The sequence below is a fragment of the Rhodnius prolixus genome, unplaced genomic scaffold (assembly GCF_049639745.1).
Source record: "Rhodnius prolixus isolate KJV_2025 unplaced genomic scaffold, Rpr scaffold_1, whole genome shotgun sequence".
In the NCBI taxonomy this organism is placed as follows: Eukaryota; Metazoa; Arthropoda; class Insecta; order Hemiptera; family Reduviidae; genus Rhodnius; species Rhodnius prolixus.
Genome location: NW_027411581.1, coordinates 29104977 through 29177065, shown reverse-complemented (window position 1 = coordinate 29177065; position 72089 = coordinate 29104977). Strand labels below are relative to the sequence as shown.

At 35.1% G+C, this 72089-nt stretch overlaps 5 protein-coding genes across 5 annotated transcripts; all 5 read left to right on the top strand.

Moving 5' to 3' along the window:
- The first annotated feature begins 2213 nt into the window (after positions 1-2213).
- LOC141451432 (uncharacterized) lies at positions 2214-4066 on the top strand. The gene has a single exon (XM_074122811.1). It carries the CDS (start codon positions 3144-3146, stop codon positions 4035-4037), a length of 894 nt encoding a protein of 297 aa, XP_073978912.1. The 5' UTR covers positions 2214-3143; the 3' UTR covers positions 4038-4066.
- A 12843-nt stretch (positions 4067-16909) lies between these two features.
- LOC141458502 (uncharacterized) lies at positions 16910-17833 on the top strand. Its single transcript, XM_074136580.1, has one exon. The coding sequence runs from the start codon at positions 16931-16933 to the stop codon at positions 17795-17797; it is 867 nt and encodes a 288-aa protein (XP_073992681.1). The 5' UTR covers positions 16910-16930; the 3' UTR covers positions 17798-17833.
- Positions 17834-24473: 6640 nt separating this feature from the next.
- Positions 24474-25559, top strand: LOC141458512 (uncharacterized). The gene has a single exon (XM_074136588.1). The coding sequence runs from the start codon at positions 24482-24484 to the stop codon at positions 25286-25288; it is 807 nt and encodes a 268-aa protein (XP_073992689.1). The 5' UTR covers positions 24474-24481; the 3' UTR covers positions 25289-25559.
- A 27125-nt stretch (positions 25560-52684) lies between these two features.
- Positions 52685-62008, top strand: LOC141460383 (uncharacterized). Its single transcript, XM_074140611.1, has 3 exons — positions 52685-53417; positions 53497-53506; positions 61085-62008. The coding sequence occupies exons 1-3, from the start codon at positions 52685-52687 to the stop codon at positions 61830-61832; spliced, it is 1491 nt and encodes a 496-aa protein (XP_073996712.1). The 3' UTR covers positions 61833-62008.
- A 4371-nt stretch (positions 62009-66379) lies between these two features.
- Positions 66380-67928, top strand: LOC141458523 (uncharacterized). Its single transcript, XM_074136597.1, has one exon. It carries the CDS (start codon positions 66522-66524, stop codon positions 67236-67238), a length of 717 nt encoding a protein of 238 aa, XP_073992698.1. The 5' UTR covers positions 66380-66521; the 3' UTR covers positions 67239-67928.
- Positions 67929-72089: the final 4161 nt, after the last annotated feature.

Genomic DNA, 72089 nt, shown 5'->3' with positions numbered 1-72089 from the left:
GGCACCTTTTACTCTTTTACATTGCAGAATGTTTTACGAGTATGTGTTGTAGTGTAGGTGTCTAATTACAACTCGAAATGCTTTTTCAGTTTTAATTTGATAAGTTTGGAACTCTGCCTTATTGGTTTACAAATAATATGTCATATATACGACATTGATTTTCGACATCAATCAACCAACATGAAATCAATATCAAAGGTAACCGACTTCCCAACAGCGAGAAAAAAAAATCGACTCTAGTTTGCTTCACAAAACGCTGTACAGAGAAGGTCAGTGCTCTCCGGAGCAAAATGTCTTATAGCCGGAATTTTTTAAAGAATTGATAGAACTCTTTATGTAAAGTAATTAGATACTTGAAGAATCGAGAAAGCCGCTGAAATTTCCCAAAAATATCGTCTGGTTTTCGCAGTAAAATTAAAATTTACAAAAAAAATACAGTAAAATTAAAATTTTTGAATTGTTAACTCCACAAAATCGCTGGCAAACTGTCAGGAGTTCTATCGGATTCCGATGGTGCCCCATTTATCTCTTTTATAGAATTCCGTAAAAAAAGAGAATATACGAGTATGTTCATAATTATAAATGGGAACTAGATATGTTCCTGGCGACATGTGACTGTAGTCCCAGGTGATCAATTTGGCTTAGGAGAACTACATACTTACTTCTTGTACAAGCGATACAAATTTTGGAAGAATTTGGAATATTTGACGCCATTATCCGTGTCATAAAACGAATAATTGACATCTTAAAAAACTGTTTCAATAATTGACTGGCTGACAGCTGTATTAGAAACAGTTAGGTTATGTGACTCTTACGTGACCAAGGGGGTAGATAATGAGCTAAACGATAATCTTTTTAGTCACACAACAATGAAGAACTGTTAAACTCAGGTGAATTATTGGACAACGGGGTGTACCTTTCGACCACTTTAGGTGCTGCAAAAAGTCACGACTGTTTCCAAAACTATGGCATCATAGTCATACTATGGATGACTCTAGTATTCTGGCTTTATGGCCTGCAAGATTCAATCCACAATTCCTAATTCAATCCACCTTTTCTACACCGACTTCTTAAAAAGAAAAAGAAAAGGCGAAACTTCTGATTCGTCCTTCGTCTCTTTTAAAAGATTTTAGATAAGTCGTAGGTAGGATGTTTCATTTAATGCCTGAAGCCTTTAGGTATCCATTCGGTTCTGAAGGAGCCAACCCAAGATTGCTAGGTTAGTAAAATGGACTGATCTGTGAAGCGGTCAGAGGACAGCTTCAGTACTTTTGAGGACTATCTTACACCCCTCAGCAGTCGGGCTAATCCAAAGTAAAACTTATTCGCCTGCGTCAAACTCCTATTATTTACCAGGGATGGTTCATTGCTAATCGATAATATTAACCTGTTCAAATTGGTACTCTCCCAGTGGTACTTTATCGTTGAATGCAGCAGCTCCTCATACGCGTAATCTAAATTAATAAATTCTGACATTATCTACTCAAACCTTATTGTGCTTATTATACTTTTATTGCTACTACAATTGCAAAGATAGGATAATCCATTTTGCAATTCAAAAATATACTCATACTGATTCCTTGATACAAACGTGTTCACATTTATTTTAGGACCATGTATTCTTTTTATAAGCTCCATTTTCATTTGTTTGTTGCCTGTAAACAATGATGAACATGGACAAAATTTGTTCCCTTCTTTTAGCCAATCATTAATTTCAACCCGCAATTGAGCCTAAACTTGGCAATGATATTGGTTGTGGTCTATGACAAGAGAATGGCGTTTAAGGTTTATTTTTTTTCGATTAAAGATTTTACTAAGGAATCATCCCTTTCAGCTTTACACTTTTCTTAGATCAGCATTGACCATGCTAGACCAAGAACGTAGTGAGTTGTCAATATTAGGACTGGGCAATTAAGGACAGATATGAAATAGAGAACGCGCCTTTAGACATTTGTTTATATGCTATTTCGATCTCTTATTTACAGAAATCGTTTCATAATCGTGAGTTTGAATATATAACTTATACAATATGTATTATATTGTTATTTTTAATTCCTTCAATGTTTCATTCTCAAACCCCGGTAGAGAAAGCTATTTATGAAGGCGCTTATTGTAAATATAGTATCTAAATACCATCTTAACCCAATTTCTTATAGGAAAGGATTAATTTTAAATTATTAATTAATACGATGGAGAGATTGATTGAGTCAACCAGGAAACAAAACCCAAAAATAATAAAATAAAAAAGAATCAATGTAAAGCCAATTTCTACAGGTGACTTTTCGTACAAGTGATAAAGGTGGATTGCAAACTTCTTTTAATTAAATTAACGCGCAAAAATTTATCAAATAAACCCCAAGGAAGAGATTAGCACAGTGGCTAGCGGACTAGATTTCTTTGTAGAGATCCCGGGTTCGAATCCAGCTACTAGCCCTTAGATTTTCCCTTCCTAGGAAGTTCTGACTACTCACTACCTGGAAATAGACATTGTTGCCTACAATGAGAGAATACTATCCTGTGACCGGGTGTGTCTCTCATGTTGATGATGTTGACGTGACCTAAATTAGGAAAAAAAAAGAAAAAATCTTGAATAGTTGGTTCTAACAATAACTGTGAAAAAAGACCGGTTTAATCAAAAATGTAAAAAAGATTGTAACCTTTTTTTTACTTACAGGAACAATTTAAGTTTTTGCTAGTAAAAAAAGTAAATGAAAATAAAAGATAAACGTCGATCGATGCGACTTAACATCTCACAGCATGTATTGACTTCGATTCTAATTTCAGTTCTATCAGTAAGAAATAAATTAAATATCTATAAAAAAAGAATTGGCTGAATTCTGCAAACGTACGATAAATATATGGTCTAATTAAGATAACATTTGTTCTAAAGTACTTCAAAGAGTGGAATAATTAATTACAAATGTTACACATTATAAGAAAAGGGAAGCGATTGCAATGAGATAGAAGTGCAAATTGCTTAGAGCCCTAGAATGCAAGTCCTGTGAGAATGTGTATGTGTGACGGGCGTGACGGTAACATTATGAGAGATACAGTTGTGCAATCGGTTGGCAGTACTGGTGGATAAATATATATAGTAGAGCACCGTGTGATGGCAGTTGTCAGTACTGGATACAATCTCAAACATGAAGTTAGTTCTCATTAGTACAGTGTTACTTATCGGCTTGACCTTTTGTACAAGCGAAGAAGTCAACAAAGGTGAGAAGAAGCAAGATAAAAGGGGATTAGAAGAATTCGGACATGGTTTCGAGAGTGGCTTTGGAGGGCACAGTTTTGGAGGGCACAGTTTTGGAGAGCACAGTTTTGGAGGAGAATTTGGAGGTTCAAGCGGCTTTGGTGGAGAAGAACATCACGAAGTGAAGACTATTACCTTAACCAAAGAGGTTCCAGTACCATATCCAGTTCATGTTGAGAAGAAAGTGCCTTATCCTGTGCATGTGCCAGTACATAGGCCAGTACCTGTGCACATCCCAAAACCATATCCAGTCACCGTAGAGAAGAAAATACCGTATCCAGTTAAAGTGCCAGTACCACATCCGTATCCCGTTGAAAAGAAAATACCAGTACCGGTTAAAGTACCAGTAGATCATCCGGTTCCAGTGCACATCCCTAAACCAGTACCATACTACGTGGAAAAGAAAGTGCCCTATCCGGTTGTAAAGAATATTCCATACCCTGTGAAAGTACCTTACGATGTACCAAGGCCGTACAAAGTTCCAGTGACAGTTGAAAAGAAAGTTCCTTACTACGTTGAGAAACCAGTACCTTATGAAGTTAAAGTACCTGTAGATAAGCCGTACAAGGTGGAAGTACCAAAACCATACCCAGTCACCGTAGAGAAGCCATATCCAGTGCATATTGAGAAGAAAGTTCCTTATCCAGTTAAAGTACCAGAATACGTTAAAGTTCCTGTACCTGTAGTAGTGCACAAACCCGTTTTTGAGGAACATGGTCTGGAGCACGGAGCTGGAAGTCTAGAGCACCATGGTTTTGAAAGTCTGGGACACCATGAATGGTAGCTGCGTTACTGTGTCATTGCAACTTAAACAAGGTGATTTTGTAATTTTTTTTTAAATAAATTTTTTTAAAATCAATTTTCGTTTTTAATTTTAACCCTATTATAAAATTTCTGTTTTATTATCATTATAATTAAGAGTATTCCGCTAAATGCCATTTAAATATATATTTGTGATTGGGGAAGGTATGAATTTAAAATAAGTTGATTAAAAAAGCAATGTTAGTGATAAATAAAATAGTCTAACATCTGGAAAGACCACACAAAAATCATTAAGAATTCTATTCAGATTTTTAGAGCCATACCTTCCATGATCCAAATTGGTCCAGAGGACTCTGAAGGTCAGCAGAGCACTGGGATCACTCAGGCGCCAATGGTTTTAGTTTTTTAAAAATAAATAATACATTAAAAATGAAGAAAAATGAAGTATGAAGAAAAATAACAGAATAATAATGTCGATAAATGCAACACTTTTAATAACATTTAACGTTTTATTGGAAGCCTGAATTCTTTCAAAACACCACTCTCGATGTTCTTCTATGTATACCACGCCACGGGTACAGAATTTTACCATTTTATGATACCTTAAATGGATAAGGCACTACCTTTACAAGGCAGGATGTGGCTAACCTGCGATGTTATATGGTGTTTTGTGAGTACACTTTTATGCTGTATTTCCGGTTACCTTGACTTCATCGGGTGCACAATTCGTAACCCAGCAAAGAACTTCTTTTTCAGTAGTGATTGGAACTTATAATTACAATTACTTCTCACTTAGGGAAAGGAAACCCTATCGAAAGTCCTTTGGGCAGATGCAGTTACCGCAAAGAACAACACACGACATTGGTATTGCCGAGTTTCTCATGGTATTTATATTTTCGATTAGATAAGAAATATTTATTATATTTAGGGATTACTTATTAAAATTTTAACTATCGTAGCTATTATCTTGTGATTGGCCAACAACAGATTATTTTTTTTTTAGCAGAAAAATTCATTTTTCTGAAAGATTCATTCAATTATAGCCTCAGTTATTCTGTCATTTATTTTAATAGCTAAAAAAAACAAAAATGATGAGACAGGAAGTACTAGACTAGATTTCCTGTTCGGCCGCTAGAAAAGCGACAACGCTCTGGTGACCCGATTAAATAACTAAGTTACGCAGGAAGATATCGCTTAATTGGCTTTTCCATATTAGGCTACATTTTATTTTTCGCCTTAAATATCAAATAATGTTGTTTTACAAAACTAGGACAGTATTTACAAACGTATTGGTCCAACAATCGATACAACTATTATTGATCTAAAGATAGTAATATACTACCAAAGAAATTAAAACCTTCACTTTGATGTTCTGAGAAATTTAGTGAAGAAATATCTATAAAATGTAAAGTAGGATGTTCTTGAATTTTATGGCCCTTAAATGTAAATAAATATAAGTGCCAGCTCGTAAAGCTCTCTGTTATGTTAAATTCAAAGAACTATCCTTTCTTTTTGTTTATGTTACAAATAATGTTTATACGGAACATAACCCACAACTTACCAGTTCAATTTATATTGATTAAGTGATTGAAATGGATTTATTATATTTACATAATTTCTTAACGGTTTATATGCTTTAAAGAATTTCAATATTTAAATATTATCTTTGTTGCAATGTTTACAACATTCTGCGTCTTAGTTAATAAAGCATTACACCTTAGTATTGTCCAACAGACCGGATATAAACGCTGCAAAGTGCTGCTGTATATTTTGTTTATTTTTGGTTCTATAAATAAAGAGTTATTATCTTTTCTTAGTATAATTTAGTTGTTGTTGTTTTGGCACAAATCTTCATTATAATCAACGAATAAGTTGTCAGATTGGTTCTTTTAACTATTGCAATAAAAGTTAATAACTACATTAGGGGACAGAAAACACCCCAACTTTGCAGTGTAAAAATAATTTATTGTTAGCCCTGAAGATGACCTAGTCCTGAGTCGAAAGCTCTGCGAAAATAAACAAATAATGGCTGAACTTGGCATTATTCTTTCTTCCTTCCTGATCGATGAATGAGACACCAAGAGCAATGAACAGTACTGAGCAAATAGGTTACTAATTATTTTAATTTTTTTATTGATTGTTGTTATTCTGCTAGATTGTTTATCTTACCCCATGCAGCTTTTTCTTTAAATATTGTGAGAAAGACAAATAATAAAAAGTCGGGATAACTTACTTCTTTAAGTACCAAAAATTTGTATTTTTGAGAGGAAGTTACCTTCACTGAATGTGTTCAATCGCATTTTTAACCAACCAGTCTTTCAAATGAACGCTTTCCCCAATCATTTATACAGACCACATAAAATTTGTCAAAATTCAGTGGTCTTCAGTAAAGCTCGTTTTCTTCTTTCTACCAGCATCCTGCTCTCCTTGCAAGTGCAATACTCATGGAGCAAAAATCGATTGTAAATTTAAAACTGTGAGTGAAAAATTTTCTGTAGGATTGTGAATAAATTTTGAAGGGGCTACATCATTACCACAGCATCTTTTTTATAATAATAATAATAATAATAAAGGGTCATTCCATGTCAAATCAACACAAAAAAAGACCATTTTTGACCTCACCATCTCGGATTTTCTTGAAATTAGGCACATGTGTACTATTGGTATAGACTTGGAAAAATATGAAATTTTACTGTGATATGTCAACTGGTTTATGAGTTACAGGGCTGTAAAGTTGCCAAAAATGGGCTGAAAAACAGGGAACCCCGTGTTTTTGAACTACTGTAGAAGCTTTCTTAATTGAGCCACAGACTTGGGATTGGTGTCATTTAATAGCATATATAATGCCCTTTCCTGTGATATGCGACACCATATGGGTTAGGATAAATAAAGTTTGTTACATTTAAATTTAAATTTAAAATTTTGAATTTTTTAAAAAGTACATATTTTAAAATTTTAAAATTAATTCCATGAATAGCTAGTAGTGTTATGAATCACTGGGCAAAATATTAATTTGGGACGACAATGGCTTCATTATTAAAAAAATTTAAGACTAAAGCTCCTTTTCATGGAAAATATATTTTAATAAAATTAAAGTAATAAATAAATTGAAAATAGTAATAATGAATCAATGAATCATAATTAATAATTATTAAGATTTAAAATATTAAAATCTTTTTAGAATTAATAATTATGATTACAGTAATTATTCATATTAATTATAATATATTATTTTAATGAAATTATGCAGTTAATCAAATTATACAAAAATAATTCCATTCAATATCTTTGTTCAAGAACAGTCTTCTTTGGCTGAGATAACAGCCTCTTTAAGTTGGTTTAAGTTGGCAAAGGGCCTTGTGATGGCGTAGGGGGTTCGGTAAAGAGACTGGCAGCTCGTACCAGTTTGCAACGACGCTACGGAAATCAAATCCAAACTTCACAACATTTTGAGTGGGCAGTAGAAAACATCACCAACATAGACTTTGCATATTCAACCCAGGAAGACTATGTTGAATCTGAGTGTTTTTTAAAAAATCGGTTTGCTCAAGCATTGGCTATTAAAGGAACACAGCAATACCATGCTTTCATTCCCAGAAGTAAATCCAAAATATTGGTTAAACACTTTTCTATGAACTCAGAAGCTTGCGAAATGGAAGTTTCAAAATTCCCTGATAAACTAAAATTAGCCGACATATCAGGTTATATCAGTGTAGTCTATAAAGAAACTGGTGGCTTGGATATGTTTTAGAGAAAAATGAAGAACTTGATGAAGTAAAAGTAACTTTTCTACATCCAACTGGACCTCTAAATCATCTCGCATCCAAGAAATGCCGATATTCTTTGGGTCTCAGTAGTGGATGTTTTGATAAAAATTGATCCTGCGACTCTGACTGGAAGAACTTACATATGTCCTACTAGAAAGTGATGCATGTCAAACAAATGAAGCCTTTTCAAGCTTAAAATAATAAAGAGCTTCTATTACTTAACAGTATGTTTTACTTTGGACTTATTAGTGGAATTATTATTAGCATTATTGTATTAACATGAATTCAGTGTTGAATTAATCGGATTGGAGCTTTAGTCTTAAATTTTTTTAACAATGAAGCCATTGTCGTCCTAAATTAATATTTTGCCCAGTGATTCATAACACTACTAGCTATTCATAGAATTAATTTTAAAATTTTAAAATATGTACTTTTTAAAAAAATTTAACTTTAAATTTCAAATTTAAATTTAACAAAGTTTATTTATCCTAACCCATATGGTGTCGCATATCACAGGAAAGGGCATCATATATGCTATAAAATGATACCAATCTCAAATCTTTAGCTCAATTAGGAAAGCTTCTACAGTAGTTCAAAAACACGGGGTTCCCTGTTTTTTAGCCCATTTTTGGCAACTTTACAGCCCTGTAACTCATAAACCAGTTGACATATCACAGTAAAATTTCATATTTTTCCAAGTCTATACCAACAGTACATATGTGCCAAATTTCAAGAAAATCTGAGATGGTGAGGTTCAGACCCCGTGTTGATTTGACATGGAATGACCCTAAAGCTTTATTGACACCCTTTACAGAGAAAAAGCCTCTCCATTGGAGGATTTAGAGTTCGATTTGTACAATTCAATTTAACAATTTCCATAGAATGTAACTAAGAAGAAACAGCAAGCAATTAAAATAATTAAATGAACAGTTAAATAGGCACAATTTAGAATGGAATATACTGAAAACAAAATGGGCTACATAATTTACAACAGAAAATAACAACTAAAAATTACTTTCTTCTGCATTAATAAATTTCAACTTCTACATCTCAAAATAATTTTTCATAACTTTTGTCCATACACCTCTATCTCTTGCTGTGGTCCACCACCGGCAGCCCACTCTATCTGCCATCTCATCTCTCCATCTCCACTACTCCTGACGACCTCTTCTTCTCTTCCGATTTCCCACTCAGAACTTCTCTTTGCCCACCTCCATTCGAGCCACATGACCTGCCCATTTCCACTTTAATCGATGGGCCTCCAATTCTAAATCCTGCATTTTCCCAAATTTCCTTGGTACTTCCACAATACTTTTCTTTTCCTGCCTTTTTACTCCTAACATACTCCTCAACAATTTATTTTTGGTTCTTCGGAGCCTATTGGAAAGGTATTTGGGTGGGGGCCCAGGTCTGGCATCCATACAGAATGCAGGGATAAACGCACTAAGTACTTTTCCTTTCAGTTCATTCGAGAAATTTCCTTTAAAAATACTGTTAAGTGCCCAAAATTTCTTCCATCCCCTATTAATCCTTATATACAATTCTTCCTCTCTTCTGCAATTAAAAGAGATCGTATGCCCTAAATAGTTGAAATCTTGTACAAATTCTAGTTCCTCTCCATCGATTTAAAACCTTCCCTTCTCCCATTAGTGAGAATTTTGGTCTTCTTCCAATTCGGCTCTTCAATTCGTGATTATTTACTATGTCAATTTGCCCATATTAAATGAGTTAATACATTAAAGTTTAGCTCCTAGCTAATAGTTTTTATAAATATTTTATGGCCCATAAAAAAGATGCTAAGGTGTAAATCGACCTATTTAAGGGAATCTACTCGAACAATAAGGCCTACATTATGTTGGAGAGGAGAGGAAGAGACTTTAGTTTAGAGAGGGGAGTGAGACAGGGTTGTCCTTTATCTCCTATGCTGTTCAACTGTGTACTGGAAAGTACATAGAGAAGACTAGATTGGGAGAAGAGAGGTATCTGTGTAGATGGTGCGTTCCTCAATCACCTTGCATTCATTTAGCAATTCGTTTAGCATTTCTTCTGCCTGTATCAGATTTGGTGCGAAGATTACAACATCGTCAGCGAAGCGAAGGTGATTGAGGAACGCACCATCTACACAGATACCTCTCTTCTCCCAATCTAGTCTTCTCAGTACACAGTTGAACAGCATAGGAGATAAAGGACAACCCTGTCTCACTCCCCTCTCTAGACTAAAGTCTCTTCCACTCCTCTCCAACATAATGTAGGCCTTATTGTTCGAGTAGATTCCCTTAAATAGGTCGATTTACACCTTAGCATCTTTTTTATGGGCCATAAAATATTTATAAAAACTATTAGCTAGGAGCTAAACTTTAATGTATTAACTCATTTAATATGGGCAGATTGACATAGTAAATAATCACGTGGCACGTGTGTATGTCTAGATTTAGTCTCTGAATGACTTCTCCTCATGTTCAGTTGTCACACTGTCACGAGTATCTGATAGTTTAGTTTGGTAAAACAAGTAACACTTTTAAATTGAGTTACGAAGTTGTTTTGTCACGAGTTAAGTGACAAAGTGCTGTTCACTGCATCAGCACATATATTTTCTTTGTTTTCGCCCCCGCACTACGGTTTCTGCCACTGAAATCTTTCTGATTGCTTTGAATGTTCGGTCCGGGCAGCAGTTGACATGTACAGGGGAATAAGAAGAAACAGAGTTCTTGGGCCTACTTTATTTTTTTTTTATCTACAACTTTTAAATTGCTGGTCTGTCATGCTAAAACTAAAAAGTATTGGTTCAGTGTTAAATTGAAAAAGTTTTTTCTGAACCCTAAAGAAAATAGAGAAATAAGAAGAATTAAAATTAGCAGTAGATATTGTTCATCAATGGTTTTAATAAGAGAATTGGGTAACCTCTTCTGGAGTTGGGACTTGGAATTCCATCGTATATTACATTGGGTATGGTTAAAAAACCGTTTCCTTTCTACCAGCCACAGTCTCTACAGGGGATGGACCCACATAATTGATTGGGTTATCGCTATTCCCTGACCGTAAAAAGCAGAACACCAGTTTAAGCCCAGCATGGTCTTTAAGATTGGGGTGGGATTCGTTACTAGCTGAGACACTAGAAGGAATGACCAGGAGAGGCTAGGCTAGACCAGCAGATGAACTTATATGTCGGCTCCTGTCGCTACTTCATCAGCTTAAAAGTTCTAAGGGCATGCTGTGCGGTTTGCTGCCACAGCCTTGTCTCTCTGCCGTCACTCATTTCTCATTTAAAGAAACTGAACTGAGTATCGCTGAAGATTGATGAAAGATTCTCCACTCTTCAAGATTGTCCAGAAATACTAGGCGAAATTCTTATGCCCACATACTAATCAGGTGTGATAGTAATTGTCTGAACCAGACCATTTGCCCGCCCAATTAATGAGGCTTTTGTTATTCCTTGGCCAATTGGTGCAACTGGGCCCCCATACAGCCCTCTAGGCTTATAATTATATTTTATTAAAACAGATATTTGGTGCAATCTCGGCCGCGGGCTCTGAGATCTTCCGGTAAGAGTAGATGAACTTGAGAGTTCATTTCTTTAAGCAGCCTCTGTATCCACGAATTTTGCCTCCTTAAAAACTTCAGTGTAAATTTCGCATCCGTATGATAAAATCATGAATTTATGATTCATTATTGACAGGTTTAACGTTTAAGGTCCATAATGTCGCTTGAGATAATCACAGTAGGAATGGCCACTATCATAGTTAATAGCAATTTTTTAATAGGAATTTCCTCAAAGCGGATATTTAAGATTATTTGGACCATTATTAAACAATATTTGGTATTTGAGAATGGCAATAGTTGTCATAAGAAATAGCAAACTTAATCAGCTGATTGCATATGAAAATAATAACTAAAAAACATAATTTTCATAAACATAAACATGAAACATGAACTTAAACATGACCGTCAGCACATCAATAGACATTATTTGATGAATGATATAATAAAGAATTATTTTCAAACGTAATGATCTATTTTTTCGTTAGAATTTACGAGGGTCGTTTGAAAAGTCCGTGCAAAGTCAGAGAGATAGCACCACTGGCGCGTATCGAGGTTATGTTTAGTTAGTAGCATCTCTTGGAAGAACACACACCAAGTTTCAGCCAGATCGGTCTATTTCTTTGTGTTTGGCATTCGTTTGAATCGAGGAAGTCGAGTGATTTTCAAAAAATGGACGAAAAAGAATTTCGTGTGTTGATTAAACACTACTTTATGAAAGGCAAAACGCCTCAGGAGACTAAAGAGAAGCTTGATAAACATTATGGTGACTCTGCACCTTCGATTAGAACAGTTTATAAGTGGTTTCAAAATTTTCGGAGTGGCCATCTGGGCACAAGTGACGCTGAACGTTCTGGACGCCCTGTTGAGGTTACTACTCCAGAAATCATTGATAAAATCCATGATATGGTGATGGATGACAGAAGAGTGAAGGTGCGTGAGATTGTTAGTGCTGTGGGCATCTCGAATGAACGGGTACATAATATTTTGCATCAACATTTGGACATGACAAAGCTATCCGCAAGATGAATAAATATCGTGCCGCGATTGCTCACGCTTGACCAAAAACGAAATCGTGTTGCAGCTGTTCCAGAAGAATCCGCAGGACTTTAAGCGTCGTTTCGTCACTGTGGATGAAACATGGATACATCACTACACTCCTGAGACCAAAGAACAATCTAAACAATGGGTTACCAAGGGGGAATCTGCGCCAAAAAAGGCGAAGACCGTTCCTTCGGCCGGAAAGATTATGGCGACTGTCTTTTGGGATTCGCAAGGAATAATCCTCATCGACTATCTGGAAAAGGGTAAAACTATTACAGGTGCATATTATTCATCGTTATTGGACCGTTTGAAAACCGAGCTGCAAGAAAAACGCCCACGATTGGCCCACAAAAAAGTCCTTTTCCATCACGACAACGCATCAGCTCACACCTCAGCAGTTGTGGTCGCAAAATTAATGGAAATAGGGTTCCAACTCGTTTCCCATCCCCCCTATTCTCCAGACTTGGCTCCCTCGGACTACTATTTGTTCCCCAATATGAAGAAATGGCTGGCGGGAAAAAGATTTTATTCAAACGAGGAGGTGATTGCAGAAAGGAATGGCTATTTTTCAGACTTGGACAAATCCTATTATTCGGAAGGGATCAACAAACTAGAGCAGCGTTGGACGAAGTGTATAAGCCTAAAAGGAGACTATGTTGAAAAATAAAAAAGGTTTACCCCTAAAAATTAAGTAGTTTTTATTTTTGCACGGACTTTTCAAACGACCCTCGTATTTAAAAGTAGATCGGCTAATAGCAAAGGCCTTTACAAAATCAAAAATATAAGGTTTATTGGGTGAATGAACGATTCGAATCTAGATCTCTATGCAGATTTTGTAATTTCCTACTAAAATGTAATGAAAGGGTACATTGATGAATTGGGAGAATCGGTCAGACAGTCTCCAAATCATCTAATATCTTGTTTCCATTTATATCAGTGTAATCAGCAAAATTGTACACCATTTAGGCATTCATCTCGTGTCCCATCAGATAATCTCTTTGACCGCTTCTATCGCTGGGAACTTCATAGTTAAAGTAAGATAGCTGACCAGCAGTTTAACCTCAAACTTTTATAACCTTAAAAAGATGGAACACAGATACTAAAATCAATTTCCGCAATAAATGAATTAGTTCTTTCTAATCTAAAGAGGTGTGGAAGGTAAGGAATATTCCCTTTACAAGAAAAAACATGAAATATAATAAATATTTATGTTTATAATTATTTAAATTGTGCTCAGCGTCTATCATCGAATGTAAAACAATCGAGACTGCTAAAAGAGTTAATCTAACAGTAGCCAGCTGGAAGCGAATCTGAGACTTCCCTGAGTGAGCCCAGCGCTCTAACCACCAATCAAATCCCTTGCCAAAATATTTATTATTAACCATACAGTGGCCAGTTCTACACAAAGACAGGTTGAGACATGTTTACTCATGCTTAGGACAGCTGCTAGCAATTATTATCCCTGATTTGGTGAAATAAACCAGACAAGTCTGTAAGCGGGGTTTCCCTTACAATGACGCCCTTCACGTAATATATTATTGTTTTTGGAGGTTTTCATCATAGGAACGCTCTCGCTGTTTTTCGATTTGTTTCTAATGATATCAAGTATAGATTGGTACTCTCAAGAAAAATGAAAAAATATAATAAAAAGTATCAATCATTTTTTTTAATGTCAAATAATGAACAAATAAATGTAAGTTGCTTGTTTGACTTTTCAAAATTATTTCCTCAAATTCAAAAAAAATAAAACCTTGTAACAGTATGAGTAATGTTTAAAATATGCATTTTTGGGAAATATTTTTATGAAAAATAAACTACAAATCAGCTGCCAGGTACTCTGGTTGAGCTTCAAAAGTGCACACCTTTAAATGTACGTAAGTAAAATAATTTGAGCGCTAGTGGGTTAAATTAGAATTCCTCTCACACAAAAAAGCATTAAATGTGCATTTAACCCACAACAATGTTTGAATGAATCACTCCTAAATGCCTTCAATTTTTTTACTTCTTTTTTTTTAGTTATCAATCCATTCTTCTTAAGATTGCATGAATTGAAATTCTTTCTATAGGGAAGATGATATTTCTTAAGTTCTTCAATTTCTGACCATCTCTGGTATCATCCAGGACAACTATAAAAACATTGAATCATCTCAAAAAAAAAAACACCGGTAAATTTTAGTCCTTTATCCAACTGAAATGGTTTCATATTGCACTGGTTGAGCTTGTTCCAATTTTATCCTGATTGTGAGTGACAGGTAGAAAATGGACCGAAGTATGTCATACGATATTCACGATAGAACATGTTTCTTTCGAGCACGGTTTATGGGCTTTTCTAATATTATTAAAATGTGCATCGAACTCAGTACATCATAGCTCTGCGAAAACATTGCGCAGTGGCAATTAATTTTAACCAATGTTCTGAGATGCGATTATTGCTGGTAGAAAACTTTTACAAAACATTTTTACTTCCGTATTTGTACATGACTTTTGATTTATATGTGTTCGTAGCTAAAAGTTTAACAAAACGTATGAAATATTTTAAAAGTAATAATAATTTTAAGGCTAATTGAACATTGTTTTATTCTCTTTCATAATAATTGTGAGTATTTTTGGGTTTTGCAACATGTTGCTTCAGAAATGTAACATTTCTTTGAAACAATTCCGACAAACAATACAGTACACAAATAGCGAACGGTTAACTTTCCTTTTGTGGAATCCTAGAAATTCACCGTAACAATAACGATGTATTTCACATGGTTGTCTTCTTTTTTCCATCATATTTACATGAACACTAAGCTTAAACTCTGTTGGCATGTGAGATAAATATTCCGACTTCCGTTTGTTTGCCTAAAATTTTATTGGTAGGTAAATAATTTTATAATTTGTAAAATCACTTGACGGTGTGAAGGGATGATATCTTTTCTTGCTATGGAGTCGGACTTAACTCAACATTGAATTTTTCTTTGAATTTATATTTCTAAGTCGATATCAGTGGATAACTAAGTATTTCTTCTATTTTTTCCCCTAACTTTATATCATAAACAGAAGTTTTTCTATTTATTGTGAAAGCAGACATTGCTTGAACGAAATAATATAAAAAATGACTTTCTATTTTAATTTGCTTATCAAGATCTTCTTTCTTTTGTGTTGAAAGCACTTTTTTCTTAGTTAAAGCCATTATTTCACAGATTTTGTTTATATTAATAAGTAGCAAAGCGGGTGACATGTTGAATCTTTGCACGTTTCGATTCTTTATCTGTGTAGCCTGCATCAAAGGCTCTTCGTCTGTTTGGTTGCCAGTTATAATATATCTTTTTATTAATATTATTATTATTATTATTGATTTATTTGGACACACTTTTGGAGATAGAGTGGTAAGCAAATGTACATATTTATATTAATTAATAATTAATAAAATTAATAAACTTATAAATGGATTCTATGGCCAAAAAAAGTTTCAAATAAACCGCTAAAACAAATCTTGGAACTTAAATTACTAAGATCATGAAACGCTCTTAACAATAAGAGCCACAGTAACCGAGTGATTGGAAGCCGCGACCCGTAAAGCTATGATGAAGCCACGTCCGGCTTCCAGCGAAGAATATTAATAAATTCGAAAGCTCAATTCTTAAAACAGAGATGATTTGATGAAGCGTAGTTTCTGTATGTGTGTGAATTTTATTTATATTTTGTAATTTATATATTTTTTTTAATTAAGACGCGGCAATTCTGAGTTTTTAGCAATTTTGAACGTTAATTAATTTGTTGAATTTTAAGCTATTTAATGAAACTCTATTTTAAAATAATTAGCAAAGTAATATCGGCAATTCTAAAAAAGTTCTTACAAAATGATTATGTTTGTTCTGGGTCCACCGCAGGATATAGAAGCCATTTGGCGAACTGCTGCCCAGTCAAGATTGATTAGTCTCTGTTCGGCGATGGAAGATACATTTATCATCATTTTGAAGAACTCGGCAATCCTTTAGGCGTGTGGTAATCCATAACTCGCTTTCTCTTTCTCCATTCTACGTGCGTAAAAAAGAAAAAAAAAATATTCTTTTCAATTCTACAAATGCTCCATTCTCAAACGCTGTTTGGTATCAGACCACGGTTTTTAAACTTTTTTTTATATAAATGAAGCTTAGAACCAGCTTTTTAAGTACAGCCAAAGCACCTGGCACCCTCAGTAAATTAGTTTTTGATAAAAGTAAATGTTTTAATCTACCTGGGACGAACTAGTTCATGTGAACAATGTATTTATACATTCTCTATCTCTTGATATTCTTAAGGAATAAACTGGTGCAAGACAATTAAAGCCGTAAAATTACTGTATAATATTTATGTATTTCACGATGATGTTCATTACGGTTGCACTATTGGGATATTGGGAAACGCAGCTATTAGACCAGTAAAGCAGCATTGTCTTACAGGATGTTGTTAGCTATATGATGCAACCAGTTACAGAACAACTGTCAGTTATATAACTGCATCACATCTCTTGCCGTGGCTACTCATATAAAAGCTTTAACGTAGCATTGTGTGAGTACAGTGAATTATAAAGTGTAATAAGATGAAGACAATACTGTTAGTAGTGCTATCCATTGCTTTTGTGCTTTGTGAAGATGAGAAAAAAACTAGTAAGGTATCTGCAAAAGAGGAGATTAACGAGCAAGATAAGAAACAAGATAAAAGGGGATTAGAAGAATTCGGACATGGTTTCGAGAGTGGCTTTGGAGGGCACAGTTTTGGAGAGCACAGTTTTGGAGGAGAATTTGGAGGTTCAGGCGGCTTTGGTGGAGAAGAACATCACGAAGTGAAGACTATTACCTTAACCAAAGAGGTTCCAGTACCATATCCAGTTCATGTTGAGAAGAAAGTGCCTTATCCTGTGCATGTTCCAGTGCATAGGCCAGTACCTGTACACATACCAAAACCATATCCAGTCACCGTAGAGAAGAAGATACCATATCCAGTTAAAGTGCCAGTACCACATCCATATCCCGTTGAAAAGAAAATACCAGTACCGGTTAAAGTACCAGTAGATCATCCTGTTCCAGTGCACATCCCTAAACCAGTACCATACTACGTGATAAAAAAAGTGCCTTATCCGGTCGAAAAGGAAATCCCATACCCTGTGAAAGTACCTTACGATGTACCAAGGCCGTACAAAGTTCCAGTGACAGTTGAAAAGAAAGTTCCTTACTACGTTGAGAAACCAGTACCTTATGAAGTTAAAGTACCTGTAGATAAGCCGTACAAGGTGGAAGTACCAAAACCATACCCAGTCACCGTAGAGAAGCCATATCCAGTGCACATTGAGAAGAAAGTTCCTTATCCAGTTAAAGTACCAGAATACGTCAAAGTTCCTGTACCTGTAGTAGTGCACAAACATGAAGCTGTGGACGAGCATCTAGATCTGGACCATCATCACTTCTAAGTGAACAGTCTTCATGTGACCATGTAATTAATTGTATGTAGAATTTTTTTTTTATTTTTTTAATAAAATAAATTATAAAATTATGCTGTTGGTGAATTTTGAAATTAGTCCTCTAAATACTATTTGGTTGTAAGATAGTGTTAAAAGAGATGATTAAGATACCTGATTTATTATACAGAAATACAGGGCGTCTAATTATCAAATAACTGTTGTCAATTTTATTAAAACACGTCTTATACTGCGACTACTTATTCAGATAGAATCTGCGGTGGTTACAGCTCTACAAAGATGGAGCGCTGAAGATGATATTGTTATTGCAATTAAGAATGTTTGTTATTGGCCGCTAAGGTTAGAAAATGAGATGAATTACAAACTCCACAAAATCTAAGAAGTTAAACTTATGATATTGTTCTTTAAAAAGTTGTACACATTATAATCATCTAACATTTAACAAACATAGTTTTCAGCAAAACACTTCAATAATAATTTCATTCCCCAAAATAATATTAACATATTTTTCAGCTCTTTGATGAAAAACTTACCATTTTAACCAATTTCTGTTGAGTTTTCTATATAACGATCTTTCTGTAAACTATTATTTCTGGCCGAGAAACTTGGTTAAGCGCTTTGGAGCAATCAAAAGAAAAACAATCAGTACCTGAGCTTCTTTGAATTTTCTGGTTAAAGGAAACTCCTCAGATTACGAACTAACAGATGCTATTTGTAATTATAATAACCACGGGATATTTTCAACTTATTTTCGGCTCCAGGAGAACAATTAGCTGTGATCAATCTACGATAATTCCTCTCATTTTATTCGTGTATTCTATATTTTAATATTTTGGCGCAACGATTGCAATATCATTATTGCCCCAATATGTTTAGGCTTTTCATGAAACCTAGAGCATGCCAGTTTCTCCAAAGCACATACTCCTGAGCTAGCTCACGTAATATTCGAACTTATAAAATAATGAAAATAAACAGAAAACAATAAAGTTTTTTCCTGATATAGTTTTGAGTTTCGAACTGCTGAAATACTTTACAAATTTTAGACCTTTTATCATCTGAGATGATGAAGTGGAGTACTAGTTGCTAACGGAGTAAATGTTCCAAGATTGCGGTAAGCCACTTTATTATACACGTTATACAATTGTCCTACCAGGCAGTTTTAATACATATTTTTATAAGTTTTAACAAACTTCAATCCCCACGTTTGTTTTGGTAATAAACTTTAAACAAACAAACTAAAAATGTCTAAGATACGTTGCTTTAAGGGGCGCAGGGGACTGTAATCTGTAATTACCCTGAGTCCTCTTGAGCAATTACTTTGAAGAGCTTGACTTTAATTTAACCGAAGCAAACTTGGATTCTTGTCATCACCATCAATGAGTTCCTGTCTGGAATGTATTTGAAGTAAGAGAAACCATGTGAGAAACATCTTATAGTCAGGATTGTGGTAATCCTCATAGGCTACTCTTTTTGTGACTGAGAGTTGAGCCGTTCACAGATGGTATTGGAAAGATCATCAAACCAAGGATATAGTGAATATCCCAGACTCTCGCTGAGTATTCAAAGAAATGCGGGTCTAAATGAAATATTTAGGGCTTCACGTACTTTAATGAAACAGTCAATGTCTAAATTTGACATAAAACAGTTAAGTAGACTGAAAATGATTCACCTGATCGTATCAATCTCATCCTTTAAAATCGAATTAAATGGTCTAAATTCATTGAGTTCACAAAGCCAGGTAAACCCAAGGGACTCAGAGACTTTAAAGCGGGGGGGTTTTTGCCAGTGAACTGAAATGGGAAAGTTTTTACAATTTTTCTAGTCGACCATTAGTTAGCATTCATTGTGCAAGTACGATATATGTGTTAAGGAAGTATTAGACGAGGATATATATGCACATTATATGCAATAATGTTTCTAGGAAGACAGACAATAATAAGCAACTAGCATTGTTCTCTGTCAACCACCATTAACTATTGTTGTAGTTACTAATGTTGATTGAAGCATGCGCTTGGTTACTTTCTCTTCTGCTACAAGTAAGAGATCGTTCAGCGATGGTGCGTTCTCATTTTGAGTTTCCAAAATACTGACTGCATATAAATGCGTGGGTGTTTGTGTGTAGTATGTGGCCCACATATTTAAAAACAAAAAACAAATCTTACCAAGCAGGTGACTATTAGTGATATTAGACAATATTAGGCAACCGGAAATCAGACACTTTACTGAATGAATTTTCAATTTCTTTGAAATTTTCTCAATAAAACTTATTATTTCCGTTAAACTCTCATACTAATTTCTAATAAGAAGGATTATAACTTTTAATTGCAAACCCAGGCAAATTCACCTAAGGGCACACTGGGAGAAAGATTTAAGGTGCCATTATAGGTTATCAATGAACCATCGATATTAACTCAGTCTGCGATAGATCCTTCGGTCTTATCTGCAGTCTTCCCTTCTGAACAGAAACACACCTTAGTAGTCTCAATAAGAAACTAATATATGCATTTCCTGTAAGGTCCAACACTCAGCGCTACCAACTACCAAAAACTGCATAGGGTACAAAATAAAAAGGCAAATGTTTGCGGTCAGTCAGGCTTTTTTCCATGTGCACGTAGTTCTAGATGTAGCTAGTGTATCTACCGCTGTTTATAACCTAACCGAAAGGTTTATTCATCAGTCATATTGCCAAAATCGTGGACTACCACAAAGACTGAATGTTGTAGCAAAGATATAAACACAAAAGTCTGAAGCACATCTTACTATAAAGTTACTTTCGCGTTAGAGTTTTTTTTTTTTAATTATTTTTTCCCTTAACTTGAAAATATGCTTAATAAGTATTTAACTTCAGACAAATTCTATTCGGTATCTTTTGTTTGGTGTACCTGGGCAGTTGACTTGAAACACTCCTTGATACTGTATTGTAAAGACATTAGTAAATAATGAATTTCAAATTCAACTATCCTTATAATATAAAAATAAATTAATTATGTAAGTAAAAGTCAAATTTAATTAAAAGCTTTCGACCAAAAGCATTATACAATGTCTGAGAAGATTTTATTATGTTTTAGAAGATATTTTTGCAAATTTCGTGTACAATCTTCTGTAAACATGTAATTAAATTCATGCAAAATTGTATTAGAATCATTTTCAAATTGGAATAAAATTTAATTCAGTGGAAATGCCATTTTACTAAATGAATTTGACGGTTAATGGCGATTTCCTCTCCAAAATTCTGTTTTAAGAAAATTTCATGGCGAAAAATTCGTGGGAGTGTTAGCACCAGTTTTCATATTTCATTAAATTAAACTGAAATAAAATTTAACTATTAAAATGTTTAGTAAATTTAATATTAATTTACATAACGAGAATGGCTAGTTATTTATAAAGTAGAGAGAAGATTGCAGTATACAGAAGAGAATTGTGAGGGTCCCATATTTACAGAGAGCGATGTTTGTAGAAGTCTGGGGTTCTTGATTAGCCCCATTGTGCGGTGCAACTGTTTGAAGCACTTGTCCTTTCCGGCCAGCCAGACAAAACGCGCCCAATTATCACACATGACTTTACCTGCTTTGGATCTTCCTTGCACTTTCCAGTACTTAATAAAGCATTAGATCAAAGATCTTATAAAATCGCACCTTTCTTCAGGCAAACTGCAATAAACAATTTGTTGACTACAAAAAGACAATCAATTTGCAGGAACTAGTGTACGTAACTAGTTCAACTTAAATTTATATTACTTTACAAAAAAAAATCTGTTGTGAAGATGATACTCAAATTTTGCAGCACTAATTCTATATTCTTATCAATTACAATTTTCTAAAACTTAATCTCATTGAAAATGTCTTATTTATCATCTTTGTAACCTTCCAACCAATTGCCCAAACCTGGTAGTTACACTATTAAACACTACTGCGCCACCTGTTTAGAAGTAGGTTTTCAAGTTATGGCCTGCATTTATTTATTTTTTATTTTTATTGTTATTATTTTTGAGGCGCTTCAACATCTGAGGTTATTTACGCCCGGAGTTTGTTTCCAGTTCACTGCCGGCCTACATGTAGTATTTCTCTCGTTACAGACAACACTGTCCATCACCGGACAATGAGCTATTGAGCTATAAGAAGCTCCTAAAAAAAAAAAAGAAAATCTAAGGCCAATAGCTGGATTCGAATCCGGGATCTCCGCGTGGGAATCCTCTACCCAAACCATTTAGCTATAGGGGTCGGCAACCCGCGGCTCGCGATCCGCATGCGGCTCTTTCATCCAAATTTTGTAGCTCTTCTGCCTGTCCAAAATAAATTGTATATTTCAATTTTATTGAAACAAATGCAAATTTCATTTATTAAAGTAAAGATATTTTTTCAAAAAGAATTTTAAATGTGATAGGTTTGAAATTGAATAGAATTATATTAAAATACAGTACGTAATACATAGGACTGCCGCCATTTTCATTCAAATACAGGTTTAGTTATTATTTATTTGTTTATTTACTTTGTAATATGTGAAAATAAATACATAAAACATTTAAATGTTATTGAATATCATCAAATAATTGAATATATCAAATTATATTTTTTGAATACAAATGATCTATAGAGTTGTTTACACTATCATCCTTGCGGCTCTTGGTAAGATTTACTAAAATTATTTAAGGAGAAATGGCTCTTTACTTGAAATAGGTTGCCGACCCCTGATGCTATCCCATTCCTATATGATCCCAAAAGTGCACGAAAATAATTAGTTTCATCTATTAATTTAACTAGTTGCACGAATTACATTTTAATTAAACGACATTTTTTTTTTGTGAAATTGTACTATTTACATCCTCCTATTTCTCGTGAGCCGGACGGAATCGTGCAATTTTCGATTTTGAAGATCACGGGAGATCTGTTGTGCATGTACACCTGTGCATTGGTATGTGTAACTGTTGCAACTCAAAAACAAAAAGCAGAAAGATCAATTTTTTTCCCCCACAGTGAGGATTCTCTCGCTCAAACTCATTCATTAGGACATTTAGCATTATAAAGTTTTTTTTTATCGGTCGAGGAGCTGGCCCGACGCTACCCTAGACAAATTGCCTTCACCACCACGGCAGTGAGCATTGTCTGCCCATGCAGGAAGAAAGATGGAAGATAAGGAAAGGGAAAGAGGATAGAGGATAAGGGAGACTCTGAGAACCACGGATAGTGACACCCAGGGCTAATCTTTTAGTCGCCTCTTACGACAAGCAGAGTTTACTGTGGGTGTATTCTCGACCTCCACCCACAGAGGTAAGATCAAATCTAATTCACTTTTTCTTACTAACCTAAGTAACTGGTTATATTTGTTTGGTTCCATTAATTCAATGACTATTTTTGTTAAGATTAGTGCATATGTGTGTGTGTTCAACTCAAAAAAGAACTTCAATATCGACATTTAGTTTGGTTTCCGCTAATGGAGCTGAGGATGCTCTTTTAGACCACCGGAAGTGATTTGTAGTTCTTCAACGTTTGTTTGAACTATAGTCCTAGATAATTCAATTAAGGCTTTTACTAGGAGACAAGGGTGATTGGGATATCCAGCTAATAAATATTTATAAGAATTTATTATATAAATGAAATTTTAAAATTAAAGAATCCTGTCTATTGAAGAGGTCTATAGCTTTTAATGGTTTTAATTGTGTTTAGTCACCGGCAGAAGTGCAAACCATGCATTTCATCTAGTACCTAGTTACTCTAAAACAAGTCTTACCAAGCAGTCTTCTAGACTACTTAAGCAATGTGCTTAACTCTAAAAATGAATCTATTGCAAAAGAGTGCGTTATAAAACGCAGACAGTACATGATTTGTTGAACTATTTAAAATGTTAAAATAAAAATATTTGTGGAGAGATTTCAGGTGTAAAGGCTCTACACTAAAGTGCGATTTCAGTTCATGTACAGTACTATTTACGCCACAATACCTAATATACCGCGTAAGCAGAATATCAACACGATTCATCACGATTCCTTATCAGTTTTTCTTCAATTGTAAGTTTAGGGCAACATATGCAATTTTTAAAAATCTTATACAGGTGTTGGGCGGACACAGTGTATTAAGGTGGCATTGTCATGGGTGCCATGACGTCACTTAATCCCAGAACTATGCCGAATTGAATTTTGCAGAAATAAATCTTGAAGTATTATTGACAGAACTTAATATGTTTAGTGCACAGATTTTGAATTCCTCCGCTAAATTTCACAGATGGGCATCTCCCAATTTCTTCTCATAATCTGTAGTTTATGACCGTGAGGAAAATCCTAATATGTGGTGATAGAGAAGTTACAGGTCTAAAATTAGAAATTCAGTCCGTTAAAATAAACGCTACGCTACTGGGTTGGCAGATTAAAACGCTAAAAAAAAGAAGCGTGAGTAAATTTAACGCATAACTGTTTCCTATGAGCCGTTTCTAATTATGTCACGCAGTCGATGAGCATGTCTTGAAAGAAAAGAAAAGAACAATGAAACGCTTACTTTTATGACGGAAAAATGGAAGATTTTATATTTAATTTAATACTGTTTCGAGAGAGAAGACGAACTGAAGAAGTTCAAAAGGATGAACATCTTATTAATTTGTTACAGAACGGTGAGCCTAACAAGTTAGTCTATATATGCAAGTAGGTGTTCACGGTCTGTAACAGTGTTCAGTTAGACACACAGTATGCAATTTCTTCTTTTCTTATACTTTGTGAGTATGGTGTGCTGTGAGGGTCTCGAATTGGCCGAAATTAAGGCAGCAGAGGATAATGCCGACGCTGTGGTTGAGGAAGGAATACCAGCAGAAAAACCACCAGATTCCTTAGCGGAGAGTTCTCTGCCTGTGCCCGTACTACAAGAGCCCACTATTACACTCACCGAAGAGGTAAAAGTACCCTATCCAGTGACAGTAGAGCAAGAAGTACCAGTTCCGGTAAATGTACCAGTAGAAAGGCCCGTACCTGTACATATAATACGACCATACCCAGTAACCGTCGAGAAGAATGTTCCAGTACCTGTAAAAGTGTTCGTAGCACAACCATATCCAGTCGAAAAACGGATAGAAGTGCCGGTGAAGATTGTAGTGGAACATCCAGTGCCGTACCCAGTGCCACGACCAGTACCATATTATGTGGAGAAAGAGGTACCAGTGCCAGTAGAGAAAAAAATACCAATACCCGTTAGAGTTCCGTACAGTGTACCAAGACCGATAAAAGTGCCCGTATACATTGAGAGGAAAGTACCCTATTATGTGTTCAAACCAACACCATATGAAGTGAAAGTGGACCTCGAGAAACCCTACCCAGTATTAGTGCCAAAGTACTATCCAGTTCAAATAAGTAAACCCTACCCAGTTACTGTGCAGAGAAAGGTACCTTATACAGTGAAAGTGCCAGAATATATACATGTACCAGTCCACCAAGAACAGCAAAACGGTTTGTATGGTCAACATGGACAATTCCATCAATTTCGTAGAAAATCAATACTGTAGCCATGAGTTTAGTAATGTATGGAATAAATTCTCTAATTTATTGTAATCAATATTTATTTTACCGCAAAATTGATCGAACTATTGCCAGAGATTAAATAAGATAATTTCGCAGCACAAAATCAATTTGCGCCATTTCAAATGAGATTTCAACCAATCAGTTGTGTTTTACAGTGATAATATCGCGATTATATCCATCGCCATATTAATTAAACAGCTGATACTAATGTTTGGTAAAACCAGCAGTTATTTACGGATTAATTTACTGAACATTTAATTGTAAATATGTTATTTACTCAATAAATAAATTAAAATGCATTTCTGTTTTGGAAAGTATTGATTGGGTTAATTAATCTTTATTAATTAATTATTATTAGCTATTAAATATTATTAATTTAATAGAGTGAACACCAATCATTTGAGTGTTCGCTTTTAAATATCCAAATAAATACCATTCGGGCAATAAATTTTTAGTAGATTTACTCATGCCTTAATTGATTCTTATAGAATGGTACTCTTGCGATTACTATGGAGTCATTCTGGGTTCAATTTACTCAAATTAACAGAAAAATGTTCAGCACTTGTGGTATTACCGTTGAAAATATCTTAAAAGTAGGTTAGAAATTAAAAGCTGAAGAAAGTAATTTGACTGGAGTTTCAGACTTGCGCACTGTAACAGAACATTCTGTGTTATTTACTGCTCCCTCTTCCTGCAAGTTCCACAGTGGGCTTCCGTCAGGTACAGTTATTAGTTTATCAAGTTCTCTGTAAAATAAAGCTTATCTAGGCGCAAACTGGCAATCGAACACAGAGCTTCACTCGATATTGAAGCGCCGTTCAAATTTCTCTAATCGCTTAGAAACTAAATTTCTCTTGATTAAACTAAAATGTGAATTGCAAATTTCTAATTTATTTTCTTATGAGGTCTTAGAATAATTTTTACCAGCTTGACTGATGAAATGATCTTGAAAGATCGATTTCAAAATAGTAGTTTTTCGCATGGATCTGGGATTTAATTTGATAATCTCCTCTTAAAGAACAAGTCAATTTCAAATATTATTTATTCAGCATATTTCAATACGGTGGAATTTTCGTCCAAGATTTGGACAGATGGAAAAATCTACAATTCTTTTCAATAAATTTTACAAATGCTTAAATTTCGTAAAATCAAAGCCCACCCCGGAATCAAATATAGTACTCGCATTACACCGTTTTTTTGCAGTACAAAACTTGATTATATTGTTTTGGATTACTGAATCTTGAAATCAAATCCCTAATCTGGTGATGTACTAACTTAGAATGTTGTTTTAGCAGATAGATCATTTGCCCATTATTTGGTGACTAGTTAAATTAGGCATTGTAGAATCACTAAAAGTAATACTAAATTGGTTGTTGAAATAGTTTTGTAGAATCAGGAAAGGGTGTTAGGCCAAAATCAGTTCTCCTAAGGACAGAATAAAGTGATTGGTAAGTCGGAGGAAGCCTAAAGTTTGTCTACCACACAAATTTCGAATGTATCATTCTATAAATAGTGCACAAATGTAATTAAAATATTGTGGTAACTTACAAAGCTTTGTTACGTCTTAGTTCGGAGTAAGATTGCCTCGGAATAACTAAAATAAAAGTGATCATACAAAAGTAAAGTTAATAAGTTAAATATGAAATAATAAAATTGAACTCTAACACAACATCCTCCTTGCCTAAGGATGTAATTAATTTCCTGGTTGTTGTTTAAAAGATTGTCTTAAATTTAATTTCCTCTTAGAGGGAAACACTAGACGACTCTCCAGCGATCTTGGGGTTCCTCCAGCGAACATAAACAATAATCAATACTGCTTTCACCATGCAAACAGAACCCATATTGAGTGTAGAGGTAGTTTGTGATTTGTGTATTATTTAAATATGGCAAACAGATATATCAGGCAAACTCTACTTAACATAACATAAACTTATTCATATTTATAAATACTACACTTTTTTGCTGCCCACAAGAAGTGACCAACAAGGTATAAACAGTAGATCGTTTAGGAGGCAATAGATTTTGTATTAATTTGGATTAATCCATTTCCTCTTCAATATTCCATAACAATTTAAGACTAGTTTCCTCAATTATTAGTTTCTTTAAGAGGTAGGTAAAGAGAGTTTTACAAAAGCTGCATGCCCACTTTATTTATCTTTATCAAAGGTACAATATGTCAGAAAACGATAGGTGGTTACACAGCTGCTGTGAAGACTGCAACAGGAGAAACGTCGCTTAAACTCGGTCAGATTTCATTGCTAAGGTGCCTCTGTGATGTGTTTTCCTGCAGAGAACGTAAGCAAATACGACTGCTGGGAAAACTTGGACCGTGCAAAAAAGGCAGATTTTCCTTCTAGGATCATCATAATCAGACTCTTTTATTTTCAGGAAAGGATTGTTGAAACGAGAGTCCATGCAGACTGTATAGTGAAAATTGCCGATCTGATATCAAGATCAGAGGAGAACACGTTGCAAATACTCTTCTGGTGGGTAAAACCCTCTCGTAAAGGGAGGAGGCTTTATTTATCTATTAGGCCATTCACAGGAGAAGCTGTGGTCCAATGAGTTGCATTGTCTTCGAGAACTAGACCTGTCCATGTCCTAATAAATAATAAGTTTTCCTCACAAACGTCACGGATTAGAAAACAAAACGAATCAAGTTAGGCTAGTTTTGATCGGTTTATATTTTTATTTTTTATTTAAATTAGTAATTATTTTTAGATATTTGTATGAATATTTTTACATTTTTATATGAAATAGAAAGTCACAATTTCTCTCTTCACCAAGCAAAAACTGCTAGTGCATTATAAAAATTATGTGCATTTTATTTTTTGTGCTATTTCATTACATTTGTTTTTTCATTTGCAACAGCAACAGGTATGAATGTAGAAAATGTGATAATTTAAAAACTTAATGATCAAAAGTATTTGTTTTATAACTTTTCTTTTAAGATTAATTTGCATACATTACGATGGCGGTACGATCACAGAGGGAACAGTGAAGATGCACCCAATAAAACACAACTTTCTGTCTTGGTTCCATAAACAAAACTGGTCGCCTTGCTGGGTAAATAAATATTTGTGTAAATAGCTTTCAAGTAAATAGTTTCTGTTTGTTTTGGTACATTACCCCCTCCTCAGGGCTACCACTCACCAGTTCTACATCCTCGGCAGTCTAGACCTACTTTCCAGTCTTCCATCCATTACAATAAGTAATTCTTTCATTAAATTATTTTGTTCTACTTAAGCTAGTAAGGGAATAATTTCGCATACCCTGAAAGATTTTCACGATTCTATCACCGTTTGTAATTAGAATTGAATTTCTGCTGAAAGCAGCTATTACAATTATTGCTAATATATTATATTTCAAATTTATTAGGCGCCACGGTAGCCAAGCGGTTAGAGGCAATGACCGCAAAGCTAACATGTACTGTAGTACTAGGTTCGATTCCCCGTTCTAGGCCTTGGATTTTATTTAATGTTTAATATGAATACCTTGTCGTAAAGTACGAGTAAGTTTGGTAACCGCCTTTGTCCGCGACACTTAGTTGCGCCATTATATTAATTTTCCTGATTCCAAATTTATGTCCGTTCTATTTAATAAAGTATTATTGAAATTGAGTCACAATCTACTTTTTTAACAATACAGAGAAGCCATAAGAGATTGCACCACAATCTAGAGGATGCCATCCAAAACTATGGAATTAGCGACGTAGGTTTTCCAAAATGAGGACTCACGTTAAGGTGATAAATTTGTGAATCAGAAATAGGTATTGCCAACAATATAGATGCAGAAAATTCTAAAAAAAAATGTAATAAAATTAAATTAAACTGAACTCTTATAGTTAAAATTACACTTCCATATTGGCCGATTTTCGGTTCATTCTGAACGAGCACTTATGACTTATAACTGTGACATTATACTACTTAAAACACCTCAAAAATCTTCGATTTTCGTGGGAAACCATTTCAAATAAAAGCGATAGACAAAATATTACAGAAAATACAAAGACCCGTTCATGAAAAAGGTTGCAATGGATTCTTTAAACGTTGCAATCACAAGGAAACCTATAACTTGCTCTATGCATGTTCTTTTAAATAAAATAGATTTTCCTAAGATTGAATTGAAGTGTGGTTAGACCCATGGTGTCACATGGGGCGGTGGCGTGGTGGGCGAAAACCTTGCAGGTGGGGGGAATCCGAGCACTCAGTGGTATTCAAAGGCTGGTTTGCCTGAGTGTCACTGGGGCCATGAGGACTTCCCCTACTGCGGCCTTGGAGGTTTTATTAAATTTGCCCCCATTGCACATATATATTCAAGGCGTTGCAAAGGCCGTTGTCATTAGGCTTATGACAGGACAAGCCCCCATTACCGTTAGGCATGGAGGAGCGTATCAAGAGTTATATGAGGAGCTGGAGGCCGACCCAATTTTGGGCCTGCCCTCGGACTATATGATTCCCAAATATAACTTCAACAAGCCTTTCAAAGTCTGTATTGGGGACCGGGAGGCTTGGAAAAGTGGACCACCAGTTGTGGGAGATTCAATGTGGTACACAGATGGCTCCAAGATGGAGGAGGGAGTAGGAGCGGGAGTGTACGGGGCGAAACCGAAATGTAGTTTTTCGGTTAGCCTAGGAAAACTAGCTACAGTTTTTCAGGCTGAGCTAGCTGCAATTAGGTTCTGTGCCACCGAGATTAAAGGGCGAAGAATTATTAACTCTAAGGTCGTAATTTTCTCGGATAGTCAGGCTGCTCTACGGGCAATTAGTTCCTACCAGGTCAATTCAAGGCTGGTTTGGGACTGTCTGGGTGCCCTGAAGGAAATTAGTGACCAGAATATGGTCTTTCTAGTTTGGGTACCTGGTCATTCAGGACACAAGGGGAACGAAGTGGCAGATTTATTGGCCCGGGAAGGCTCTGCGGGACACTTCGTTGGCCCGGAGCCCTGCTTTGGGGTTTCGAAATGTGTTAAGTCTGCGGCCATCAATGTATGGGTGCAGAGTAGGGCTCAGGAGTGGTGGCTTGCCACCACTGGGTTGAGACAGGCGAAGGAGTTCATCAGAGGCTATTCGCCGAGGCTGACCGCAGAATTAATCCGTCAAGGCCGTGGGGCTATAAGGATAATTGTAGGCCTATTAACGGGCCACTGCAGGCTCAGAAAGCACATGCATCGCATGGGCCTGGCAGATGATAGCCTTTGTAGGTTCTGTCAGGAAGAGGAAGAAACGGCACTGCACGTGTTGTGTCAGTGTGAGGGGCTCGTATGGCTAAGGATGTTACTTCTCGGGGAGGAAAAACCAAGGCCTGAGAGCTTTACCCAGGAGCCACTCTCCAGAATTAAGAGTCTGATTAAACGGACGGGTCTGGAGGGTGAGCTCTAAAGCCGGGGAGCCACAATAGATCCATAGGGGTCGCGGTGGCGCAGGCCTTGAGGCCACCCTAACTTAATCTAATCTAATCTAAGATTGAATTACGATTGCAGTTCTTTAGGGCAAGTAATTTTTGAAACAGAAAATTTTTTGTAAAACATTTAATCATTAATACCACGACACCTAATTTGGTAGTTAATCCCCGCCTGAGTAAATTGGCGATTACTTTACTTTTACTAATCATTAATATTTTTACTAAAGTTAATTTTCCCGGAGAAACTATTTCAAAATTCAATTAAAGATCTGCCCATTCGACAAGAGACGTTTAAATAACAATGTAAAAGTTTAACGGGAAATAGTAATTACAGTAATAGTAACTAGAAATAGTTATCTGTGAAACTGGTAGAAAAACATTTCCGCTGAGGATGCACACACGTTTCTTTCCACTGTTAAAAAAAGAAGAAAAAAGCAGTCCCTACGAGACCGGAAATGATTTAGTACTAAATATTAAGAAACCAAATTATTCGACTTGTAAGTATATTATTAGCTTTCACAAATAGTAAATGTTGGATAGGTTAACTTAATTTCTTTAAAATGGAAATTTATAAAATAAAATGTATTTTTGATTGAAATCAAAAAATGAATTGAACTGATCAAATAAATGTGAAATTTAACTTGATAACCTAATTAAATTAGCTCTTTATTAGTTTAGTTCTTTGTTATTATTGTATTAATCATTCTAATATAATTTTTTAAAACTTTTTTCTGACGAATAATACGTATTTTCTCAATATGTCCGTTCCACTTAAAAAATCTACATTGAATCTTTGGACTAATCGCTTTATCGAAGCAAAAAAAAAACTTTTTATCAAAATAAAATATTAATTAATAAATAACTAATTAGTGTTGCAAGATGAAAGAAATAATTTATTATATTTATATGGCATAATAACTTATTGGGCCATGTTAAGTTACCTACCTAGCTGTTTATTCACTTTGAACCAAAGAATTATAAAATAATAATAACAAAATTATAATTATTATTAAAATAGTAAGAGTTGTTGGTTAAGGCATGTAAGTAAGAAAACAAGATATAGAAATGATTAAAGACGCCCTAAATGAGCCACAATAACTAGAGAAGAGGAAACAAAGATTTGTTTAACACGGACTGCTTTACAGCTTCGATTGCTCAAGATGTAAATTTGAACCATCTTTCCATTCAGGGCTCGATCCCATTGAGGGTTCCTTACTTGCTTCTCAAAATGGGGAAAAAGTGGGGTGCTACAGTTTATAGCAGAACGAACGCAAGAAAAACAGCAATTGCAATAATCGTGGATGTTAATTTTTAGTTTTAGTTTTTTAATGCGGTAAAATTTGAGGGTTATTTTCATTTTCATTAATGCACTAACTTACAGAACTCAGTCTACAGAATTAAATTTAAAAGAATTACGTTGGCTGTTTAAGATGAGATGCGAACTGCTCTATTAGAATCGTACCCCTTGGGTTGACAGGGAGGTAGAGTAGTGCTCCGTATGCAATTTAAAGACCAGAGAGGACATTGTTCATTTTTTGGCCATTTGTCCTATCTTGGCAGAATTTAGAGTGCGACACCTTGGTGTTTGTTCTTTAAATTTGCCTAATTTTAGAGAGCTTTTAAACTCTGCTAACTGTCTCAAGCTTATTAATCTTGCTCGCTCTGCCTGGTTGTAATAGATACCAATTAATTCAAGAGTTTAATTATTAGTTTATGAAGATGTTCATGTCCATTAATTTTATTTTTGTTTTAATTTTAATTTTTAATTTTCTCTTTATTTTTTCTATGAATGGTTATTAGTACTCTATGAAGGCAATTTTTCTTTACTGTATTTATAATATTGTAACGAAGTTGACCTGGGCATAGAAGAAAGGCCTAGATTGTTCTAGGGGTTGAGCGATCAAAGTCAGTAACAGGCCGCCACTGCATAAACAAAAGGGCGGTATCTACTTGTGGCAGAGAAGAAAGGCCTAGATTGTTCTAGGGGTTAAGCGACCAAAGTCGGTATCAGGCCACCACTGTGTAGACAAAAGGGCCGGTCTTTACCTGAACTAGAAAGGAAAGGGCTAGATTGTTCAAGGAGTTAGTGACCTGTGTAAAAGCCAGCTAAGAGAAAGGCCTCAGTTGGGGTGGTGGCATATGTGTTTTCCCAGCCAGTGATTGACAGGTAGGAGCGAGACAGAGAGTAGGAGGAGGGCGGCCCCAGCTGAGGTGGTGGCAGCATGTTTTCTCCAGCCAATGAACGTCAGGAGGGCGTGGAAACTTATGCTCAGAGAGTTGGAGGAGGGCAGTCCCAGTTGGAGGGGCACACGCAGTTAAAAGGAGTTCTTAACGAGTTGTTAATCAGTTTTTAATCGAGTTCTAAGAGTTTAACAGTCTTGTAGTTGTACAGTCAGTGAGTTTTGGAGTTAGTCTTGGAGAGTCAGTGTTGAGACATAGTTTGAGAGAGTCAGTGTTGTGGAGTGCTTCAGTGGTAGCTAGTTGGGCAATTAGTCAGTTGATGAGTAGAGCTGTGTTAGTGCAGCTAAGACTAGTGCAATTCGGTGCATTGCGGACCAGGGGTCAGTCGGGGAACAGTTTTGTGGCGTTACGTAGTGAGTAAGTAACAGTAAACTGTTGTGACTGTTGTAAATGGTGACTGTAATGAATAGCGTTAGTTGCTAGTAAATGTTAATGTGAGTAAAGGTAATGTGATAATAAATCAGGTTATTACTTACAAATTTAGCGAGTTTTATTATTTATCAAACCCACATATTATTAAAATAACTAGTGGCAGGCACTAGTTGTGTAAGTAAAGTTCTTTCTTAGTAAAAGGACAAGAAAAACTTTACAATATTATATTGTTCTTTTTTCTTTAATAATGATTGTTTTTTTTCATACAATTCTCATTTCTATTAAGTCACTTTTTGTTTTATTTTTACTTAATTATAAAAAAAAGGCACCTAACTTCCAGCTGACGGATTACCAAGCCGGATACGCTTTTGTTTTGTTTTCAATTCTAAAGTTTGTAATTATTTTCAATAAAGTGTCTTATTATTATTATTAACTTTGTCAGAGAAAAAGTTTCTAATTCTAAGTGATAGCTTGAGTGCACTGCATAGATTAACAAACTCGCACGGACTTTGTAAGATGAATCATATTATTGCGGAAATAGTAGAGCGTATAGCACTTCTTAAATGTTCACTTTCTTTGGGTAAGAGGACACAGCGGTGTTAAATGGAATGAAGTAGTGGATACACTCGCTAAAGATGCCACTGAAAATGGAGGATTTGAAGAGTACAAAGTTCCAATGTCGGATTTAAGAGGGAGAATAACCAAGACCGCATTACAAATGTGGCAAACAGACTACAGTACGAAGGGTCAATTTTACAAGAGTATGGTGAACCAACTGCCTAAAAGACCTTGGTTTAAAGGTACAGGCATGAACAAAAAGATTGGTTACTACAATTAGCAGATTGAGAGCGAACCATGCAGTCTGCGGGTCGTACCTACATCGAATCGGCTAACGAGCTACTCCGTTGTGCGAAAAGTGTAAGGAGGAAGAAGATCTTAACATGTGGTCATGGAATACCCACTTTATATAAGAAAGAAAGAGATGAGCTGTTCATCTCGCTGTACAAAAATTTGAGTGCGCCATTTAGATACGAAGACATCATCTTTTCTGGTAATGTCTATGTCCTGAAACCTGTTGAAGATTTGATTAACAAATATACTTGTGGATAGGAAGTTACATAGTTGAGATCAAATATCCTAGGAAGGAATAAGCTTTGAAGTTGGCTGTAAGGTGAAAAGCCAATGCCAAAAAAAAAAAAAAAAAAATTAACTTACAGAGCTAGGGACTTACAAGGGAAGGGCAAAGTAAGTCTTCTTTATTTTTGTTCTTTTTTTTTACTGATGATCTAGGTCGTAAATAAGTCGAAATATATTCGGTCTTTTGAATTAATAAGACTTGGAGATTTTTTTTTAAGAAGAATACCTAAAAATGGCTTGAACGAAGCAGCTGCTGTTTCTAAATCCTTGAATCCATCTTAATGAAAATTGAACCGGCATTGCTAAATGAAATTGCGTCAAAGGGAGGCTGCTACCCTTTGAACTAAGGTCACGGAGAAACTACAAGCAGTGTGACGCGCCACCAACATTACCAGGGCTAAAATTACCATCACCACGAACCATTGTAAGCGAATCTATAATGACATAAATCAATCTAGCGTTACGAAACCGTGAGGATATTTTTATTAGAGTGATTTGGCTGTCAACGTAATGCATACTACTCACACGTACATTATCGCAAACAAATTAAAACAGGGACGGAACAAATCAAACTCGTTCTCACAAACCATGAAGGATTGTTTACATTTTTTCTCAATAATTATTAAAAAGAACCTAGAAACCTTTAATGAACTTAACGATAAATTTTAATTTGGTTAATGTTATGTTAGAGTTAATAATGTATAAGAGAGGGCAAAAAAGACCAGCACGGATGGCTGCTTCGGCGCCAACTCCACTTAGAGTAAAACGATTGATGAATCGGATTGACAAGCGTGACTCCGAGTCTAAGAATCGCACGCCACGTGCACACTTTCCCTGTTGGTAGTTTTACTTTTTCCCCAAGAAGTTATTACTTAAAGATTTTTTGTTAATTCAATTTGACATGTTACTATATTAATTTGGATAGCATTATTGTGTCTTAACGTACGTGTTCATGGATTTTTATTTTTTTTTAAGCGCTCACATTTTTACAGGTTTCCAAGTTGGATAATTCACCGTTTAATTTAAATTTAGTATTAATAAATACAATTTTAAATTTTAAAATAATAAGTTAACGATATCTTTTAAATAACACACGAAATATTAAACAACTCTGTTCTGTAACCTAAGACAACTTCTAACTTAGAAATGCAAAGCATCTCAATGCTGTGAATAATTTCATGCATGAATGATGAATATTTTTGCTGGTAACACTCTTCATAAAATTAAATCAATTGAAGAAAACTAATAGATAACTTACTTAAAACTTACTAATATGAAAGTAGCAACTACACAACAGATAGATTGCTCGTGGGCAATTGATGGCAGTTCTGTAAACGATTTATGATGAATTCAATAAATACTTTTTGTCTCGATTACAGTTGGCCTCCTAAATTATAGAATCGATTAAAAATAATAATGTTGAACTTGAAGGAAGTGTTCACTTTCTTTTCGAAAAGCCACTACTAAGGCGTAGGCAAATCCTGGACTCGGTGAATGTAAACATAAATGCACACTTGTGCAATAAATATCCATTGCCTCACAGATATTTATAACACACATTTATCGCCATCGTCCCATTTTCCTCAGTCAGTTGACCAAGACATTTTGAACAGTTGACTCATTGTAAAATTCCCTGTTAGATCGCCGATCCTTTTTGCCATTGTTCCTGTACCATTAGGTAGCTAAGAATAAGCACAGTGTAAGAAGGGATATTGAAAAATTAACTGTAATGATAGCCCATGACAACCTAGACTTAAACTCACAGCTTTCTTTTGGTGATTTCTTAATTAAAGGAAACAGCTCATTAGTAGCTGCAAGGTTTGTCAAGGGACAGCCTAGAATTTATGCCCCTTGGCAAGTCTTGTCGCATGTATACAGAGTTAGATAATGAAGTTGAGGGCCGATAAATTTTTACCTAGGAGGTCTAAATTTAGTGAAAACATCTGGCGTAATGAAGTAGCTGTTCTCTGCGGTATTTCGGATGGATTTTTTAGTTTGAGGGCGTTTTTACTTTATGAATGAGACAGTGAATTTATTTTTGCTTTTTATGTGTTTTTTTGGTGTGGAAAATAAACATACTGACTGCAAGAAAATTAAATAAATAATTAGTTAAAAATACCAAACCTTAAACCACGTGCAGAGTTATGGTGTCTGAATTAAGTGATTAAGTCGCAGGAATACTCTGTCTGGAGGCTGGCAATACTTTGGATTTTGCTAAATTTACTTAATTCGCTAACTGGAGACCAGAAACTGCGTTCTCTGTGATCTGTAGATAAAAAAATGGTGAAGCAAAGTTTATTGCTGTGTGCCGCTGGTTAGAGGTTCTCAAATCCATGAATTTTCGGCTTGACTGAGTGATTTTAGAGGATCTATGGAGTAACATAGATGGAAGAGTTAGATTAAAGCTCCAGAGCTGGCAGCGCAGCCATCATGAACGTACTATTTGAAGCTTTTATCAGTAATAAACCAGTAGGGAGTTAGATTGCTCGGATATTCTATGGTAATAATAAAACAATTAAGAGAGTAAGGAGGAATCAGCTCAGTACTGGAATCCCATGCTGAGATTCGCTGAATCCTGCAACCGGCTTCCAGATTTTCTCTTTCTAGGACCTTCTTAAAGCTGTCCAGTGTTGTCTGTACCCTGAGGAAGTTGGCCGGAAGACAGAAATGGTCAGGAAGAATTCGCATAATGAAATGGAGCGGAATAAATCTTTCTTGTAGCTTTTAGTTATTGCATTAACATTGGATTTTGAGCTTTTTTAGTTGATGATCACGTAGTGGCAGGATTGAGAAGTATTAAATAATGCTACCTCTTTTTATGATACCCATAGATATTGGTAGATCATACCAATCTACCCGTCCTCTCTTCTTCATTCTTTAAAAGAGCAGAATATGTAATTTAGAGTGGCACAGTATTGTAATAACAAGCAAAAAAGTGAGTCGATTTGGAATTATATGCCAGAAAATGAAATCTTTTGAGAAATAGAAATACAATAATTGTTACTTATTGACATAGCATCTATTCCCAGAAGATTATACGCTAATATTAATTAAGTTTAATAATTATTTACTCAGAATGTCGACCGAACATATTGCCAGGCTCTTTTTCGAATCGTGAGTAAAAGCCTCACAAAACCACACATAGGAACATAATCAATTCCAAATTAGTGTAGAATGCCACGCTTGGCATTACAATTTTTTTTTTCTCAATAAATCACAGAATAAACGCGAATTGAATCGATTAAAATTAATATAAATAAGCCCCTTTTTCACTGGTGAAAAGGGTTCCTATATTCTTCGAATACTACTAAAGTGAATTATTTATTTTCGTTGAACCATTTTGTGCCCAAACTGAAAGGTAGGTTGGAGGCTGCAAGGAGAGAGAGGGCTTGACTGAGGGAGAATTTGTTGACGTTATTTATTGGGTTGGTTTCGGCGTTTCTTTCCGCCTCTTGTTTAAGGTCAGTCTGCACAATGTGTAGAAACCTGCCATATAAATCTGGTATAGTAGTGCCATCTCTGTGTACTCGATTGTACCACACAAACTGAGTGACGAGTGAACTTCATACTAGAATTAGAGAATAAAAATAATTATTATTTAGGGTTAGAGGAATTAATCTATAATATAAATGGCATTCGACTGCGAGTATTAATTTCATCAGGATCTAGGTAGCAATGTATCTATTTTTACTTGAGATTCCTTCAGTTCTGAACCTTTTCATACTTAGTTAATTTCTAAATTATCAAGTTGAATCCAGTATACTCGTATGCTTATTTTATGGACTTAATACTAACTATAGAATAAATATTATTCTGATGTATCAATTTTTGGTTTAATTTTAAGAACGAGGCTTTCGGCTCAGGATCCAGACTATTCTCAAGTTGACACTAAATGAAAATATTGAAGTTTGCAGCACACAATGTTTTTTGGTAAGACAACACTTTAGACAGCCTAATTTTCAAACAATATTAATTAATTTAAATCTATGATCTAAGATTTTTCCCCTTTTGTTAATAATTAAAATCAATTTGCGATGTGTTTTTCATCGAGTGTTGAGAGAGTGCTGTGGTGTATTTTTTCGTTTTTAGGTCTATTTGTTGTGTGTTCAGTTTATAATGTAAACAATTTTGTTGTAAATTCTTAGGTGTTTTTCTTTTTGATAAACGAAAAATTTCTGTTTCGTTACCCTAACAATGGTCTAGAGGTTTTTGCTTAAACATTCTTTCTAACTACAAATTGTAAAACGTATTTAATTAATAGATATAGTCTTAGAAGTGTACAAGACATCGAAATGACACTTTAAATGTAAAAAAAAAAAAAAAAAATCTCAGAAAAATGATAATCTCATGTACCTCTTCTAAAGTGTGGAATTAACTTCAAAATTCAAAATTCAGCAACAACTTTATCCCTCTTTTATGATATTTAAGAAACAGGCCGTTATTATCTTTTAAAACCACATCTTTTTTTTTTGTTTTTATGCCAATTTAAGAAGATTCTACTAAGAATTAGTTTATTAAATTTAAACTTCAATAAGTTGCGCCTGCTTAGGAACTGCAATAAAACCTGTAATACTTCAAGTAAGTGCTGGTTAGTAGAAGTAGTTATTAAGGGGATACTTTAAAAACATTTCACTGTACTTAGCTATCTTTATTATACTGTACTACCCACTATAACAAAATAATAATAATAATAATAAAATTAGTAATAATTTCCTTAACATCTACGAAGATAGCAACAAAACCACTTCTGAAAACTTATTGTTGACAACGTTTTTGCTCTAAACCTATCAAATCTGCTATGTTGCAAAAAATTATTTTTAACGAAAGTTCAAAGTATGATATTTTGTTATTTTATTATGTATTTTCGAGTTCTTGGACGATCAACCCTTATACAACTGTCTTACCGAACACTTTTAATGTACATAATTGTATTGTAAAAATCACTTATTCATATTTGTGCGTTCTGGTGAATTTCTGGTGTATCAAAATTGAAAATCTTTTCCATCGTAATACTTCCATTCAGGACTGGTAAGAGTACGCAGACATACTGCTTTTGTACATAGTACTTTTGTTATGAATGGAGCGCTAGTGTCATAACTTCATTAAATTTTTTCTTTTTAATTACAGATTATGCAGTTCTAAATAGAACTTTTGTCCTAGTAATTCACTCGACAGTGGCATTGTAAGTCAGTAATTGATTCATTACAAATTACTTCCTTAATGGATTAATCATTAAGATAATTAAGTAACTGTACACAGCTAACGATAATTGTCGGGGTATTAAATTGCATTGACCATTCCAACTGCACTACATTCTACACGGTTATGAGAACATGCTTTTTATACTCGGTGATCGCAACAGAACTCTCCGAAATTACTTGAAATGAAATTACTTTTATATTTCACGTTCATTCGCTCCTTTCTCCTTTTAGTACCGATGAAGGACTAGGAGCCAAATAGTTAACTGAACAGGAATTTAGATTTAATTAGGAAAGTTGAAGGACTAAATAGAATAGAGCATAAATTTACTGACTAAGAGTTTAATGGCTGGCATTAACACTAACTTAGCAACGAGCCTAAATTTCAATAACTAACTAGGATAACTAAAATATAAACCCAACTAGGGGACAAGTAGAGGAACTTGTCGCTAAGAAAGTGTAAGAATGAATCTTCAGAATGTGAATGCAAGTCAATGAATCAGCGTTCGATTGAGAAAGTGTTGAATGCGAATGTGTGCAGCACTGGTCTGAAGTCCTGATGCTTTGATGCTTTAATAATTAAATAAATATTAAATAATTGCAACTTCCTGCGATGTATTTTTTTTGAATTGCGGTACATACTACTCTCGGTAAAATGGTTTTGTTCTACGCATCCTTTAAACCTTGCAAAGCCACTTCTTTCATCTTTGGAATTTTATCATTTGATGGCACAGTTTAGCTTATTGGCAATTTTCTACAAATGCTCACGAAGTGAGTTTATCATTCGAAGAGGTAGAGGCCCTAGCGGACTTCTTTTTTGGTATAAAAAATTCCTAAAAACCCAATTGGAAAATCAGCCCTGAGATGATGAATGGATATTCGATGAAGGTCAGAAATAGAAAAAAATACGCATCCTTCTGCGGATAAAATCAGCGGTATGAGGACATTGGGGCTCAATAAAAGACATTAGCTTAAATATTAACTTAATGTTGTGAAACTTAATTAAATAAAATTTATGAAACTAAATAATTTAGTTGATAAATTTGCAATCTTTCATTGCAGGACGAAGAATAAAAGAGAATGAATTGGAGTTGGAGGTCGGAGGTAGAGTTTGCGAACTGTTTGGGCTGTTATCAGTCGCGTCCCGAAGAGGGCTTATTTAAAAGTAAAAGTTAGTAAGAATGGAGTTGAGTGCAGCCAAGTATGAAGCTTGATAAACTGCGTCACATCTCCGCCCCGTCCTGCCCATGTGTTCTGCACACTCGGGATGTCCTCTGCTGCTACTTATGCCGCCAATGGGCACTCCTCCAACTCTTAATGACAAAATGAAAAAGCTAATTCTGTCTCTTGAAGTAAACTAGGCAACAGTCCTAATATTGTTCTCCATATTTTGGAAAAAGTATTCCTATATCATAATTAGAATTTTTCCACTAAGGTATCAAAAGATAATTATTGTAGAAGATTAGTACAATTCAACATTAGTTTCTTTTAAATATAATTTTGGAAGTAAATGATTAACTTTTCTTCTTTGCAGATCTTCCATAGTCACTGCTGCATAATTTCGGCTAGATGAAACAGCAGTCAATTCTCTCTCCCATCTAATCGGACCTGCTATTTAGCCTTTCATAATTAGTTATAATATTCTATGCGAAGAGTCGTAACTTAATAGATAACCTAAATATGAAAATTTATACGCAATAGGTATTTATTCTTTTTCAACTTAATCTCTAATCGTTCCTTACTTGCCCTTTCGCTAGATTGGCCAGTTATCCCTTGAGGAGTACCGAGAGCTAATGCTAACATTTTCACTGATTGACGTAGGCAATTCTTGACCAATTGTTTTTGAATACTTGGACTTTCAAACAAGAATTCTGGAGTTTAGATCTGTTTAATTATTTGAACTTTGACAAATAACTCATGAAACCTTTAAAAACGTAAGTCTTCAATGTAGTCAACTGGTTGGTTGGGCCATCACTGGCCTCCCAAGGGCTCTCTGTGATTGCCCATTCCTCTGTGTTTTGTGCCAAAGAACAGATCCAGAAAGGGAACAGATTAGTTAAGAGGTTAGAGCTCTCAATTCCCACGCAATGTCCTGGATTCAAATCCATTATTCGCCCCTTGACTCCAGCTCCTGAGCTAATTACTTCCCTTTCAAGGACTGTTTCCAACAACACACATGAACAGGAAGACTCAAGTTCGAGAAGACCTCAAGTGACAAGAGATAACTGGTCTTCATCTCCAGTTGATTACATTAAAGACTCTTACAAGGTTTTCTTGAATGTTGGTCAAGTACTCTTCCTCACCTTAAAGTGTGACAAGGAGCATCAGCTCACTGTCCGATGGACAGCGTTGTCTGTTTTGAAAGAATACTGGTAGTAAAAATAAAAAATAGAAAATATGTAGGTTTAGAAATGATACTTTTTAATTTTATATTATGTCACAATCTCAATGGTTGAATTTGCCAACTACATATTTAACTATTATATTTTCTAGATTGAAAATATTCTTTCGATTCTAGAAGTTTTTACGAATCTCTTTGAACAAATCTCTGACATTAAGGAGGAATCTATCCTTGGTGCACTGTCCGTTAAAGGTTTTTTTTTTTAAATCGGTGCAAAGTGTACCGAAAGTGAATGAAACAATCAGATACAATAATTAAGTCTCTATCCAGTCTCTTAGCATAATTCTTGTTGGATCGTTCTTTTTCTCACTCTTCTCAAGAAAATTGAATTATTCACAAATATTAACCGCACAATTTTCTTAACTAAGTTCTTAGTAAAATATTAATGGCCATAGACTTGGAATAAATGTCACGCAATGAATAGTGGCAAACAAAATACCTGCGTTTCAACATATGTGAAAAAATTGAAAAAGACAATTAGGTTCTTAATATTACATTTTTTTTTTCCTAACCCCAGCACTATGTTGGTTAATATATCATTTATTTGAATAAATTTAAAAAGAGAAATAATATGGCGTCAGTTTATCCCCTACATTGGTGAAGGTAATGAGTAGAAATAAGCATGAGGGACTGAGTAGAAGCAGCCATTACCCCAGTACATGTGCCGCTAGTAAACGTTTCCGAGGAGATGCCACCTGTAAATAATTCAAAAGGATTGCCACGACCACCCGTCGCCATAAAATCCCACCCAAAGGTTGGGACATAGGATTACCAGCCATACCTTGCCGTTCCCACATACATTTCTCACCAACTTTCAACTCAACGATCTATAACAAGCGAGAATCAAAATAGAAGCAACATGAACTCTAATCATTTATGACACCACTTTTTCAATTCTTAATAAAAAAAAGGCTGACTATTAAATAATCACTCATTAAAATATTAATTTACTTTCTAACTAAACGACTAAAAATATTGAAATAAATACAATCATCCTCAGTATAAGAGGTGTTTCAAACCATCAATACATCCGCCTCTGTAGCTTAGCGGTTACAGGCGATACCTGAATAGCGAATATGTATTGTGATATTGGGATCGATTCCCGATCTAGGACTTTGGATTTTATTCAGTAGTTAATAAAAAGAGTTTATAGTAAAGTATACTTGATAATCGACTGCATCCACGACACCTAATTTGGAAGTTGGGCGCAAAGTTCGCCTAAAAAAAATAGGCATTACTTTACTTCATACTCAACATTATTCGATTTCAAACACCAACTTTGTAGTTGCGCTTTCATTGCACTTAGAATGAAGATGAACTCTCCTCTTTGCGTAGATTGCAATGAGGAGGAGGATTTCAAACAATATAATTAATGATATGTCCACGTTATGTAGTAGAAAGAAAACGAATGTTTGACGACTTATACAGGTGTCGTATAGCACCATTTCGCTACGAAGACATAATATTCCCCACCAACATCTATGTGCTTAAATCTGTAGCAGAGTTAGCAAAGAAATATGGATGTATTTAAAAGTTATAGCCGATTAGAATGAATGGAAGAAAATGATTAGAGAAGGATTACGTGATTTTAATTTAGGTTAAGCTATAAGGATGGCAGGAAAAAAAAGTCATTGCCTATTTTTTCAGGCGGGCTTTACGTCCAACTAAGCGATTAGGTATCGTGGCCGGAGGCGACTAGCAAACATACTTTACTGTAAATTTCTTTTATTAAACTTCAAATAAAATTCAAGGCCCAAGACCGGAAATCGAACCCAGTACCACAATACATACTAGCTTCACAGGTCTCAGGATGGCAGGAATATGGAGTACTGATCCATCCATTAGTTGTAAGTTTGTATATAAATAAGAGTGAAGCGAATGTATTTATAAGTAAGAATGGAGAGTGAGTGATATTCTAGAGATATGCATCTAGACGATGCTGGCTGTATGGCGAAAGCCAATGCCAAAAAAAAAAAAAAAAAAAAACATGTAAAGTTCGTAACGTTTCTAGTATAAGATAAAAATGAGTAAAATCAAATCACGAGACCGTGCTGTTGACTTTGTATGTCCTTACTACTTGTTTCAGTTTATCAAAGTCATCAAACCATGATTTCCTCACGAGTCTGCGTTTTGCTTCTGCCGGCTGCTACTTACACCATTACGATACTCAACATTCTGGCATTTTGGTCCCTTGTGCATCAACTTTCTAGTATCCATTTCTTCTTGCTTTGACTGTAACCATTCTCTTACTTGTCTCCACGTATGTATATCTCCGTTAAAAATCTATTGCACTTTAATAGACGTATGGAGAATACTAGTAAGTAAGTAAATAAGTAATTGCCTATTTTTTCAAGCGGGGCTTAACGTCCAACTACCAAATTAGGTGTCGTGGACGGAGGCGACTAGCAAACATACTTTACTGTAAATTTCATTTATTAACCATTAAATAACACCAAGGCCTAAGACCGGGAATCGAACCCAGTGAACCCAGAACAATACATATTAGCTTCGCAGGTCTCGCCTCTAACCAATTGGCTACCAAATATTCCAAAGTTCTTAATACTAGAGCCTGCATAGCTTGTAGAATAAATTATTTGAAATGATTTTTGAAAAGAAATAAGCGTTATCACTAGTTAATAGCAAAAGAAAAAGTCTCTACGTTTTCCCCAATATTGTGAGATAACACTAAGTGATAATAGTGGAGAAAGACGACTAGTTTTATTCACTAACACAACTACTTCCACTCTTATAGATAAGGCACAATAAATTAGCTATCCCATTTTGAGATAGAAGAAAACCAGACCGCTAGTTAATGTGTTGGGCTCTTATTAGTCGAAAGTATTGTGTCAAGTTGATAACACACCACCTCCTGGAGCTCAGAATGAAGTAAAAAAGACTAGCTCTAGCGTGCTAACCTTTCTTTCAGGTGTTTCAGGTGAGGGCCGCCAATAAAAGAGGAGGGTGAAACGGCTATTATCTCCAGAGTAATTAATTAGACGAGATTTGGTGGTTTATTTCTCACTATTACTATCTTTGAATTGAAACTGTGGCCCACTCCTTATCCTGCATCAGAGTTACAACTCTCACCATCTCCAGGTACTGCTCATATCTGAGATCTCCTGCTTTCTTTTATTTTGCTGATCTTTATTAGGTGAATGTAAGTTCTGAGCTGCTCAAGAATTCTTCCCTTAATTAAAGTAGGGGTTCTAAAATAAAATACATGACCGCAAATCTAAGATGAATTGTCAGATGTTCACTGTTCGATTCTCGATTAAGGTACTGGCTTTTGTCTGATTTAGTAATATGTAGGAATTTCTGTGTTTGTTATCCGACTCCACCAACGACACTCAGTAATTTTTCAGCTCCAAATTATCAAATTTCCAGCTGCAACTCTGTAAACTACACCTTTACCCTAAAATCTGGGTTAACAAAATGTTTTTAATGAAATGGATGCTTTTTCCTCCACAGAAACAAATATCCTACCAACACTATAAAAAATTGGTAAAATAACCAATCATTTTCAGATAATACTGATTACACACACTTTTCAGACTGACACATACGCACAATGATCTATTCATAAAAATTGCTTTTTAGGACTTTAGGAACTTCAGACGGATATTTGCGCAATAAAATTTGCTTTACTTGTATTGGCTGCTTAGTTAGAGCAGAACATGAAAAGAGGCCAAACAAATGCCGTAAATTGAGTTTTCCATTGATTCTCATACTCGCATTAACCAATTACAGAAGCTATAATTTTGCTCAATTTGTGCAAGCATTGTGGAATCGTTTGTAAAGATCAAAATGGTATTTTATGTTGGCAATTATGGACAATTTCATCAACTTGCTTATTCATTGGACACTTGAATAGAATATTCCTTTGATATGAGCAGCTTTGTTTAGTGTGTGTTTGCAGCGCTGAGTATACACTACAGAGCACATGGTAATTACAAGATAAACAAGATGAGTTGTCATCTATACCATCCATGGATGGAAGCGCAACAATGATTTATGTGATTGGATAAGATTGATGTTTCAGTGTTTATCTTTTTGTTTTGACCACTGTGGTCAGATCAGGTTTCAGTTAGAAGGGCAACCGGTTCTAGGTGAGCTGATTGAATTGAGCGTCCCTTCAAAGTTATTTATTTATTTATTTGTTTTTGAGATTGATTGTAACGGAAAGCCGTGTCAATCTGACCCTTCCATTACACCCTGCAGTCCTCCGCTATGCGATAAAAACCCAACTTAGAACAAGCTGCTCTTCTCTTCAGTACAGACTGAATAAAGAGCAAAAAATAGAAATAAAAAAAGGTAATCCATTTATCAGCGGATATAGAGGAGAGGAGTTGGACCCTCCTTTTTTTGGTGAGCGGTTCAAGGAAGATCTGGCGCTTACATCGTCAGCGGTTTAACCTCAGGGCTCTCTCTTCCAGCTGCTTTTGCGAGTAATGTTCTATAGTATTCGTACAATATTATCTTCTAGGGATATCTTTAATTTAAATTACAACTTCATGCTGCGTAGAAAACGGTAACAACAGTCTTTGATAAATAAAAATATGATTTCTTATCTCCAGCCAAATTCTCTCTTCTACTGAAAGGAAGTAAAACGATATGGTCTAATTAAAGAACGTAATTATAATCGTTTGGTTCAAAGAACCTACGGAAATTCAAGCTCTATAATTCATTCGACTAAAACTAGTATAACCAGAATGTTGTCATCCTCTCCGATAGCCAGGCGTTAAACAATAGGGTTACAAGGTCGAAGACAGACTGGGAATGTCTCAGCAAATTCAATGTAGGCAGAGGTAATTCACCTAACCTATTGTCGGAGCCAGGACTTGTTGGCGGAGAAGAATATGTGATGGCCAACGCCCTAGGAAAGACCCAAAAACCTCTTTTTCGGGGCCTGAACTTTTTTGTGGGGAAGGCAATAGTTTTTCTACGTAGAGAGAAGAAGCGGGAGGAGAAGTTCTACAGGAGATTGATGTTCTAAGGTGAATTCCACCAATTGAAAAGGGTTTCCACCCGACAATTGTCGATTCAGAATGTGCCTGAAGAAGCTGGATCTCTGGAATTGAGATGGCACCTGCAGATTCTGTAGAAGAAAACATCTATACCTTCCTAATTGGCTTCGATATCGTTAACCAAGAAAAATTCAGTTCTGGCAACTTACTAGCTGGTACAGGATGATATACACTCCCTGGAAATCATTCTGACCTGGAATTTCTTGGTTCCCTGGAGCAGGAGAGGGTGCTGTAGGGATCCTGCTGGTACCTGTAGAAGTGGAGCTTAGTTGAACCTAGTGGTCGCACTGTCTAAACAAACAATTAATATGTACTAATTTTTTTCTGATGGCGAGTTATCTTTTTTCGATGAATGGAGATTGAGTGATCTAAACAAATCATTAAAAAATTGGAGAGAATTTCCAAAGATTTACCTAATCTATTTTATTTAAGATTTTTTGTTCCTAGCAATGCTCTAAAAGCAATAGTTCAGACCACTAAAACTTAAATTGTTTTGTTTCAATATCTCCAAAAAGGAAGGAACACCATTTCACTGAATGGTGATTTAGTTCTGCAATTGTTTCTCGTCAGATTCTCTTTTCTTAAAAAAACTATTTTAAATAAAACTATTTCCCTTTTTTTAATAAACCAAAGAATCAGTGGGAGGATTTATTGTGGCCCTGGAAGATTTTTCCGTGACCTAACTTTGATAACTTCTTTATTTAGTATGAAATTTGTCTTTACTTGTCTAGACGGCTTAGAATATTTTTCCATAAAATAATTACAAGGTAACTAAACAAATTTAAAATTTAAAATAATTCCTTCGATTTAATCCGTCTTAGCGAGCAGTTTTATTGTGTCGCTGACCGGTTTTGGACTTCCATCAACCATAAGAGGTAGATTAATCAGTTTGGTGTAGAGATTTCGACTTAAATTATCTTTATCTCAACTAGCTTAATGGTTAGATACAAGATTGATTAAGTAATCTCATATAATTGATTGAAGTCCAAATCCGGATAAGGATGCTTTAAACGTGCGTGCTTCAACGGATAAAATCAGCAATAACTAAACAAATCACCTAATTATTGTTTTATGGGGATCTAATGCTAGTACTAGACCGTATGGAAGTTGTGATTTTATATAAATTTGAAGAGTAATGTGTAAAAATTGGTACAGATCAAAGTGGCATCTTATCGTGACAATTTCGGATACCCTCAAACTACTCATTCATTAAAAATAGTATTCCTTCATAAATAATTACCCTTCTTTGTTTAAATCACAATTAAAGAAAGTTTAATGATCAATCATTTTAGTGAATATTCTTAATGACTGTGATCAAGTGATTACTTTCTCCAGATAGATACTGCCAACAACACACTTTTTGAAAATTAAGAATGGAGCTCGATTTTCCCCTCCACTGGTTATGCAAAACTACTTTCCTTCTCACAAAGTGGCACAATGTGAAGTCTAGTAGGAACTAGACAACATCTTTGCCACTTTCTCCTATCACATAATTTCTTGGTAAATGAAGGAGGTGGATCAAGAGCACAATGTATCATTTCTTATTTCCGGCATAAATCTCTCAAATTGTTTCCATCATTTCCTGATCGAACGTGTTTCTATTATTTCCGTACAGACCGTGTTGTTGTGCACTGTACGTATTGTTTCTCTGGGCAGAGAGCTGTTAGAAGCTTGTAATGGCAGGCCGTCTGGATGTTGTTATCTCTAAAACACATTCTATATCCACCAAACTGTTAATAATATAAAACTAACATGCCCAGGACTACGTCTAATGAAAAGAGGCCCATTTATTAAATATGCTAATTAACTAAATTGAAATATCTATCACATACATAAATCACGTATAAGTACTTTCAAATCACGTAGTATTATTTATATTAAGAGTACTTAAGAATATGCGGGGCGCCCGCAACGTCCAACCATCAAGAAATCGATCTTTAGAAAACATTAGTAAGGTAGTGGTATTTTATAATAAACCTTACTAGGGTCTAAACCAGATGTCACAGCAGCTCTAAAACATGGCTCGCCATCCTTTGTGATTTAGCGAGCCACTTTTTAATTCTCTTATCAGTTGACCGATCTCTTAGAACCCCAATTCAACTAATAAAGTAGTTAATTAGACTCCCAGTTTGAATGTACAACAAAAATGATAAAGAAATACGCGTGCTAGAAGTAATTAAATGCGTTTAATTACTTCAACAACTTGTTTCGCTAATAAATGAAAATAATGAAGTATTTATTGATTATTGTGAAACGGTAAAGTCTTCTTTATTTCCTAATTTTCCAAAATATTTGGCCTACCCAAAGGAATTAATTCAAATATTCAAGTGGGGAATGAATTATTAGCTCAGTGGTAGATCCTCTGGATTTCCACGCGGAGATCGCAGGATCGAATCCAGCTGCCGGCTTTTTCTCTTCCAAGGTGCTTTTTACAGCTCACTGTCCGTTAATGGTCAGTGTTGTCCGTAATGAGAGAACACTGGCCAGAAGGCGGCAGTGTATTAAAAAAGCTCCGAGCCAATTATCTCAAATGAAGATGAGCCTTAAATTAAAAAATGAAAGTGCTATCAGTATGCGCAGCACCTGTTTTTTTGAGGCTAGGTAGAAGAGTCTCTACCGCTCCCTGTCTGAGCATGGAAATGCTGTTTGCAACGAGAGAACTCTGTCTGGAGGTCGGCAAAGCACTAAGAAGATTCTACAATGCCAGCAGGTAGTGGCCCATTTCTGAGTGTATAAATTACAAGCATATAATATAAGCTTTTTCTTTTAGAGCTCTACAAACTTTACTTTTTGGATTTAAAAAGTTATTTGGCCTAGTATCCTACCTAGATAGAATAACTACGCTGCGCAACTGGTTGTAAATAATTATTAAAAAGAAAAAAAAATACAAATTATAGTTCTACAAAATGACAAATTACAAAAATAGACCCTAGTATTAGAATCATATCACAAAATTTCTGAGTTTACTTAACCATAGCAACAGGTCTTTTAAGACAAGTTCGTGGTGGAAAGAAAGAGAAAAGGAGGGAATTAACTGTGCATGTGTGTGTTAGAGAGAGAGAGGAACTTATCCTTTAGCTGCTGTAAGGTTGTAAATATCACTAATGGAGCCGTGGGAAGGAGCCGGCTTGGGGGCCTTTCGGAAACACTTTAGTGGTCCTTAGCTCAGCCTATCTGAGGACTGGCTGGCGAACACGCATCCACCTAGTCACATCCGGAGACATATTTATGTCTGAACTTCACCACATTCTCTCATACATAAAGTATTCTGGAAATTATCTACACTCAGGTCGTTGAACGAAATAGAACTTCTTAAACAGATAATACTTTTTCTTTTCTTCATTAATTTGGTTTTTAGAACAAATTTGTTGTTATTATTTTATAAAGAGATTAAAAATTGTTCGTTCGTTGTTTAACATTATTATTATTTTTGTAAGTTTAATCGTACGTAAATGTGCCTAAATTATAACACTACCAACATATTCTTCTACAAAATCAATTAAATCTTTACAAATTTTATTAGTTATAATAATTGTTACATTATTACAAAAGAAAGTGGATTGGCTATTCACATATTCACACAACTTAAGGAAAAACTATTTAAATTCATCATTACGAATAATGAATAATGTAGCAGATTCTTTAAGTATATCAGGGCATATTGTTTTTTAAAACAATGCCTTGCAACAAAAACATACTCGTAAATCGGCCTAATAAGGGGTAGATTCCGAGTTTCTTTGTAAATAAAGCTAATGCTGATTTTTTTTTTTTTGAAATTGAAAGTTTATTTACAATTTAAAAACAGTTGCACAAATATATTTACTAAAAGAGGTTTCAGGGTGCAGTGTCTACATACTCTCCACAACTTTATTATTTACTCGTACATTGGTTAATAAGTCGAACTTAATACTAAGGCAAAAAAAACTTTAAAAAAACCTTACTATATACAGTTAATTAAAGCAAGATATGCTTAAACCTTTTATGCTTATATTTTTTGTAACTGAATGAACTTAAGTTGTAGTCTACAATGCCTCTTACAGGGGGGTAGAGACTGTGTGTACAAGAAGTTACAAATTTTTCCGTAGCCTTACTTCTACTGGATCATTTCTGCAGTTAGTGGTCGATTTGCAAATAATCTAACGCTGAATTAATATTTTTGTTTATTATTTTATTTATATAGATTTGTATTTATTTATTACCATCGAGTTACTTGGCTCACCATCATACTAAGGAAGTTCAAATTCAAAATTTGTTTTTGTGCAATTTTGCTACAAGAGCTTAAATAGTAAGTTCTCATTTTTACATGAACTATAAATCATACCAAATATTTAATTATCACATTGTAAATGTCACATGAAACTTTTGAGATATCAGTTCTGTAAGCTAAGAGAAAGATCTTCTGACATCACAATGATGCGACTTATTTCACGCGTTTTAGTAATGAACGTTTTTCAGGAAAATCTCCTTTTAAAATTAAATCAATGGCAAAAAATTAATTGATAAACTTATAATTGCAATGATAGCCACTAATAACATCAATGGACGACGAGCATGCTACGACGAATAGAATAAAATCAACGATATTACCTAGCAATGTAGACCTGACACCTTTACAGTAATGACATCAAGCTTGCTTACAACGCCAGTTATAGAAACCAATTGTAATTACCTATATTAAACCTCAATACACAAAATAAACAATTTGTAAAAAATAAATTCAAATATTTATATCTTAGAAATTTTATTTCTTCTTATAATTCTTAAGCTTTGATTATTATCTAATTTCAAAATACAATAACCTTCTTAGTTATATCCTGCAAGTAGCCTTTTCGACTAAGTTTAGAGTCAATCTTCTAAACGATTTTAGAAGTCCTGAAGAAAATGTTTAATCGATCAAGATGCCACTCATTTTACTCCTACTCGGTGTTTGAAAAGTACATCTCCCTCACTTGAACAATAAATATTATTTTTACAGCGAGATTAAAGGAGTTGTTGAATCGAGATAAGTACAAATAGGTTATTATTTATCAGCAAATATAGAACAATACATACAAATAGCGATTCGGCGATATTATTGGAATCCAGTGTTAAGTTGGCAAGTTGTTTGGTGGGTTGTTTCTATTGAAACGTATAGCTGGTAGTTAGCGTGTTGTCATCGCTACAAATCACTGATAGTAAGTTGTAAATGCTGGAGGGGAGAGCAATGTAGTGTAATGGCTTAGTGAAGTTGGGCGGTACCCTCTACAATGGCCCTCAACTATCGCTTTTCATCAACTAACCTCCAACTAAATCACCCTCCACAACCATCTTCAATGCTCAGATGCTGTGAGAAAATATTTAACGATTTTTTAGTTAAACAATAAGAAAAAAAAAATTATATCGTATAAATTACCATTTGCATCCATTTAGAGCGGCAGATCAATAATAAACTAAGTGAGAGCACTTAAAGTAGAAAATAAAAATAAATTATCACTCATCATAATTAAGTTGACTTTCCTAAAGGAGTTTGCAACTCCTTTTAATTACTCCTCATCTTGGTGCTTCTGGAGCGCTTTATAAATAAAAGCATTTTCATGCGAAGTAACAGTGCATTGGTCACAGGAGATGAATTCAGTGAACATAGTATTGTTTATCGCGACGAGTGTTGTCTTCAGTAGTTCTGAAGAAGTTCATGATGAAGCCAAAGTGATAACAGTTACTAAAGAAATCAAGGTACCATATCCAGTTACAGTTGAGAAAGAAGTACCAGTAGCCGTACCTGTTCGTATTGAACGCCCAGTACCAGTGCATATAGATAAACCATATCCAGTACCAATTGAAAAAGAAGTACCATATCCTGTTAAAATTTATGTTCCACAACCATATCCAGTGGAGAAAGAAGTTCGCGTACCAGTAGAAGTAGAAGTAGAACGTCCAGTACCTTACCATGTTACAAAACCAGTGCCATTTTATGTGGAGGAAAAAGTACCATATTTAGTAGAGAAGCGTGTACCATTTCCAGTTAAAGTACAAGTGGACGTGCCGAAACCCTACCATATTCCAGTTCAAGTTGAAAAAAAGGTTCCATTCTATATAAATAAACCTGTACCCTATGAGATTAAAGTTCCCTATGAGAAACCTTACCCAATTTTAGTTCCAAAACCATACCCTATTACTGTTGAAAAACTTTATCCGATTAAAATAGAGAAGAAAGTTCCAATCCCAATAAAAGTGCCGGAATTTATCAATATACCAGTTTCAGGCCATAATCGTGAAGAAGAGGAGCATCATCATGATGACCATCATTTTCAGGAGGAAGGAGATGATGCAGATTCTACATTTTACGATCGCCATTATCGTATTTGAACTATATTTGTTTGTATATTTGTTTGTTTGTATTATTACTAGCTAACAACTCTTGCGAATTACACTTACAGGTAAATCAGTGTAAGTGATTTACTTTTCGCTCCGTCTATCTCTAATAACTCCTGCTTTCATTACAAATCTCAAATTTCATATTTTTGTTTAATTTTTACCCTAAATAAATGCCAGTTTACGCAATTAATAATCGCCTTTTTACTTTTCAAAATCGTTATCCTCTCAAAATACATTGAAACCATCCTTATATCCTCATTTTTCCACTTCATCCTACGATGCTCTTTATTTATGATTCAGCCAGTCCTAAACTGCTGGATTTTGCCAGCCTGCAATGGGTAGAGCAAAACCAGAAAATTAATGAAATTGAATAACTTGGAATAATTATTTATGATTATTGTTATAACGATATAACGGATTTTCTATTGATGTGAGATCCTGGTTTCGAAATTAGAAAAAGAAAGTAATGTCCCTTTTTTTGGAGAAGATAACTACGAAGTTTATGCAGAAATAAAATATTCAATATCAAGGCGACACGACCATCTCAACATATGATGCCGATCTCCTAGGATGGTAGCTGCTTGCCAACGTAGCGATCTAACGGCTTCCATCAGTGGATGGTCGTCGTTCTCTCCACTCACGCCTTGGCGCACATGCATGTGCGCGTGAATGTATGTAAGTGCATATACTTGCGTGCTATGTGCGCCATTTCCTTACCCTAATCTCTTTTGCTTATTGTAAGATTAATTACAGTTGCGAAATGAATAAACAAATAAAAAAGGCAAAATTTTTAGACTCAACCAATTTTTAGAATACCTATTTGAAAAAAGCAATTCCACTTTCCGTTTTGATTGCGAAATTGCAACTTTCTGATTAGCTACTCGCATGATGAGATCTCCTTTGATTCGAAGTTCTGCCAAATTTGGAAGCTTTCATGAATTTTTTTCTACGTTACAAAAACCTTATATATTCGAAATAAGTAAACCAAATTTTGTATTTGTTTAAACCCTTACTAAGCTCCAGTCACTTGAAATGCAATGTGGCAACAGAATGCGCCAAATATGAAGTCTGGAGAAGCTGCGAAAAATGTGATATATCATTACTGATACCTTAAATTATTGGCGAGCATCAACAACGAATTAAACAGCAATATACCAACATTTCAGTATATTTTACACTTTTATAAAGGCTTGAAAATGATATTTCTTTAAAACATTTTCAAGTTTTATGCAAAAATAAAAATGATAAATATGAATAACATTTTCCGTAAAACAAATGTAAGAAATATAAGTGCGAAATAGTTATTATATGTAATATAAACTTGCATTCAGTCTAAGAAAACCTCAAATGGAAATGGCTCTTTTTATTGATCAGATATTTAAGAATAAACTAACAAATGTCTTTATTTTCCTAGAAAAAAAAGTAAAAAAAATATAGCAATAATAACCAATCTAATTTGAAATCCAATACAGCCCGGTTTAATAATAAAACAAAACGAAAATCAATCCAAACAGAATTCAAGCTCTTTGCCTAATTAGCTTTTACTTTTTTCTTCTATAGATAGTACTGCAACTAGACAGAGAGCTGCGCTAGTGCATGCCAGCCTTGCAATTCTTAATTCAGATTTACTCTTGATGAATACTCTAGTAGGTCTCTCAGAAATATTTATTTATGAAAATGATGATTAAGAATGGCACTCGATTTGATAAAATACCGCAAATTTTGCAATTAATTTTCAGTTAGGGGTTGCGCAGCAGCCATGCAACCTTCGCACGAGCCGTTATTGGCCTCAGTAGACTGTTAAAAATTTGTCAAGTTTACGAAACTAAATAATAAATGAATAAGAGTTATGTACTCCACATTTTTATCAGAAATCTGCCAGTTACAATTTATTGTCCGATTTTTTTAACTAATTCCTGATACATGTTCTGTGAATGGTTGGCAAGTGACAGGAAAGGAATAAAAGAGTAGACTCATTTCTTCTAAATTCTCTGAAAACAATGGAACTTTACAAAGAATCTATGTATGAGTGTTGGTGGAATCAAAAACAAGAAAGAAAAGCCGAGTGCGCCAAGAATGCATGTCCAAAAGCCGCCTTCACATCACAGAACAATACTCATTTGTAGGTCGTATCTTTTGTTACTCCGAGCAGAATACCCAAGAGCAGAGAAAGCAGAAAAAGAAAAATAAAAGAAAGAATGGATCACAGGACAATTGTCACACCATCGTGTCTTCTCAAAGGGAAAAATTAGAAGACTATCTCTATTAGAAGGGTGGTGTTCGCCAAGGAGGGTGAAAACTATACTGTGAGTCATCTTCCATGCCCATGTCTGCAAAAGGGAATCCTTGTGTATTAGGACTTCTTTCTCTTCCTTCTTCACTGCTTCAAGAAAAGCACAAACATTTGATCCTTTGTCTTTTTTTATGCTATGAAAGACTTTTGCTTAAAGAGATGACAAATAAATCTTAATTAAATACAATTTTTTGTTTTGTTTAATTGTTTTCAAAACGATAACTTTTGCAATTGACTCACGAAGTAGTCTGGCTCCAAAAAGAAGTCTAGTAAAATAAAAAAGATTTATGCGATCTTAAAGATGAGAGTAATTCCCGGGTTTGAATCTGCTGGTCCTTAGTTTTTCACTTCCAAGGATTACCTTACAGGACAATATTCAGTGGTAGTCTGTACCAACTGAAACGTTTCAGGCCTCAGATGTTACCACGTCTTAAATTAAAAACTGCTTAAAAGAAAATTAAACTTCGAAATTTATCTTTTTATTATTATTACGTATTTGAGACGCGTCAACATCTGAGTTTATTGGCGCCTGGAGAAGGCCACCAGCCATGAGCTGAAGAGGCTCCTAGGAAAGAAAATCCAAAAGTAGCACGCCTGGATTTGAAATCATATCCTCCGTTTTAGTAGTTCTCCGCAATACCTACTCATGGAGCTTATCGCTCCCTAACTCTCTAAACTAAGCTACGTATATATTTTGAGTAAAATATTGTCAATATTTAAGATTCTCTCATAACGTTGGAAAATTACCAAGTTAAAGATATCAGCTGGAATGGTTTTTGAGAAATTCGCAGAAAACTAAAGAAAATAAATGAAAATTTAGGAAATCCAAACCCTACGTCCTACTTAGCAACGCATTTATTCGCTCAATTATTGGGTAAGTGATAGTTCCATTCATTGAACTAAAACTGCACATTAGAGCAGCGCCAATCTACACCCGCTATCCTTTGCCAAGGATATGCCCATGCGATGCAATATTTAAACTAGAATATCCCGTTAAGAGGCCTACGATCATTCAAATAGATGACCGACTTTATTTCAACAATAATTGCTGTAGTTTGTTTAAGGGGATAACTTTATCGCTCGCTTCAGCCCTGGGGTTCTCCCAACCACTCCCGCTATTTTTTATGATTCCAGTCTGTAAGGACTACGTAGTGCGATGACACAAAAATGATTTGGGACCATTAAAAACTTGTCAGGTCCCACCCGAGCTAAGTGGCCTGTCGCCTGATTACCCCTGAATCCCGATTGGCCGGACACCTAGTAAAAAAACATTACACTGGTTACTAATCTTGTCAGAATTTCTAACACTAGAATTGGTGACTTTATAAGCCTTGATAGCCTGTTACTTCGCCTCGCTGTCCGAGATGGAGACGATTCTGTTAAACTATTGCTCGTCTTGTAATAGCAGCAGCACAAAGGTATTGCATATACAATCCCATTGAAAGTCTATAAAAGCTTAACTACCTAGGCTTACCTAGATATTAAATCTCGATTTAGGTCGTACTCCCAACTTCCGCATCTTTCTCTGTCTTGGAGCACAAAATAGACGCCTGATACTTTCTGCCCATGCTTGATAGCTTAACTTTAAAGCTTCTCTGTACGGCAGGAGAACTTTAAAAGACTTATCGAAACTGCTAAGGAGCTATTCTGTCTATGAATTTAGAAGAGCGCTTTCGTTTTGGCAAAAGACCCACATGGTATCTAATGTCATTCATAATAATTATGTAGCCAAGAGTAAAAACAGTGCGGCCCTCGACTATTGTTTAAATTTCATTGCATTTTTTTTACCGAAGGGTGATGCCAAACTAAAGCCAAAACAACCTCCTTAGCAAATTCTTTACTCTAAGATTTCAGGAAGCGGACTTGACAGGAAATCCGCACTTACCTGATTTATGGGCGACAGAACCACACTATTATCGAACAGCAAAATTTTGTAAGAATTTTTACAAGCAATTGCTAAATTGGAAAAGCGATATAAATATAAGTAGATTGGGAAGTAGGCCACTGAGCAGCTAATGCAATAACAAATTATTAAAAATAAAAAAATAAAATAAATGAATATATTCTAGAGAGCACTCTGTTAGGGACAGTTCAAATGAGCTACCTAATTTATTTCAAAGTACTTATGTAAAATACGGCTCCTATTTAGCCAATAAATCAGTGTTAAAAAGTGGCGCCAACCTAAACACCAATCATAACTCTTCACTGTCCATACCAAAAGTTCGTGATGTCATCGTTATTAATCATCATAATATAAATGGCGTCCATTTACTGATATTGACATCATTACATCAAAACAATTTTACAGTTCACATTGATTAAATATATAAAAATTTTATTAATCATACACATAAATTGTTCTAGATTATTAACATAAATCTTCATTTAGTGCCCGTAAAAGTGTTTATCGAGTAAGGTTTATATTATCTGTAGAATTAAGTGCGATTCGTACAACCGAACAGGAAATAAAAACAAATTTATTGGCCACACTTTAAGCTCCAGTAATTTTAGGGCGTCATAAATGAAAAATAATAGTATTATCTAAAATGTGGAGACCGTTTTCTCTATTTGCAGAACTAGATGCCCAACTATACCAAGAACAAAGGAACAACTATCCTCTGGAAATCGTAAGATATTAAGTAGTTAAGGTATGTGAATATTTAGCACTCACTAAATAACTGGTGTTGATAAAGATGACACATCCATTTTTGGAGCTCAACTGAGCTAATCAAGCTGCCTTCGCCACAAGGGTCAAGTCCAAAGACAGATAAATGTCAGCACCAATGGTAGATGGGGATGGAGGAATAGTTGGAGATTTTTTACCAATCACAGGCCTGCACATAAACATTGGGTAACGAAACTATTAACACGTAAAACTGATTCAAACTTTAAGTCCATTAATGCTGTAATCTTACTAAAGGAAAATTTGCAATAATTTTACCGCAACAGAATCAAAACCTTTTTAAACATTTGCGCTAGAAATTCTTAGAACAAACTTCCATATTAAGAAGCAAAACAGAAACCCTACTCGAACACTTTGACCTTCTCTTTCTGAATGTAACTATAGTAATAAAAAAGTCAATTATTTTCTCAATTATAGTAATAATAAAACCGAAAATTACAATAATTTACATGAAATGAACGAAGTCCCGGTAGCCAAACAGCTAATGTTTCAGAAATTAATTACAACACCAGCTTAAAAGAAATAAAAAATTAGCCTCCAACTGTATTTTATGAAAAAATCAATTTGAACGTAAAAGTATAGTTAAAAAAACTAAAATATAACTTAAAATGATAAAAAATATTTTAAGGAACGAATTTTAAATATGCCAAAAACAATGAAACACATGCTTCTAAGCAATCTAATTACGTCCTATTGTTTCATTAGGGACGATGGTGAAGATGCCAAAACATACATCTGACGAAGGAATTAACCAGACGCATGGAAGTAAGAAATCTCAAATAATTTGATCGGTACAATGAAGAACAGGACCTTCGGCGCTTGCTGTGTGAGCATTCAGAGTTAGGAGAGAGTTCAGCCTAGTTCCCGACTAAGTAAGTAATGTCCTTTCTTTGTCGATCGAACCGGCAAATATTTTGCGTAGATTAGATTAGATTAGATTAAATTAGGGTGGCCCCAAGGTCTGCGCCACCGCGACCCCTATGGATCTATTGTGGCTCCCCGGCTTTAGAGCTCACCTTCCAAACCCGTCCGTTTAATCAGACTCTTAATTCTGGAGAGTGGCTCCTGGGTAAAGCTCTCAGACCTTGGTTTTACCTCCCCGAGAAGTAACATCCTTAGCCATACGAGTCCCTCACACTGACATAACACGTGCAGTGCCGTTTCCTCCTCTTCCTGACAGAACCTACAAAGGCTATCTTCTGCCAGGCCCATGCGATGCATGTGTTTTCTGAGCCTGCAGTGGCCCGTTAATAGGCCTACAATTATCCTTATAGCCCCACGGCCTTGACGGATTAATTCTGCGGTCAGCCTCGGCGAATAGCCTCTGATGAACTCCTTCGCCTGTCTCAGCCCAGTGGTGGCAAGCCACCACTCCTGAGCCCTACTCTGCACCCATACATTGATGGCCGCAGACTTAACACATTTCGAAACCCCAAAGCAGGGCTCCGGGCCAACGAAGTGTCCCGCAGAGCCTTCCCGGGCCAATAAATCTGTCACTTCGTTCCCCTTGTGTCCTGAATGACCAGGTACCCACACTAGAAAGACCTTATTCTGGTCACTAATTTCCTTCAGGGCACCCAGACAGTCCCAAACTAGCCTTGAATTGACCTGGTAGGAACTAATTGCCCGTAGAGCAGCCTGACTATCCGAGAAAATTACGACTTTAGAATTAATAATTCCTCGCCCTTTAATCTCGGTAGCACAGAACCTAATTGCAGCTAGCTCAGCCTGAAAAACTGTAGCTAGTTTTCCTAGGCTAACCGAAAAACTACATTTCGGTTTCGCCCCGTACACTCCCGCTCCTACTCCCTCCTCCATCTTGGAGCCATCTGTGTACCACATTGAATCTCCTACAACTGGGGGTCCACTTTTCCAAGCCTCCCGGGTCCCCAATACAGACTTACGTAGATACAGATCATTTTGTGCCAGTAGATTTCATGAGAATTAATTATTCAGTTCTAAAGTAGGGTTCTAACACTCTATTTGCTCGTAAAATATGCCCGCCGAAGCCTCATACATTCAGGGAAACATTGTTTGGTACTAGTGGACGCTTAAAACAACTGGCTTAAAGTGATACCACAACAAAAACTACCAAAATCCCACAAACCATACATCTGTTGCAAGATTCGTTTACGAGATTCGAGCTGGCCAGGCACATCGAAACAGATAATGGACTTCTACAGGTAAAGGCAATCTGAGGAGTTGCTACAGAAAAGGCGTTTTAGTACTGTGTTAGACATAAGTTGCTAAGGCATTATTGTACCAAAAAGATGCTCATGGCCGAAATGATGGTCATTTGTTGAGGAAGAAACATCGTAAGGTAACAAAGATTGCACTGGTCACAACCTGAAGAAATTAATCAATTACAATGGTTTGAACATCATTCATGCCAGCGTTCGCCCAACGATTGTTATTTTTATTCATGATTATAATTTATTTTTCGCCTAAATAAAATTTGACATCATTTAGTTTAATAAGTTAAATAATTGTAAACTTTGATGCAATGGAAATACTTCTACCTTTGAAAAATAGGAGAAGGCAAAAATTATTAATTGTTAGGTAATAAATAAATAGAATAACAATGTACTTTAAATGCAAAATATGAGCAGTGTTTTATTTGTAACCTCATTAAGTTATGAAACCAATTCTAGACGTAAGTATAAATATGATGCAGGCGAGTGAAAGAGATTAGTGAGGCAACCAGAATGTACATAGCAGTGATTGTAGTGTTCTCACTGAGTGGACTACTTGGAGAAGGGCGATCTCTTAGCAAGAGGGACATCCATCACCATCTTGAGACTCATTCTAAGCACCATCAACATCGTGAAGATGTGTTCACTTTCATCAAGGAAATCAAAGAGCCGTACCCAGTTAAAGTAGACAAGATAATACCTTACCCAGTGCATATCCATGTGGACAAACCCGTTCCAGTGCACATACCAAAACCATACCCAGTTGAAGTAGTGAAACACATACCTCATCCAGTTAAAGTGTTCATCCCGCACCCATATCCGGTAGAGAAAAGTGTACCAGTTCCGTATCATGTACCAGTACCTCATCCAGTGCCATACCATGTGCCGAAACCAGTGCCAGTCTATGTTGAAAAGAGCATTCACGTGCCAGTTGAAAAAGAAGTACCATTTCCAGTAAAAGTGCCAGTAGAAGTACCAAAGCCTTATAAAGTACCGATAACTGTGGAAAAGAAAGTTCCATATTATGTAGAGAAGAAAGTGCCATACGAGGTTAAGGTACCAGTGGAAAAGCCATACGAAGTTGTTGTCCATAAGCCATATCCAGTAGCAGTGGAGAAACCAATACCATACCCAGTGGAGAAGAAGGTGCCTTATCCAGTGAAAGTGCCAGAGTATGTGAAGATTCCCGTACCTGTTTATCTACACAAACATGGACACCATTTTGAGTGAATTTATCTAGTATTCTTTTGGCTGAATTGTAAAAGTTTGCTAAATTGTGCGGAACTTCATCAGGTACAACTGAATTGTTTAACTATATTTTACGTAATGACAGAAAATATACAAATATCTGTATAAAACGGAATAATATATCCATTAAATGTTATGTAGAACGAATTATTACTTTCAAAAATTTAACAGTGTCCAATGTTATAATAATATTATTAAATTAGCTTGACTTGATCAGGTTGCCAAACTTAAAATATGAAATTATGGTGCATGATGCTCTGTTTGTTTGTAAAGGGAAAACAATTTCAAAATACAGTTTATTAATTTGAATATTGTTGTTTTATTGCTCAACTTTCATAAATGGCTGTGTTCCTCGCTCTGCTAACTGGAGAGGATATTATATATTTGGGGATGTTAATATCAGATTATGATTTTTTCCTCTAGTTAATCGCATTAAATAAGGTAATAAATTCTTGTCAGAAGGAAGAAACTATTCCAGGAGGTACTTTAACATTTTATAGAAGATATTGGATTTATTTTATTTTTTAAGTAATCGCTTAGTAATAGTAAAATAGTGGGCTTATAAATAACTTAGTTTCATCTTGTATTAATTCTCTCGCCTAAACAAAATTTAATATTTGAAATCGGAGACACCAAAGCATCATTTTAGTTGGAGAAGGAAACATCTATCATCTTGCGATATAATTAAATTAAATTAAAATAGTGAGTCCACTAAAATAGCCTTCAAAATTTTCCAATTACTCAGTTCTAGGTGTAAATTTTTATAATTATGAGTAATAATTTGCAGTAATGTTATCAGTTTTCTAAGTTATATATAATTCTATTTGATTTTGGAGCATTAGCAAGCGTTTATCATGTTTCGTTCTTGAACTATAACTCGGACTACAACCCAACTGGACACTGAGTACCCTATTTCGGTCGAAACAGTAAAAAAATTACAAATTTTATCAACTACAAGTTCAATAAGGTCAATGTTATTTTGGCAAATAACGTAACGCGCGTATTTCTTGTATCTCGGACCGGTTTCGGACTTGCATCGTTGGAGGTAGATTAAAGTTTATTTATGTTCTGAAAGTTTAAGTTTAAAATATACTGATGGATAAAATTAGCGCACCACTCAGTTTTTGTTTAGTTAAAATTAAATAAATTATTTTCCGCTTTTGTTTTGGACGTACATCACTTGTCTAAAGCGATTTATGGAGACAAGAGGTCATTCAAGAAGAGATGTACAGCAGAGAGAGAGACGATAGGTACATCCGGCACCTGGCTTTGCGAAACAGGAGCATAACGAGAAATGAGATAAAAAGTCTCATAAGACAAGTCCGAAATGTTTCCATCTCCAGTAGGACTGTTAGAAGAAGACTTAATGAAAGTAACCTTAGAGCCAGACATCCTGCTCGTGGCCCTCTCCTTACCACAGTTCACAAAATGACCAGGCTTCAGTTTGCACGTGAACATATGAATTGTACTTAAGACAACTGGAAGAGAGTTCTCTTTACAGATGAGGTGAGAGTGGGCCTAAATTCTCCAGATGGCCGTAGTTACAAATGGCTTATTTTTTCAGCCAACAATATTTTGAAAGTCCAAAATTTGCACAAATTGGAAATAATAAAAAAATAAGGGTGGTGCGTTAATTTTGTCCATGAGTGTAGTTTAATTTTTAAAGTTTATTAAGTTTACTATAGACTACAGAAATTACGATTTCAGATACGTTACCATTACGTTACGTCTAGCACTAACCTCCTGACCCATTTTGTTTTGGTAAGTGGTTTAAAACCCTTTTTTAACGACTAAAATAGAGAAAAAAAGGGGTCTGATTTGCTGGATAATGAATTGTTTTTAATCGCCAATGTGTGCTTAAATATGGGTCGGCCAGAGAGCTCAGCAAGTGATGTGCGCAGAAGGCTCCGTGGTCAGCGACACGAAAAATTATGTAAGCATTACCAATTAAAGTTTCAAAATACAAAAATATCTTTTTAAAATAATGAAAATAAACAATAATTATAATTTAAGAACTTGCATTAGTCGAGAAACCATTTATGTTTTATCAATTTTGTTCCCTGAATCAAAATTTGCCAAAAAAAGAAAATAACGTAAGAATACAGAGTTATGTGATCGTCAACTGAGTGTGAAATGTCAAAAAAAAACGCCAGTATCTGTTAGAATGTGTTCTTGAGGTTCACACCTCAAGACTATAAATGTCTAAAGTGGGCGTTCGAAGAACGAAAAACTCGAATTCCTATAAATGCTGGGCGCTAAGAAGCTCAGACCCATTATAAGAGTGTCTTTCAAGGTTGCGAGCAAGCTGCCATCCACATGATCTTCACCAATGTCATCTGAGGTGTGTTGAAAGATGGAATTTGGAAAAATTCTTAAGGGCAGAAAACCTTAAGTTAGATGGGCTGGGATCGTCTTGCCCTAAATTAAAACAAGGTCCTGGTAAAGGAGAGGGCTGGTAAGAAATTCTAGACCTTAGCGGAACCATTGCGACCTCGTTAAAGGAAATTGGCATTACTTCGTCAATATTAGACAGGCAACAACTCCGTCTCTCCAAACATAAATTGCATTTTAATGAAGTTTGCAAAGTTCGATATTTTACCTATTTAAGAAATCAATAATTATTTATGGTTATCTAAAAAGATACGAAGGTAAATAAAAACCGGCGGTACGATAGTCTAATTCTACTCCTGACCGCTTGCGTTAGTTTTCTAGCCCCTCATACTTGCAGGCTCTCCGCAGATTTCTAGGACTTCTAGCGGCTTTTTGACTCCTCAGATTGTTTTACTTAACTCCTTATATAGGAGCAAGCTGGCTCTTTAAAGAGAAGAAACCTACTAACAAAGGGTACTCACGAAACTGATTAAAGCAGTTTTTGCCAACCTTCTTCGTCTCATCCCTTGATACGATTACCTCAGAGACAAATTTCTTTAAGAGTGGATATGACAGATATCCACCCTGCATGGTAAATATCACTTGAATACTAGCGTGGACGCAGAACACGTTGAGACAAATTCGGTGATAAGCAGAGAGGCACCCAGGCAACTGACCGACTCGTAAAGGAACCGTTTGGATTGGTTCGCACGGATATTACATACTATGTTAGTTTTAAATTAAAGTTAAAACTAAAAGTTGATAAACAAAACATTAAGAAAAACCTAATAAATGTGATTGTTTCGTTATTTTTACTTAAAACAAGTTTGAGAAGTTTTAGATCATAAATAAATTATTTCTCTTAAATTTAAGCCTTACATTTAAAAGTGATTTAAGCAAGAAATGTTTATCCTTATGGAACCACACCAATTGTGCAATATAATTGAATAGCAAAATCTCTATAATTAGAAGATGTAGTTAATGGCGAAAGTAGAAAATTTTAAGATAGAATTCGCATCGCCTCAAAAGTGCAACGAGCCAGAGTTATCTAAGACCGAGACTTGCAACAAGAACTAGGGAGGAAGTTAAAAAGAGTCACTCAACTTATCCTCAATCTTTCACTTCTGACCACTTCTTTCAAATTAATGTTGATTAGCATGCCTTGACAGCTCAACAGCACCTCAAGGTAGTATTCGCTTACCACAATTCTACGCACCAATTAGACAAGCAGAAATCGGGAGTCAAAAAGTATCACATCAAATTCGATTCTTATAAATGTTGACAGATGAAAGTTTATCCTACAAGGCACCTCTTGAGCGAACTTAATGAATTGCGAGTCGGCTCTCCACTGTACAGCCAGAGTATAGAATGCTGTATTCTTCAGCAACAAGGTAGCTGTAAGGGTGTTTTCGGAGGTAGAAGGCGATTTTGACATCATGACCTTTTGCTCGATCACTTTTCATTTTTTAGTAGAGAGATGGTAAGGGCTGGGAGACAACCCATAGAGCCACGATGGGTCGGTACTGTGGTTTGATCTGAGAAAATACTCAGCTCAAAAATGCATGGTTATAAATAATCTGGTAAACACACTAGAAGTACAAAGTTATTCGATTTAGGGCTACACAAACGACATTTCTGAGGTGGCAAGGAGCAGACACAACACTTTCGAAGTTGAACTGCTCCAGGAAGAAGTTAAGATGCGGAAGTACATTTTACAATAGAAAAGTTAAGATGACGGTGAACTCTTCAAAAATAGTTCAGAATGCTGAAATCTTGAACAGATGGCACATTAAAACTGTCCGGTAAGACAGTTTTTATAAGGGTTGATTGTCAAAAATGCGCGAAAAAGGGTAACGTTGCCAAACACACAACTTTGACAATTATCTTAGTTAATTTACAATTATAGTTATTTGATATTTCTGTACGTTAATATTATCCATAGAGAACGGAAACATTTCTTCTGCTACTCAGAGATAGAACTCTAACTTCTGCATAGATTTTAATAATTAAATATAAAATTTTTACATGGGGCCAATAAAAGTATTATTAGAATATTATGGAAATTAGATTAGTTATGCAAATATTTCTGCTAAGCGACTGTAAGTTAATTGAGCAAATATTTGCAGGCCACGCGCTTCAGTGTAATTGGAACGTTAAAAACTGAATGAAATGAGGAATGTTCAGCTGAAATACGTAATATTGGTAATGAGATCAGACTAGATAATTACATCACAGGTTGTGAAATATCAAATATTGTATATAAATTCAACAAGCAATACAGTTCATCAGTAATCGGCCAAAATGTACAGAGCAGTGATTTTAGTGTTCGCACTGAGTGGACTACTTGGAGAAGGGCGATCTCTTAGCAAGAGGGACATCCATCACCATCTTGAGACTCATTCTAAGCACCATCAACATCGTGAAGATGTGTTCACTTTCATCAAGGAAATCAAAGAGCCGTACCCAGTTAAAGTAGACAAGATCATACCTTACCCAGTGCATATCCATGTGGACAAACCCGTTCCAGTGCACATACCAAAACCATACCCAGTTGAAGTAGTGAAACACATACCTCATCCAGTTAAAGTGTTCATCCCGCACCCATATCCGGTAGAGAAAAGTGTACCAGTTCCGTATCATGTACCAGTACCTCATCCAGTGCCATACCATGTGCCGAAACCAGTGCCAGTCTATGTTGAAAAGAGCATTCACGTGCCAGTTGAAAAAGAAGTACCATTTCCAGTAAAAGTGCCAGTAGAAGTACCAAAGCCTTATAAAGTACCGATAACTGTGGAAAAGAAAGTTCCATATTATGTAGAGAAGAAAGTGCCATACGAGGTTAAGGTACCAGTGGAAAAGCCATACGAAGTTGTTGTCCATAAGCCATATCCAGTAGCAGTGGAGAAACCAATACCATACCCAGTGGAGAAGAAGGTGCCTTATCCAGTGAAAGTGCCAGAGTATGTGAAGATTCCCGTACCTGTTTATCTACACAAACATGGACACCATTTTGAGTAAAAATGTTTAGCTATGTATTTCTTACTCTACTCCTCCTATACTATGGCTAAATTATTGTTATTGTTTTCCGAATAAATGGATATTTTTAAACCATAATTTTTATTGATTGTGAGTCTAGATTGTTGTTTCCATGAAATCAACTGACTAGTTCTTTTGAATTTAATGTTTGTGTCAGTGACAAGATATTAGAACGAGCTCCAAAACTAATTTAACTTTCCGACAAACATGTTTGCAGTGCTAGAGTAGATAATAATTATTTTTTTAATGGTTTTCAAAATACACCAGCGTGAAGGCTGAAAATCAGCTAGCTTTTGGTTTTTGAAAGAAACTTGTGGTTTAACATTTTGTAAACCATAAAACTGCTTTATCATATTTTACAAATGAATGAGAGGTTTGAATCGCTTTTCTCACATCTAGACCCAAGTTAGAGATCAATATTTGATGAATTGGACGTTATCAAGTTATCCATCTTGAAGTTCTGAAACGTGTCAAGCATGAATATGTATTTCGAAACATGTTTCCTATGAAGCTGGGTTTACAAACTATTATAGAACTACTTGTTTTGTTAAATAATAAAATTGTAACCATTTTTAATTAATTTATTAAACTTAGAATCATGAATTTCCCTTTATGGAAACTAGGTTTTCTAGCGCTGATCGCTCTTAAATTTCGGCTTTGTAACATTGACAGGGCGCCAATCTTGAAATGTGAAATTATAGTGCAATACTTCTCTGTAATTTATATTGATAATGTAATGTCTATTGCATAATTCAAAGTAAAAGCTATTTTATCTTGTTTATCTCCCACTAATTTATTGAATATAATCTAAGAATCAGAACATTAATATGTAAAAGTAACTACTTCAAACATCAACCGTGATTTCTTAACAAACCGTGATGTACGAGTATATGGTTTAGGTCTGGTGGAGGGAGTAGTTACTTTTTGCAACAGTGACTGTAGAAGGGGGGGCTTACCCCGTATTTACCTTCAAAATTTGGTTAAAAACACCTAAAAAATTTAAAAAAAAAAAATTCTGGATAAAGAAATAGCAGAAAGCTGGTCGTTTCAGCAATGAAAGGTACCTCAAGGCTGAGAAGAATGATCTAGGCAGGTTGATACCAAATATTGCAGGAATTGCAGGAAGGGATGTAATAAAAGTTTTAGTAAGTGTGGTCAACCGCTTTTGCAAAATATTAAAGAAATTAAAGAAATTTTAAAGAAAGACTTGCTGCTTAGGTTATGTAAACTGACACATCATGGCCGTCGTAAACTTTGATGGCGTATCAGGGTTTGCTCTTTATAAGTAATACTAAGCACAAGTTAAAAAATAAGTGATATTGGCAATGTTTATGAAATGTCAATTAGAATGGAACGTTTTAAAAAAATGTTTAAATAAACCTAAAGTAATGCCTCATTGGTGGGCCATACGTCTTACTGGCGGTCATGTGATTAGCTAACGTTCCTTTCTGTGAATTTATCGAATAATAAATAATTAAAATTAAAGCCGAAATCGCTGAAAGTGGAAAACATTTCCTCAATCCATCTTACCTTTGCGGTCCTCGGTTCTAACCGCTCGGCGGCTATCATGGCCAGGTCTTTCAAACCAGTATTGATTCTTTAATATTACATTTCTGCCTGGAATTAGGTGAAGCCTTGCTAGCTGCCTCAAATGGCCTCATTGTAAGGAAAATTAATCGTTACGAGCATCTAACCGTCTCCATAACACTTTATTCCAGTATAATCACATAATAATTATGTTTAATCTTAGTACCAACCTTCTTTTTAAGTGATCAACCCCATCACCTGTCCAGAAAAGATATTTAATAAGACTAATAAGACTAGAAGCCTCTTAGTGCATGGATCACAATGTCTTGCAGTAGCTCAAGAAGGATATTAGTCGCATCCGCTGCAAATACTCAGCTTGACAGCCCCTAGAAATTTTGCAAATTGATTTTATTTTTTAGTATTATCGTAAATGCTATAATTACTCTTCTGCCAGCAAACTGACGGAATCGACCAGTCCTTTCATTCACGAATCTAGCCGAACGCTATCAAACAAATACAAACACGCCTATAAACACTTTCATGCAAATAACTACGAACTTAACGTGATTCATTCATATCAGACTAGCATACCAACACTCAACAATACTCAATATTCCAACTATACCCGGTACACCGAAATCTAACTCATTCGCTCTCCTCTTTATACTTGCAGGCATTCCTCTTTATACACAAGCATACTGCTTGATCAGTTCTACCAGAAATCCGGGAGCCTTATTTTGCTTAGTTTCATTATACATGAATTTACTTACATTCCGAACTGCAACATTGCCAAATGCATGAGAGTGGATAAATGCAATCTAGTATAACTTACCTGGCCCTTACAAAAATCGCTCTTGACTTTTTTGGTCGTCCATCTCTTTCCAACTTATAAAAAACAACAGAGTATGTAATCACGCCTAAAATATTTTTGGAATCTAGACTTAATAATTTTGGAAGTATTCACATAACAAGTAGAAAATAAAAGTTTATTAAAAGATGAAATTGTACATTTAAAAAAACAAACAAACAATATCACTATTATATTGGTTTAGCGGAAGCCATATAATCTCTTTTTGGTGCAACCGGAGGTAGTTTGGCCTTGATATACTCCGCAGCATGCATTGGACGAGTCTTACCAGAACTTACTGTTAGTTTACTAATATCTGGAAATATCACTTTATTCGACTTCAGCCGGCTGTAGAAATGCTTATCGGCAAACAGAACATCCAACAGATGACTATCAGCAGAATAATGTGTTGCTGGTGTAAAGAATGGACGGACTCTGTCGCCATGCAAGGTGATTGGCTTGATGAACAGACCTGCATTGGAACCGTAGACATCTTTTCCGGCTGCAGAATAATCTTTCTCCAGAATCACAGACTTCTCTGCGTTGGTAAATGGTCGCTGATAAGTTGCATTCTCTAAGTACTCTAGATTTCTCTTGAACACTCTAGCAGTCGCGTCACTAACCACTCTTTGTAACAAGAACAGAAACAATACTAGTGTCAACATCGCTAACAAACGTTAAATTCATTGTTCTCTTGAATTAACACCATCCATGTTTATATATACATTCAACACTTATTGTATTTGCCAGATTTCACAATAACCTGCAATCGCTGCAAATCACTGTGTTGTATCCAGATTTGGACTAAAGGTATTACACAAACCAATGTCAGATGTATCTGTGTGGCCACGTACATACAAATACAATTATGTAAATTAGTACTTTATCTGAGATTAAAATAATGTAAGCAAAGTTAATTAGACACTGATATCTCCTTAAAGGCATCTGCAATTTATACAACCTTGTACTAATGAAATTTATTGAATACATCTTGCAAGATTATTGCATGCATTATTAAGTGACCAAAGTACAATAAATGTTTTAATGAACAAGATAAAGCTAAAAGTTTTTATACATAATAAATCCTAGGATTCTCAAATAATATTAGTATTATTAGATACATTATTATATAATATTAGTATTATTAGATACATTATTATATAATATTAGTAGATAGAATTTATTGTTGATAAGGTCCTAGAGTTTTCCATTTTATAAAAGATATCTCAAGTCAAAGTAACAATAATCAATTTTCACGAAGGCAATAGCAACGTATTACAAAATTAATTTTTTCAATCTGATCTTAATATTTCTAGTTGAAGTTTGTTTTGCGGCTTTGTGATCGCAGTAAAATCGAAAGTCCTTTCAGTAGACGATGGATCTGAAATTAGCAAGAATGGACTCAAGAACATGCCTATTCTATGCCTGCTTTTGTTGATTACGAACTGAACATAACTCTCCTGAATTGTCATTGGAGGGCTCAACTATTCAAACAAATCATCTGCTCTTTGCTTCATTTTCCTTACTATTAAGTAAATGTATACTTTCACATGTTGGTTATTAATAAGCTTAGGTAAATATAAGGGCAAATTAAGGTTACTTTAGTTATTTTAAAGGGAAAAAAATGTTGAACAATTCCTCAGTGACTGAATACTTAGTTAACGTGAGTTACTGGATGAATCTATTCCTGAGAATATTGCAAAAATGTTTAGGACAACTTTTTTTACTCTGTAGATGAAGGAAGTTCTGTAAAAATATCCTAACTCAATCAGATTAAAACTTTAAAGTTTATCCTGTTTTAGATTATGGAGAAAGATTTGTTTAAAGTCCTGCACACTGCAATTATCAGCCTTTACCAAATTAGCCTTCTTGTGGACTTTAAACAAAATGCTCGCGGCTCTCCGGCCCAAGTGGTAATGGAAGGATTTTCAGAGACCCTAATGACTGCCGCCGGTGGAGCGACAATAAAATAATAACAATTATAATAAATTAAATTAAATAAAAATAAGTGGGACACAAAATAAATAAATTGTGGCTATAGTATGAGAGGGTAAATAAAAATTGTTTCTGAGAAATCTTTCTCATTTTATGTTCATCGACCGACTTGGATGGCTGCCCAGTTTGAGGATGTAAGCACTTAACTAACATTCTGCCATTGTGCCCTAATCAAAACTACATAATATATCTGATAAATAAAATAAATTCCACGAGTAATAAGAATTAATTTGGACAATGCTCAAAGAGGGGGACATATATTTCGGTTAGAAACTTAAATAAAAAAAAAAATTACAAAAGTCGATGGGGCTGCCCGACAATATAATTAGCTGAACACGCTGCGCACTCACGTATCGTAAGAAAATTTAAAACAAAAATTAAAAAATGTGTTTATTACATGTTTAATAATGATATAAAATGTATATTATGTATAACAATATACTGTATACATATGATGATTTATG

Coding starts and splice junctions, on each gene's coding strand:
- LOC141451432 (XM_074122811.1), top strand. CDS start 3,144: ATGAAGTTAGTTCTCATTAGTACAGTGTTACTTATCGGCTTGACCTTT.
- LOC141458502 (XM_074136580.1), top strand. CDS start 16,931: ATGAAGACAATACTGTTAGTAGTGCTATCCATTGCTTTTGTGCTTTGT.
- LOC141458512 (XM_074136588.1), top strand. CDS start 24,482: ATGCAATTTCTTCTTTTCTTATACTTTGTGAGTATGGTGTGCTGTGAG.
- LOC141460383 (XM_074140611.1), top strand. CDS start 52,685: ATGAATTCAGTGAACATAGTATTGTTTATCGCGACGAGTGTTGTCTTC.
- LOC141458523 (XM_074136597.1), top strand. CDS start 66,522: ATGTACAGAGCAGTGATTTTAGTGTTCGCACTGAGTGGACTACTTGGA.